The sequence below is a fragment of the Rosa rugosa genome, chromosome 1, assembly GCF_958449725.1.
Source record: "Rosa rugosa chromosome 1, drRosRugo1.1, whole genome shotgun sequence".
Taxonomy (NCBI): domain Eukaryota; kingdom Viridiplantae; phylum Streptophyta; class Magnoliopsida; order Rosales; family Rosaceae; genus Rosa; species Rosa rugosa.
Window position 1 is genome coordinate 47911009 of NC_084820.1, and position 72089 is coordinate 47983097.

The following is a 72089-nucleotide window of genomic DNA, read 5'->3' on the forward strand; positions in this document are numbered from 1 at the left end:
CAAAGCTTGTGTTCTTGAGGATGTTCACTCTGAACATTAACCAAGTATCTTCCAACATATGATCCTGAGACAATGAAGAGGGTTGGAGGAGCTAGGTCTTCGGAATTGTGCCTTCCTATCAGATTGTGGAATTCATGCCAATCTGATTCATTGAGTGCCATGATAGGAACCCTAGCACTTTCTGGATTTTCAAGGAAGTTAATTTTTTCTTTCTTGACAGCACTCTGCTGTATTTCTTCGAACTGTGGTCTAGCATTCTCGTATAGTTCTTCAGCTAATGCAAATAAGGCTGGAAACATTAGACCACTGCTTCTTTCCTGAAAGGCAAATAAAAGATTATCCAGAATTGCCTTCTGGTGGTAAGCAAGTCTGCTGCCAGTTCTGAACACAGGAGTATCGAAAGTTCGAAGTTCATAATTGAAGACAGTAATTACTCCAGTTGGAGTAGGTTTGCTTTTTGGCAAAGCAACAGCCGTCAACGGTCTTGATGAGCCTTTACCGTCTGCCGTTTGAGACGGGCTAGTCAATCCTTTACCCTGGGATTGATCAGTTGTGGCTAAGTCTTTTGTGCTTAGCAAGAATCTTTGGAGGATCTTTTCTTTGGGATCTTCAGAGGTTTCATGTTCTTTCCCAGCTCTTCTGCTTCTGGGATTGCGACCTTCGTCGTCTTCTCTTTTATTGAACATAGCTAACTCTCTTGTCAAGGCGTCTGGAAGATAGTTCTTGTTTCCTGCAATTAATTCAACAATATAATCATATTGGTTAAGGAATAATTGCCAGTTAGCTAGTCTTCCTCTGTCAGCAGCTTTATCAAGTTTGAAATTTTTGAAATTCTTTACTCTGGCACAATCGGTGCGGACAGTAAAGGGTTTTCCAAGGAAAGCTGGAGAATTTAAAATTGTTTTCTTGACAGCCAAAATTTCTTTTTCCCCTGTGGGATAATTTAGTTCTGCAGGGCTGAACTTGCCACTACAAAATTTGCAGATCTTTTCAATGTTAGTTCCAGGCGCTTTCGCCAAAACTACACCGGACCAGTAATTATCACTCGCATCTGTTTGGAGGATAATCTCATCATTCTCTTCTGGTTGTTGAAGAGGAGGGAGGTTTTTGCAGAGATTTTTTATCTGCTTCACGGTCTTTTCATCATCTTCTGTGAAGTTCCATTTTCTTTTGGAACTTGTCTTAGGAGATAACATTGCTGTTAACCCTGAGATTTGGGGGATTAAGTCTTTCCCATAATTTAGGATACCAAGGAATCTCTCTAGACTCTTAGCATCAGGAGTTCTATCTGGGAACTTCTAGATCTTTTCAAAGATATGAGGATGAATTAATCTCTTTTTCAGGAGATCTTTCATATCTGTTCTGAATCCTTTTTGAGCTTCCTCTTTGTATTGAGGAATGGCTTTGATAGCATTTATGTCGTGTATTTTCAACTTACAGACCACTGGGTCTTTTTCCCAAAACTTCTGAGGGTTTACATCATCGATGTTCTGCTCGAGTAGTTTCTTGCTTTTTTCAAGAGTGGGAATTTTCTGAGACTCAAGCTTATTCTGAAAGTGCTTGAGGTAATGCTCATGGAGGAAACTAGCTTCTTCTTCTTTACTAGTTTCTGCTTCTGCTTCTTTTTCTTCTTTTTCAGAAGATTCTTCTTCTTCTTCTTCTTCAGAAGATTCTTCAACTTCTTCTTCAGAAGATTCTTCAACAAGTAATTCTTCTTGTTGTTTGATTTGGAGTATGGGTACAAATTTTTTCGGTTTGTAGGGGTTAAGATCACCACTATTCTGTTGCGATCTCTGATATTGGGTAGTAAAGTGAGGACTTACTACACTTTTGGCCTGAGTAAGCCTATCAGCCCAGAACACCCGTTCTCCATTTCTGAAGCCTATTGCTTCTTCATCCTGAATAAATCTCTGTTGGAGAATGAAATCATTACCCAACAAGAAATCTGCGCCTTGGCCTTCAGATTGCCAGACGTTATGGATGGTAAATGTTCCTCCACCAATGGTGATGTGAACATTTTTTGCTACTTTTTTCATGGTGAGATGGCTTCCATCAAAAGTAACACCAGTAGCTGTTTTCTTTTCTTCTTTCCAGAGTTTTTCTGGAATTGCAAATCTCTTTGCAACTGTAAATCCTGATCCATTATCTACAAAAGCATGTAGATGATATTTTTTATGATCAGGGAATTTTAGTCCAATCTCTATGTAGTTGCTGTATCTACTCGTAGAGACGACTTTCGATTGCTGAAGCTCATTTTCTTGAGCTTGTTCCTTTGGAATGAATGGTTGACATTCTTCTGGAACATTTTCCTGAGTGGGAGATTTATCAGAACTCCTGGGTTCTGTATCATCCCAGTCTGTAGGAATTATCTCTTTGCTGTCTGGATTTCTGAACCATGAGGGAGGGTCATATCTGACTCTATAGTCAAACTTGCCAGAAGGTTGGCCAAGTAGATCCCATGTTTCAGTGGTTGCTTCTTGTTTTTCTAAAAGATGAACATTTTCTGGTGGTTTCACCATTTCTTCAACATTTTCTGGTATTTCAACCAGTTCAATATCGTCATCAATTTTTTCTTCGATGATGTCTTCCTTTTTCGAGGAAGATGGTTCCATGGTTTCCCGGAACGAAGTTTCTACTTCTTTCTCTTTTTTCTCAGAGAAATATTCTTCATATTCTTGTTCCACCAGTTGGCAGACAAGACCATTCTTGGTTTTTCTTCTTGCTTCAGCTATGAAGCATTCTTTGTGATAAGTCTTTTTTGACTCTTCACAAAACATAGGGAGACCATTCTTTTCGTGACATAAGCAGTAGTCACAAACGAATGTACCAGGGTTCACCTGATAAGAAGACATTAACGATTCTGTCTTATTTTCTTCACAGTTTTTTATTTTTAAAACATTCATTTGTCTGGATTCGAAGTACTCTACTTCAGAATCAGTCTCAGACTCAGATGATTCGTCTTCATCAGACCAGGCAGAGTATACTGACCTGTCATCTTCTTCATCATCAGAATAGGCTATTTCGTAGCCTTTCATGTTTGCTACTTCTACTATATGCTCATATTCTTCAAAGAGAGCCTTAGTAGACCTTTTACCCTTTTCCGGGCATTCATTGGCATAGTGCCCTTCAGCTTTACATAACCAACATCTGCAAGCTTTCTTGCTGGGTTGTTGTTTATGCTGATGAGTATTCTTCTTTTTCTTGAAGAATTTCTTTTCAGGATTTTTCTCCTGTTGTTTCTTGTGATTGGAGCTTTTCTTAAACTGCCAATCTCTCTTCTTTTTACCCTTGCTGAATCTTTTGGGGTAATATTTTTCTTTTCTTTTTCTGAGGAATTTGGATTCATGACATCCCCAGTTAGTGGGTACATCCAATATTCCATAGCAGAAATTTTCAACTCCTTTGAGTTGTTTCTTAGCCATCTTTGCTCTAAGATTGGCTTTGCATTGTTCTTTCAGTAATTGCCGGATTCTGTCGGCAATTCCTCCAACTGAAAATCTTTCAATTGGTTTTTCTGCTATGCTTTCTCGCACAGCTGTTCTCCATGGTTCAGGGAGTTTCCTGTGCAACAGGTTGACTAGATCAGTGCTTTCTAGTTCACCAATTGTACAGTAATATTCTTGAAATTCATTCAAGTATTCTTCAAAATATCTCATGTCACAAATTTTGAGAGCGTAGATATTTGATTTGGCCGTTTCTCTAGCCTTTTCACTCATATTTGCAGAATCTCCACAGAACTGATCGTACAGGGGTACTGCAAAATCATACGGAGATTTTGAAGCTTTGATATCTTCAAGCCATTCTTTTCCTCTGGCCGTTTCTTTGAAAGAGAAATAATATTTCTTGGCTACTCCTGTGAGAGTAGTTTCAAAGTACATCTGAAGATCAGGAGCTTCAAATTTTCCAAAGGTGAGAGTAGATGCCATCATCAGGCTGTCTACCCATTGGTCAAGAGTTTTTCTCTTGTCTAGAGTTGTATCCAGATCTAACCAGATACCAAAATTGGTAATTGGTACTCTGGGTATTTTGTCCTCTGGGACAAATCTTTGAGAATTTCTTTCTCCATCTCTGCCCGTAGGGGCCTTCTGTATAGGGAGTTTCACCTTTCCTTTTTCTCTGGTGATGGAAGTTTTGGAGCTTTCTCCTTCTTCCATTTCAACATCCTGGTAGGGAAGGAGTTTTCTTTCCTTTCCTGGATTGAAATTTTTCATTTCTTCGATTAGTTTTTCTAATCTTTCTGGGTTTTCACAGAATTCTGCTTCTTCATAGAGATCATAGAGCTTTTGTGCTCCAAGCATATTGACTGGTCTGTTTAGATCAGCTTCAAGGTCTTCTTCAGTAATTGGCTCTTCAATAGTGGATTTTGTGCTACTAGTACTAGCTTCTCTAGTGCTGTAGCTTCTTCTGAGAAGATTTTTGTTTATCCTGATATTCTCAGGACAGACATCACTTTTTCTGTGATTGTCAAAATTTAGACTGATTTCTCCAGTCTTTCTGCTTTCATAAATTTTAGCTTTTGCACTTTCTGCTGGTAGCTTCGGACCAGATAATTTCCATTCAATAGGAAACGTTACTTCATTCCAAGTAACCTTGTGGATCTGTTGTGAATGGTTCTTCTGACTGGTGAGGAATCCAGTAGTAAGACCAGGGATGTTTGATATCCTTGTCTTTGGCTCTACTGTGGTACTCATCAGTTTATAGTATATTCTGTATACTATTGCCAATTCTTGCATATCATTTTTCATAGATATGCCATCTGTCTTGACTCTCATTCGGAGACAGTGAGCTGCATCTTTCAAGCTGGTAGAGAAGTTGGGGAAGCAGTTGAAATATGTTACTTGGTTGCACAGACAAGCTTCAAGGGTTCCCAAAAGACTAGCTTGAAAATTTTCCAGTCTATTGTCTTGTAAGACACATAGAACTGAACAGTTTATGCCTTCTCGAGCTAAAAGTTTTATGCCTACTTGGACTGCTCCAATATGCATAAATTGATAATTTTTGGTTTTTGCTCTGGCAACTTCTGCAGGAGTGATTAGTAGTAGATCTGTTTCTCCTGTTGTAGAGGGGGTTGTAAATTCCAGCAATTTGAAATGATGGCTGTCCATCAGGTCAAATGTTCCCCTTTTGTATATTTGCTTGAAATCTAGCTTTGGAATTGAAGCGTTTTTTACCTCATGCTCGATTTCATTGTATTCAAATTCTTCAGAATTTAGGAGTTGTACTCCTTTCTTTTTCCCGAAGATGCTCATCATATTGACATCTCGAGTTTCTTTCGGGTTTTCATACCGAATACTAGTAGAACTAGTTGAGGGATCCAGAAAAATCAAGTTTGGAACAGGATTCTCTGGTCTTTCTAATGGTTTGAATCCATTAGCTTTCTTTTTTACTGTAGGCACTTTCTTGTCCTTCAGTATATTTTTCATAGAATCCAACGTTTTTTGCTGTTCATTGATTTTTTTACTAACACTTGTTAGCTTTTCTTCTTCCGTTTTTGGAAGCCCTTTGATATAATCCAGTTTGTTTTCCAGTTTTTCTAACTGGTGGATTATAACAGGAATTTTTTCTAGATGTTCTTGATATCTAGATATTTCTTGCTGCAGGATCTGATATTTTTCATCAGAAGATTTTAATAGAGAATTCAGTCTCTCTATTATTAAATCAGACATTATCCCCATCGGGGATTCCTCTGCTGAGCTATTTTACAAGCTCTGATACCAGTGATTTGCGGATCTAACCAATGCTCAAATAATCAAGAGGTTTTTGTTCCTCTTCTAGAACATATAAAAGATTATCAATATCTTGTTCTAGTTTATAAATTCTTGTCTGAAGTCTATAGAGGATATCCCAATAATTGGGAGTTTCCCTAGAAAGACGTTCTCTATAGTCTTTCAATTTTCTCAATTTTTCTCTTTCCTGATTCAATTCTTTGCTAGTGTTTTTGCAGATAGCATTTAACTCAAGTCTGTCAACTATCGAAATTCTGGATAATAAAGTGTACTGTTTACCTTTGAAATTGAGGATGATTGCAACATCTGTATATATATTCAAACGAATAAAACTCTGATGGGCCCACCACGTTTCAAAACAAAATTAAATATGCAGACTCTAAGGCAGACAAACAACAACTGAAAAGGAAAGCAACAAGGGTTACTGATGGTAGAGAAATCGACAAGACGGGTAGGTAGGAATAGAAAGGGGAAAGACTTGTGTAGAGAGGAAGAAAAATCATACAGTGGGGTGTATGAGAAGTATTCTCAGGATTATGGGGTGTATAAGCATTAACCCTAAAATAAAACATGGTTATACGCAAGGTTTTAAATATCTGCGATATTTCCGATATCTCCTTTTTTCGACGGACCGATATATCTAGGGAGGTAAATATCTTATCTTTTACCGTTTCTGTGAAATTTCTCCGACATCGTCAAATATCCCCGATATATTAGATATTTGCGATATATCCCCGATAAAGTGAAGAAATATCTGTAAAATTTGAGGTAAAAAAAAAAAACTGCAAGACTGGTGTAAAATTTGGGGTAAAAATAGAAACTGCAACTAATGCTGGAATCAACGTAGAGAGAGTCTTATCTGAAGAAGTTGTTAAAAACCCAGAAGATAATTCAGATAGTGATGATGTGTGGGGTGGTACAGCAACTCCAAATAGTTTTGATGATGGTGGAGTGGGTGGAAGCGGAACAGGTGGTGGAGGTGAAAGATATGAATATGGACAATCTTCTGTGGATGGAGGATTCCAATTTACCTGTGAAGGTAATTTTGATCATACCACCCAAGATGAAGACCACGGAGTGAGAACAGCTGGTCATGGTGCTCAAGAGAAGACCCGATATGGGAGGAGGACTAGAGGTGCAACTGATGATCAAAGTACCTCATCTGATGTTTCTTCAATTGCCTTAAGTTTTGACTCTATCAGTTTAGGCACAGAGCGCAGTAGGATCTCAAATGAATCTCATGAAGGCAACAATCAATTTGGTTATGATGCTTATGGATATAATCAATATGGAGAAGTATATGATCAGTCATTCAGTTGGGTTCATCATTATTATCCCCTTATAGGGGAAACAGTCGACAGCTCTAAAGAGATCTATAACTATCATGTTCATCACTATAATTCGCACTATATGGGTCATATGTCTTGGTCTGATTATTGCATTTTCGTAGACCAGCGAGCGGCTTTTCAACCGCCTAGAGTCTCTTTTTGGATGTAGATGAAGTTGACATTCATATGTATTTATATGTAGTTCTAAATTTCTAATAAATTGATTTTTTTCAAAAACGACATTTTGTTACCCTGTATCCCCGATATTTCCGATATCTCCCTTTTTCAAAATACCGATACATATGAAGATATCAATATTTAAAACCTTAGTTATACGTGGGCAAGCTTATAAAGGGAAGGGTCAATTGAAGGTACACAACAAATTAGTTCCTGATGCAATCCTAATAGATACCAAACGGCCACATGGAGGGATGCGTGGCACACATGGTTATTCAATGATTATTTTTGTTTTGTTTCTATTCTATCGAAAAAGGTTTATGAATAACGTTTTCTCTGATAATTATTTTTTTAAAATGAACTTTAAAAGCTGCGGGCGGTAATTTCGCACATGTGATGGTATTTTTTTTAATTTTTTTTTTCTTAAATTGTGAGCAAGTGGTGCTTGACACAATCAACCGGCACTGAAAACGTTAATATTGCTTATCTTTTTATTATAAAAAATTATCAAAAAAAGGCTTTGGTTACAACTCATTAAGCTAGTCGGTCCATGTGGGTCACAATAACAGGTAAAATAATATCTTGAATTCCTCATTTCCTCATTTGATCAAAAATAAAAATAATGAACAAATAATTGAAGTTGATGATGATCTCAGTGCTGTGTGTATATATAGAGGCTTAAAGCTCATTCACTCTCGAACCCGATCGAGCTTTATTAGTTTATTATAACTCTATTTAATTCCAAGAAGATGGGTAAGGAAGTGTTTGATACATTCTTTTTGATTCACGGAGCACCGCTGGTGCTGATCGACGACACATTACCCGCCAGAAACTTCTTGAAGTCGTGGAGGGAGAAGATCTTGCCGGAGAAGCCCAAATATGTCCTCGTGATTTCGGGTCACTGGGAGACCAACGAACCCTCCATCAATGTCGTAGTCCGCCATGAAACAATCCACGATTTCGAAGACTTCCCGCCCGAGATGTACGAGGTACGTACATAGATCATGCTTTGATATCCATAATTCATATATAAATGGATCACGTTACATAGCTAGTTAGTATTGATTTGAACGAATCCAAGTCATATAGGTCAAGGCTTTGCATTTACGTACCCTAGTGTTGAAGCTTCTTATGCTTTGATTCGAATGAGTTTCAAGAATATAAGGCTAATAATATATTTTCTGTTTTCACCTGCAGCTCCAGTACCCAGCTCCGGGATCTCAAGAACTGGCCACCAAGGTGAACGACGTCCTAGTGGCCGCCGGGTACAAGCCTCTCCACGTGGACACAAAGCGAGGCCTCGACCACGGAGCCTGGGTCCCACTCATGGAAATGTACCCCGAAGCCGACGTGCCGGTGTGCCAGCTCTCCATCCAGTCCCACGAGAACGGAACCTATCACTTCAACTTGGGCAAGGCCCTGGCTCCTCTCAGGGAGCAAGGAGTCCTCATCATCGGCACCGGAAGCGTCACCCACAACATGGAGTCCCTCATCGTCAACAACGTCGGCGGCACCGTGGCCGACTGGGCTCTCGAGTTCGACGACTATGTCAAGGACGCGCTGCTCAACGGAAGGTACGATGAGGTGAACCAGGCTTTGGAGAAACATCCGCACGCCAAGATGGCTCACCCGGATGGACCAGTGCATTTCTATCCCCTACTGGCGGCCATCGGGGCCGCCGGAGGGCAAAAAGCCAAGGCGGAGCTCATTCATCATAGCTTTAGCCGGCATACTATTTCCTATGCCAACTACCGGTTTAAGTCAGCTGAGTGAATCATGTTGTCTGATTTCTTCAAAGCCTGATCTACGCGCGTGTGTTGCTATCTGTGGACGTACGTATGCGTGTGCATTACTTCGTTTTTATCTTTTCCAATATAATTATCATTATTATTTTTAATGTTTGTGTGATCGACCTCGCTGCAGTGTTGATTTTGTTCTTTTGGGTACGCATCTGCAACAAATCTGTGTGTGTTTTGCAGACATGAGGTGGGGTTGTATGTGTATGTATTCACTTATCTATCAATAAAAGAATTCAGCAATAAAATTATTCTCTCTGGAAAAATTTTATTTTTGGGACAACTGCATTTTTTTGTTTTTTCGTCTAATTAATATTGAGTGATTCTAGTTAGACATCCTAATTTACTATTTAGACATCTCATAATTTTTGTAAAAATTTAATCCCATTGTTGCCCTTCTAAAAAAACAAAAAGGAAAAAAACACCAAAATTGTCTTCCCCTCTCTCTCTCTCTCTCTCTCTCTCTCTCTCTCTCTCCCCGTCTCTCTCTGGGGCTTTAACTTGGAAATTTAAAAGACATATTTTACAGGTCTTCTTCTCCACTTATAATCCAAATTCTCTTAGTATTGTCGTTGCTATTCTCTCTTGCAGTTCTTGACAAGTCTCGTCGCCCAGTTCTTGACAAGTCTCGTCGCCCAATCACTAACATTGAGACAAGGCAGTAGAGGACCCAATGTTATGCAAATATTGAGAGTGGCTTCTGGTATTGAATATTGGCTTTATTATATTGGTGGACAAAATCCAATTTGAATGGCCTATGGTGATCACGTGGACAAGGCACCCTTGGTCAATTAGGATAGGATATATATATATATATATATGTCTAGATTAATTAATTAGGCAATACACATATATGCCGCCAGTATTGCAGAGAGAGAGAGAGAGAGTTAACTAGGTATTGGTGTATTGAGATTTTGGGTAGAGAGTTTATCATCAAACTCTAATTGTATTCTCTCTAATTGATTATAGTGGAATTTCTTGCCGGCTCCGAAAGTGGACGTAGCTCAATCACATTGATTGAGTGAACCACTATAAATTCTTGTGTTCTTGTGTTTGCTTTCTTTTTCGTTGTTTTGGTCGCTCATCTAGTTCCATATCCATATTGTGTTTGTTACGCTTCTACACAACAAACTGGCATCAGAGCTCTGGTTATGAATTGGGAATTGATTCATTGATTGGAAACCATGGTTGACGAGAAAAAGACAGGGACTGAGTCTTCAGGTTCTTCGCGTTGGTCGACTTCCAGGCCATCAATTGGTAATGCCAAATTTGAAGTTGAAAAGTTTAATGGCACCAACAATTTTGGCATGTGGCAGTGTGAGATGATGGATGTCTTGTGTCAACAAGAATTGGATATAGCTCTGGAAGATAAACCTGCATATATAGATGATGTGGAGTGGGCGAGAATTAACAAGTGGGCTTGTGGTTCTATCAGAATGTGCCTGGCTAAAGATCAGAAATTCTTTGTCATGAAAGAAACTTCTGCAAAAGAGTTGTGGAAGAAATTAGAAGACCAATATATGATCAAGAGTGCTGAAAATAGATTTCACCTGAAGAGGCGGCTTTTTCGATTTAATTATCGACAGGGTGTTTCTATCTCTGAACACATCAGTGATTTCAATAAGATACTTGCAGATTTGGCTAATTTGGGTGTGCAAATTAGTGATGAGGATAAAGCTTTGTGTTTGCTAAATTCTCTTCCTGACGAGTATGAGCATTTGATTACAACTTTGTTGCATGGAAAGAATGATGTGAAATTTGATGATGTGTGTAATTCACTGATAAATAATGAGTGCCGAAAGAAAGAGAAGCAACTTCAGAATGTGTCAGGTGAAGCACTTGTAGTAAGGGGCAGATCTGATGAGAGAAAACCTACTGGAAAAAGAGGTATATCTCGTTCCAAGTCAAGAAGTAAATTTCTTGCAAAAGATGAGTGTGTTTTTTGTCGCAACAAAGGTCATTGGAAGAAAGATTGTCCTAAGTTGAAGAACAAAGACAAGAAGGGTTCTGAAGTGAATGTTGTAAGAGATGATGAAGATGACGACTTTGATTTTGCTTTGAGTTGTTCATCAGCTTTTGAAGATTTTGAAGAAGATGGGATTGAGTTTGCTTTGGCTAATTCATCTGCAGTTGGTTATTCTGACAAGTGGATTATGGATTCAGGTTGTTCACATCATATGTGTCCTAATAGGGAATGGTTCTCTACTTTCAAGGAGTTGAATGGTGGAGTAGTTTTGATGGGAGACAACAGTCCTTGCAGAACAAGAGGGATTGGTACAATTCGTCTCAAGATGCATGATGGAGTAGTCAGAGAGTTAACTAATGTCAGGTATGTTCCAAATTTGATGAAAAATCTTATCTCTTTGGGAACTTTAGAATCAAAAGGGCACACAATTACATTGAAAAGTGGAGTTGCTAAAGTTGTCTCTAGTTCACTTGTGATGATGAAAGGTGAAAAGTTCATAAATTTATATTTTCTACAAGGGAGCACAGTGACAGGTGAAACAGCAATATCTGAGACTATAGATGATGATGATGCAGACAATACAAAATTATGGCATATGCGTCTTGGACATGCTGGTGAGAAAGCAATGCAGGGATTAGTGAAGCAAGGTCTATTCAAAGGCGCAAAGATAGGAAAATTAAAATTTTGTGAACATTGTGTCTTGGGAAAACAGACTAGAGTTAAATTTGGCACCGTAGTTCATCAGACTAAAGGTACTCTAGATTATGTTCACACTGATGTATGGGGACCTACCAAAACTGTATCTTTGGGAGGTAAGCATTATTATATCTCTTTTGTTGATGACTTCTCTAGAAGAGTATGGGTGTACACCATGAAGCATAAAGATGAAGTCTTAGATATATTTGTGAAGTGGAAGAAGATGATTGAGACTCAGACCGGTCAAAAAATTAAGAGGCTCAGGTCAGATAATGGTGGTGAATACAAATCTGATCCGTTCTTGAAACTATGTCAAGATGAGGGCATTGTGAGACACTTCACAGTTAGGGAGACACCACAACAGAATGGGGTGGCAGAGCGCATGAAACAGACTTTATTGGAGAAAATTCGGTCTATGTTGTCTAATGCTGGATTAGGCAAAGAATTTTGGGCTGAGGTAGTTGTGTATGCAAGCCATCTCATTAATAGGTTACCTACTGCTGCACTTGAGGGAAAAACTCCCATGGAGGTATGGTCTGGTAAACTTGCTACTGATTATCACTATTTACATATTTTTGGTTGTCCTGCTTATTTTCATGTCAGGGAAAGCAAGTTTGATCCAAGGGCCAAGAAAGCTATATTCTTGGGATTTAATGAGGGTGTTAAGGGATTTAAGCTTTGGTGTTCAGATGTGAAGAAAGTTGTTGTAAGCAGAGATGTGACTTTTGATGAGGCTATTATGGTTGATCAGAATAAGCAGAAAAATTCTGAAGAGCAGAGAATGACCGTAGAGAGTTTGCAGCAGGTGGAGTTAAAGAAAAAAATTGTTGAAACTCCAATTGATCCAGTGAGTCGTAATGTTGATTCAGATGATTTAAATATTGAGGACATGAGTATTGAAGTAGAGGCTCCAACCCAAGAGTCTACACAGCAAGATGGACCAATTGCAACTACAAAGGGAAAAAGGAATGCTCAAAAGCCAACTTGGCTTAATGATATGGTGACTTATGCACTCCCAGTTACTGAAGAAGAAATTCCTACTACTTATGAAGAAGCTGTCATACATGCAGATTGTGTAGAATGGGAAAAAGCTATGGGTGAGGAGATGAAGTCTCTTCACAAGAATAAAACATGGGAGTTGGTTCAGTTACCGCATGGGAAGAGAGCAATTGGTTGCAAGTGGGTGTTTGTTAAAAAGGAAGGATCACGGTATAAGGCTAGATTGGTAGCTAAAGGCTACGCACAAAAAGAAGGAATTGACTACAATGAGGTATTTTCTCCTGTTGTTAAGCATTCTTCTATTCGTATTTTTTTGGCCTTGGTTGCACAGTTTGATCTAGAGTTAGCACAGCTAGATGTAAAAACTGCTTTCTTACATGGTGAATTAAAAGAAGAGATATATATGACTCAGCCAGAAGGATTTAAAATTGCTGGTAAAGAAAATTGGGTCTGCAAACTGCATAAATCATTGTATGGTTTGAAACAATCTCCAAGGCAGTGGTACAAGCGGTTTGATAAATTTATGTTCGGTCAGAAGTACACTCGAAGTCTTTATGATCCATGTGTTTATTTTCGCAAGCTACAGGATGGGACTTTCATTTATTTGCTCTTATATGTTGATGATATGTTAATTGCATCTAAGAGCAAGGTGGAGATAAAAAAATTGAAATCACAATTGAGTGGTGAATTTGAGATGAAGGACTTGGGAGAAGCTAAAAAAATTTTGGGCATGGAAATTGAAAGAGATAAATCAAGAGGCAAAGTTTGTTTGTCACAGAAGCAATATTTGAAGAAGGTACTGCATCGGTTTGGCTTGATGATAAATCTAAACATGTAAGTACACCTCTTGCCTCTCACTTTAAGCTTAAATCTACTATGTCTCCCAGCACAGATGATGATATGAAATATATGGCCAAAGTTCCTTATGCTAGTGCTTTTGGTAGCTTGATGTATTGTATGGTGCGTACTAGACCAGATATTTCACAGGCCTTAAGTGTGGTGAGCAGATATATGCATAACCCAGGTAAGGTCATTGGCAAGCAGTAAAGTGGATTCTACGGTATATTCTTGGTACTGTGGATGTTGGATTGGTTTTTCAGCACAGTTTGTTGTGCGGAAGCGTAACAAACAAAATATTGATATGGAACTAGATGAGCGACCAAAACAACGAAAAAGAAAGCAAACACAAGAACACAAGAATTTATAGTGGTTCACTCAATCAATGTGATTGAGCTACGTCCACTTTCGGAGCCGGCGAGAAATTCCACTATAATCAATTGGAGAGAATACAATTAGAGTTTGATGATAAACTCTCTACCCAAAATCCCAATACACCAATACCTAGTTAACTCTCTCTCTCTCTGCAATACTGGCGGCATATATGTGTATTACTCTTGCTAGTGGACCGGTGAGTTGGAAGTCGAATTTGCAATCTACAATTGCTTTGTCGACTACAGAAGCTGAATATATGGCGGTAACAGAGGGTGCAAAAGAAGCAGTTTGGCTTCGTGGTTTGCTTGAGGATTTGGGAATTATTCAAGAATATGTGGATATTTTTTGTGACAGTCAAAGTGCTATTCATTTAGCAGAGAACCAAGTTACTCATGCTCGTACTAAACATATTAATGTCAAATTTCACAAGATTCGTCAGATGGTGATGTTCAACTCCTCAAAATTGGAACTGCAGATAATCCTGCTGATATGTTGACAAAGTCGGTTCCATTGAGCAAGTTCAAGCATTGCTTGAACTTGATTGGTGTTTGTAGAATTTGAAATTCCCTACGGGGATGTCGGAGCGGTGATTGGTTTTGAAGTTCTACTTTGAAGAATTTTGCATCAAGTAAAGCCAAGGTGGAGATTATTTATATTGGCTTTATTATATTGGTGGACAAAATCCAATTTGAATGGCCCATGGTGATCACGTGGGCAAGGCACCCCTCACTACAAAAAAAAATTGCAATGGCTTCACCAGTTAGCGTCAGCGTTCTTTTGCCGTCGCAAAAAATTGCCTTTTCTCTACGGCAAAGTTACGCCGTCGCAGAACTTGCGACTGAGTTACTGCGCCGTGGCAATTGGGGTAGCCAAACTCTAACATTCTACTTCGGTGAACATTAGCCGTCGCAAAGTTTCACTACTTTGCTACTGCATCTAGAGTACCGTCGCACGATAGAATAAACTATGCATCCTCAATCTTTGTTCTTTACCGCAACCCTCTCTCTCTCTCTCTCTCTCTCTCCATTTTCGATCTAACCCATCTCCGGTCCATTTCACAGAACGCAGCAACCTGCAAGGCTGTGTAACCAGCAACCCATCTCCGGTCTCCGAGCTCCGCCTCCAGCCTTTCAAGCCCCACCGGCCACCGCCGAACTCGGGGTTGGAGACTTGGAGCACTCCCGAGTCCCGAACACGGAACACAGCGAGCAAGGTTGTAACCAGCAACCAGCAACCAGCAACCCGTCTCCGCCTGTCCGGTCTCCGAGCTCCGCCTCCAGGTATCTCACTATCTCTCTCTCCCTCTCCGTCTTCTTCTTCTTTGCACTTCTCCTCTCTCACTCTGCCTGCGGGGCCAGAATTCTTTCATTCGATCTCTTTTCTCTACTACTGATCCGCCAAATTAATCGAGGAACTAGTCGCAACTGTGAAGAAGGAGTTGCAGAGGTATTAAGTTTGAGCTTTTTGATTTCGTTTTGACATCTAAATATTTAGGGCAAAGTAAATTGCAGAGGGTACTTACTTTCCCCATTTTTGTTTTATAGCTTTTAGTTTCGAACCTGGAAGGCTCAGATCTACAAAAGGCCCCAACTTCCCGGCCTTGATATCACCGGACGTGCAACACGCGTCATTGTCCCCTTTACTTTTAAGGCCTTAAGGTGAATGATTAAGGACCATCTATACATCAGTAGCTCTCTAGTACCCGATCTATCAATTTATTACTTTTCTGGGTTTTGTGTGGTAGGATTTTATTTATTTTCAGTCTGGGGTGCATTACATTGTTGTGTTGGAGAAGATTGAGGTTGGAAGTGATGTTACAAAACTTCCTACCAAGTGGTGGTGGTGGTGTTATTGATACAATATCCGGCAGCAGTTCATACAAAAATATGGCATTTTTTGGCAGTGGTATAACATTGGCTTATTTACCACCAGGGTTGCAGGAACCAATAGTGAAGAAGGTATCTGCTAATTTCATTTAGATTTATTTTGACTTGGTAGTGGATATGTTCGATTAACTCTTACATCAGATATTGGGTTAGGAGCCTGGATTGAAATTGTATACTGACGAGTTAACATTGTTTTGAGTATATATTCCAAAAAATAAAGCACTTTTCTAACAGGCAGCACTATTTATTTGAATGTCTTATTACTTTGGAAATAAAATAGTAGTAATACAAAATTGATATATTATTGTGCTTTTGTGTGAGGACCTTATTAATCTTGTTAAATTAATTAATTATACTTTGCAGGGGTTGATGTTAACTATGAAGAAATAATTGAAGCCACTTCAATTGGCTTTAGTTCAATGATTTCCAAATTTGTTCGAATGGTTAGTGAACTTACTTTTACTCATGACACAGACAATTGTTTTGAGAAACCTTGCTTTTGTGCAAATACACTAATTCATTAAGGATATTTATATATATGTGCTCATTTCTCTATCCTGAATAAGGTGAGTGTTTGGTGCTAATTGTTTCATGTATAAGCTTCTGTATTAGGTAATATATTTGTTTTTTTCACTTTCTGCAGTTGGATTTGGAGAAGGGAATGATGGACTACCTATATGCAAAGTGTGAGTCTTAGAGTTATTCACTCGTATTAATGTTTAGTGTTTCTTAGGAATTGTTTTTGATTGTTGGGTTTTATAACAAGAATGATTAAGAGAACTTGGTGAACTTTTGATAGTCACCAAAATTTTTGTTACATAATGCAGGGGAATGTTCCATTTTGCTTTTGTTTATTTTTCTCTAATAGTTTATCTATCTTTTAAATAAACAGACACTCCTTGTATCACAGATTGTAATGGCAGAGCTTGAGAAGTTGGGTCAGAAATATCGTGTGGCTCTGGGGTATTTTCCTATGTTTTCTACAAATTGTTTTCATGACCAAAAGGGTTCAAAATTGAAAGTGTGTATGCAGTGTGTTGTATCCCTTTTCATTACTTTACTAAACCTTGAACATTTATAATTTATCTTATTTAAGTGACATCTATTTTGTCAGGAACACCAAAGATCCCCATTTAGAGACTACTGTGCACTCATAAAGGGACCTATGCTGATGACGGTCTTGTGGATAGAGCTACCCAGGTATTATACCCTGTAACTGCTATCAATTGCTTTGAGATTGAATATAGTCACCATAAGAGGTGCCGTCTTCCTTAAAACTGTCTTAGTTTGCATGTTATAATACTTTCTCTTGGCATGATCGATTGAACTACTCCCTTCACTGTTTTTTTTTTTTTTTTGATCCATTTCCCTTTTTTCTGTGCATGTCATATCCTTTTGTTTTTGGTTTTGAATTGAAATGGTGTTTCAAGTTTAGGTTAGGAAATTTCTGTCCTCTAGTTCCCTTTGGTTGCTTGTAAAGAATGGAATATATGAGTTGAATTGCGTGATTGGATTGGATTAGATTTGTGAGTATGCATATACCCTTTATCGAAGAAAATGGTTCCTCACTATGCTTGTATTTGGGTTTATTTTTGACACTGAAAATGTAAGCAAATAATGGCCTAATAGATCCAATACTAAAGCCCATACTGTGTATTTCTACTGTTGATTCATTTCTCAGCCTTAAATTCTTCTTGCTACAGGGGTCCCAAGATTGTTTGAAGCCGTTGAAGCCTTCTACTTGGTATGAGTCTTGCTTATATTACCTGGAAATAAAATGCTAGTAATACAAGATTTCTAAATTATTGGGGAGGACCTTGTTGATATAGTTAAATTAGTTAGTTATCGTTTGCAGGGGTTGATGTTAAATATGAAGAGATAATTGAAGCAACTTCAATTGACTCCAGCAAAGTCTTACGGTCCTGCACTGCTCAGGTCTCTTAGTTCGCTTTCTACATGTGTTTTAATTTCTATACATGTTTCACTTTAAGGACTTTATGATTTGAATGGCATTTTACTGATTCTTTGTATTGTTTATATATTGAAATTTTACTATGATTTGCTCAAGTCTTCCTGTTTTTTGAGTTGTTTTCAGTAGGATCATGAGTGAAAGTTTTCATTGCTATTCTCATTGTTTTTATTTTGGTTGACACCAAAAACCAATAGAGTAATGGACTAGATTATGTCAGGCACTTTTGGTAAGACTTGGTATTAGAGTTGACATTTTCTGTTCAATCTTACCAGAAAGAAATTGGTTTATTTGTGATTCGGGGAAAGTATACTAAATCATCAAGATTAAAGAGTTGGGAAAAATATATATTTCCCTTGTATGCATAGACCATGTATAATTAGATTTTGGTCTTGAAATCGTGTATGTAGATGTGCACTGCTCTCCCTTTTCCTGGTTCAAGTCTCTCTATGCAGATTTTGTTGAATCACAAGTTTCACATTTTCAAATACTTGTCTTAAATCTACTGATTTTGTTTACAAGAACTGAATGTTTACAGTGTAGGACCTATTTGCTATAGAGAGAAGAAGATTTGTGGAGAAGGAGATTGACACAAAGAAGAACATAGCTATCAATGAATGAATGAAGCAAAGAAGAATACCAATGCGGTTGAACTTATGAAGCAAAAACTGACATAGTAAGATAGTTCCAAAGGCAGCAATAAATTTTTGTACAAGCTTCATTCATTTTGGTAACATTCATGAGAAAAAATAAAATGTAACTTAGGCTTTTGTATAAGCTTCATTTCCTTTTGTACAGTTTTTGTCCCTCCAAAAAAATTAAAAAATCTGGCATGCAAATATGCATGCCAGATTTTTTTTTATTCATAAATAAATACTCCTGCCACGGCATTTTGCCGTCGCAAAAGGTTTTGGCGACGGCAAAAAAATTTTAGTCGCAATTGGTGGCGTCGCCATTGGTATTTGCGACGGTAAGTCTCCGTTGCAAGAAACTTGCGACGGCAAACCATTTGCCGTCGCTAATGCTCTTGCGACGGCGCAAATGCCGTCGCCGTAAGTATTGGAGACGCCACCAATTGCGTCAGAAACATTCCCGTAGCAGAGCCGTCGCCAATGGTCTTTTGCAACGGCAAGAGGCTTTTGCGACGGCGACGCGCCTTGGCAATTGCAATTTTTTTTTGTAGTGCCTAGGTTAATTAGGATAGGATATATATATATATATATATATATATATATATATATATATATCACCTTGCTCAGGTGTGGATATCCGCACCTAAGCAAAAACGTACGGATTTTGTGTTTTTCCCCACTTTTCGATCACACATTCACATCTTAACCGTTCAGTCTTTAGGTCCTAATGTATAGATCACCTCTGCAAAATTTTAGCCAACTTGGTGATCGTTAAGGTATCCAAAACTGCAATTTACACGAACGAACCGAATCTGTCGAACCGGAACCGTTCGTATATATTGTTGTAATTTGCAGTTTTGAATGCCTTAATGATCACCAAATTGGCTGAAATTTTGCAGAGGTAATCTATACATTAGAACCTAAAAACTGAACGGTTAAGATGTGGAAATGTGATCGGAAAGTGGGTACAAACTAGAAATCCGCACCTAAACAAAAAGTGCGGACGTCCGCAACCAAGAAGGGCTGTATATATATATATATATATACAGTCCGGCTACACTAAGGATGTCCTTAGTTTTTCTTAGGTACGAATTTCCAGTTTTCACCCACTTTCCGATCAAATTTTCACATCTTAACCGTTCAGTTTTTAGGTCCTAATGTATAGATCACCTTTGCAAAATTTCAGCCAAATTGGTGATCATTAAGGCATCCAAAACTGCAAATTACAACAATGTAAACGAACGGTTCCGGTTCGACAGATTCGGTTCGTTCGTGTAAATTGCAGTTTTGGACGCCTTAACGATCACCAAATTGGCTGAAATTTTGCAGAGGTGATCCATACATTAGGACCTAAAAACTGAACGGTTAAGATGTGAAAATGTGATCGGAAAGTGGGTGAAAACAGTAAATCCGTTCCATAAGAAAAACTAAGGACATTCTTACCTGAGAAAAATCCTATATATATATATATATATATATATATGTCTAGATTAATTAGGCAATACACATATATGCCGCCTGTATAGCAGAGAGAGAGAGAGTTAACTAGGTATTGGTGTATTGGGATTTTGGGTAGAGAGTTTATCATCAAACTCTAATTGTATTCTCTCCAATTGATTATAGTGGAATTTCTCGCCGGCTCCGAAAGTGGACGTAGCTCAATCACATTGATTGAGTGAACCACTATAAATTCTTGTGTTCTTGTGTTTGCTTTCTTTTTCGTTGTTTTGGTCGCTCATCTAGTTCCATATCAATATTGTGTTTGTTACGCTTCCGCACAACATCTGGGGCTGGCAATGCAAGTTAACTTTGCTATATATGATAGCAAAGGAGAATTGTATTTTGTGATGCCTCTCTTCAATTTGTTGTTAGCTCTGCTCGTCTATGAGTGATTTGCTTGAAGAAGGAGAGAAAGATCTTATTAGTGGACAAGAATTCAAGTACTGTATGCAAAGTTATATTTGGGGGAGAGGCTTGAGGGTATTAAGGGTTCCTTTAATTATTATAAGTGTGAGTTCACAGTATCACTTATAAGTTATATGAAGCTTTGATTCTCCTTCTTTAAAGAAGGTATGTCAATGTGGATTATCGGACTCCAGTTTCTAGTCATCAAGCAGTTATCTTCTCATTGGTGTTTGTATGTGGAATGATATTAGACAAGAAGTTGATCAAATCCAGATTGTCCAGAGTTAGAAATTATGATTGGAAGCAGTTACCCAAACAATATGGTGTGAAGAAGATGGTGATGGACGTATAGGTGGGAGGTGCAAGTGTAAAGGGTAAGGGTAACACAGGAAGTTTGATAAAAAAAATTAAGAGTGGAGGTCCAAATAACAAATTTGGAGGTATGAATAGAACCACCCATTAATATTTCGTACTTTTTTCTTTCTATTTGCCTTTGGGGAACTTTCAAAGTAAGTTTGGCCTTTATGCATTGCTGATTATTTTTGTTGTTTTAACACAGTTAACACTCATGTGTCCATTGAAGTTTTAGTATCAATGGAGGGTTATTTTTGCTCAAAAAACTATTCTTAGCCTGTATTAGATTTATTTTTATGTCCAACTAATCAATTGTATCTTATGGGATGGAGCCAGAATTTCGAATTAGATTGGACTAAACACTAATTTGATAAAGTTTTCAAAATATATCAAATATAAATAAATTAAATTTTATACAATCTAAAATCAACTTATTAGAACAAGTAGATTTCATTACTACATATAAAAAAATGATAAAGTTATATTTATCAAGTTAAGATGCAATCGGACTACATTTTTTTCAACAAAAAAAAAAGAATGCGAAGTCTTAAATCTTTTTGGCTTGTTACTATCCGACATTATAAAAACCAACCTAAAAGTGATTCAATGTTCAAGTATACATAAAATAAGTTAGTATTGTATTCAAGATTTCCAGCCCAATTTGGTATACAAATTATATCTAAAAATTGCTGGAAATCTTCAATCTTCAATCTTAAATCTTAAATCTAAAATCTAAAAATTGTATTCAAGTTACTAACTTATAAAAAGATTTTCTTATACCAATTTCACTTGCATCTCTAAAAATTGACCCAATGTTTGTAAATGAAATTGGTATTTGCAAGCCCAATTTGGTAGATTCAGCCCCAAATTCAGAATACATTCAAATTAACACTCTACAATTAAAATTTTATACTAATTAGATGTAAGAACTAAAGAAAAAAAATGAAATACCTCTTGAAGAATGTTGATTAAGATTTAATAGTACGATAGGGTTAGGGTTTTCTTTTGGGCTTTAGGGTTTTTTAAGGTTTTGTTAATTTCCAATAAATCCCTAGTTTGTTCGGGGAAAGTAGTGGGTTTTGGCCCAGTTTAGGCCTGCTTTTTTAGTGGGCTTTAGTCTATATTGCTATGGTTTCTTCTTACACCAAGTTAATGAATCTGCTGAAGTACCACAATTGAGTGCATTGACGAAGGGAGATTCGAAATAGTTTTCTTAGTGTACGCTGAGATTTTTAGTTATGTAGGCTTGTAAAATTCAAATGAGCATCATTGTACTAGTGGATGGTACCCGTATTCCCTTACCTGCTTGACCACTGATTTAGGGTACAAGCATATAGGGCTTATTTGTATGTGCCGTTCTGGTTTTGGGATTAAATGAAATCTCTATTACTCTATCAAAAAAAAAAAAAAAAAAAGATTTAATAGTACGATAGCTGGCTTAATCGTTTAGGATTGGCCTGGATAGACTTTATGATTTGAGTTAAATCGGTCGGCTAATATGGCTAATATGAAGAGGAAAAAGAAAACGACACTAGGAGAATAGACTAGGATAACAGGAACGTGAGGTTTAGGCTAACTAATTCTAGCTATATATTCCGTGGTTGATTTACTTGAACCTAGAGTGACAGATGAAATGAATATTGAGCTTTGTACACCGTATGGTGAGCAAGAAATCAAAGTGGCCATGTTCCAAATGTACCCTACCAAGGCTCCGGGGCCAGATGGAATGCGTCTTCTATTTTTTCAAAAATACTTGGATACGGTTGGTCCTCAGGTCATAAGCGTTGTTCAAAACTTTCTACACTCAGGTCAATTGGTAGGAGCTATTAATTATACTCATGTATGCTTGATTCCCAAAGTGAAAAACCCTACACAGGTCTCTAATTTATGTCCAATTGCACTCTGCAATGTGTTGTACAAAATCTGCTCTAAAGTGATTGCGAACAGATTAAAAAAGTTTATTTCAAAGATCATCTCACCCTTTCAAAGCGCCTTCATTCCTGGACGCTTGATTACTGATAATTCTCTCATTGCTAATGAGGTATCTCACTTCATTCATACAAGTTCTGCCCAATCGGAGGGAGTTATGTCTTTGAAATTAGATATGAGTAAAGCCTATGATCGGATGGAATGGGTGTTTTTGGAGGCAGTGCTAATGCAATTAGGGTTTGATGACTCATGGGTATGTATCATTTTACAGTGTGTCAGCATAGTTCGTTATTCTTTTCTGATCAATGGGAAACCTTGTGGTTATCTAGCTCCTACTAGAGGTTTACGTCAAGGTGACCCTCTCTCCCCATATTTATTCTTGCTTTGTGCAGAAGTATTTTCAGCCTTGCTAGAAAAGAAAGCCTCCCAAGGTCTCCTCCAAGGGATTCAGGTTTGTCATGGGGCTTCTACGATTCATCATCTACTTTTCGCTGACGATAGTCTGCTATTTGGGAAAGCTTCGTTTGAGGAGTGTTCACATATCCAATCCGTGCTACAGGATTATGAGGCTACTTCGGGGCAGCAAGTTAGTTTTTCTAAGACCAAAATTGTGTTCAGTAAAGGGGTTCCTTCTAATGTTCTGCAGGAGTTGGCTGCTCATTTGGGGGTTGATATTGTTCCTAAGCATGAGAAGTATTTGGGTCTGCCTACGTATGTTCGTAAGAACAAGACTGAGACCTTTGCTTATATTAAGTTCTGCTCCCTAAATCTTTCTGTAATTCTTTACATCAAATGTGTGCTAAGTTTTGGTGGGGTAGTAAAGCTGATAACCGTAAGATACATTGGATGTCTTGGGAGAGACTTTGCCATTCCAAAGAGGAGGGTGGAATGGGTTTTCGGGATCTATATGCTCATAATTTCGTTCTTTTAGCAATACAAGGTTGGAGATTAATTCGTAATCCCTCATCCTTGTTAGGCAGGTTGTTCAAGGCGAGATACTTCCCTCAAGGTGATTTTTGGGGTGCTTCCTTAACTTCTTCACCCTCTATTTGTTAGAGGGGTATTTTGGAGGCTCGGTCTCTGCTTATGAGAGGGTTGAGGTGGCAAATTGGTGGGGGTACTGCTGTCCGTATTTGGGAGGATCCTTGGATTCCTAGACCAATGAATTTTCGACCTATTATTCAAGGTAATTCCTCTCTTACTTGGGTACGGGAACTGATTAATGATGATTTTAACTTGGAACTCTCCAATTGTTGAAGCTACTTTTGTTGCTGAGGATGCAGAATTGATCTTATCTATTCCTCTGGCATTATGATTCTAAAGGAAGATTTTCTATAAAAAGTGCTTACCGGCTAGCTCTAACACTGCTCCTCCCTACGGCACCGAGTTCTTCCAATTCTAGTTTGGGTTGTCAGGTGTGGAAGCAGATTTGGTTTGCTAAAGTGCCAGGTAAAATAAAAATTCATACCTGGCGTGTTTGTTCTTCTATATTACCTACCATCTCTACTCTGCAGTCTAGGCATGTGTTCATTGATAAAGGGTGCTATTTTTGCAGTACTAATGACGAAGCAGTAGAACATATTAGTAGAGATTGTTGATTTGTGCGAGATTTATTCAAATTGTTTCCGGAGTTTGATCGAATTTTTTGTGAGGTTTTGCCCCTATTGTCCATTACTTCGTGGCTCCAATATTCTTTGGAGATTCTTTTTAAGGATGACTTTGCTCTTCTGTTGGTTATTCTATGGTCTATATGGAAGGAAAGGAATCAAAGGCTATGGTCTAGGAAGTTCAAAACTTTGCATCAGGTTTACTTTCAGGTGTGCAACTTTGTTCAGTTACTGAGGTCATATATTTCCAGACGTAGTAGAGGTGCTGTTAGACCAAGGAGGTCATGGCTTCCTCCTCCTGGTGGTTGGCTAAAGGCCAATATTGATGGTGCCTTTAATCAGGATACTCATTGTGGAGGTATTGGAGTTCTAATCAGAGATTCTACGGGCTCAATTGTTGGTGGATTTTGTGGCAAAATATCTAATGTGCTATCCCCAGATATTGTGGAGGCTATGGCTAGTAGGGAGGCTTGTGAGTTGGCTGCAAAGTTTCAGTTGGCTCCCATTGTTTTTGAATCAGATTGCTTGAAATTGGTTGAAGCATCTAAGTGTGATGAGGAGAATGGGTCTGGTTTTGGTAGAATAGTCGAAGATATCAGGTTCCTTTTGTCTTCTACTCCTTCTGCTTTCTTTTCCCATGTATTTAGAGAGTCCAACTCGGCAGCACATAAGCTTGCTAAGAGCAAGTTCACCCGTTGGGTCAATTACTATTCACTGCTTCAGTGTGTTTATTTCCACTCTCTGGGTCACGAAATACACTGTGCAGGTCACCATGGTGACCCAGGGCACGAAATACACCGTGCTCGTGACCCAGAGAGTGAAATACACACAAAAAACAGTTAATAGTAGGTGATCTGGTGACCCACGGGTGAACTTGCTCTAAGTTGGCTCTATTTTCTGATGTATCTGCTAGGTGGAATGGTCCTATTCCCCTAGGCCTAAGTAGCTTCTTAGCTGTTCATTGTACGAATTAAATATTGTTCAATTAAAAGCTTAAAAGCTTGACATAGCAATTAGAGACTAAGCAAAAAAAACTTTAGAACGTGCCCTACTCGCGGAGAGAAAAAGAAAATTTAGAGTGAACCTCTCCCGGCCGAGCGCCGCCGGCGCTCCTGCCGCTACGTACCAGTCTGGGAGAGGATGGTGGTTCAGGCTAGCAACATGGTCCATTGGCAGAGTTACGGTCCAGGAATAGGGAAAGGGTGTTCGATCTCGGGGAGGGCAGGTCGATCTAGATTTGTTCCTGTTTCGGGGACGAAAACAGGCAAGGAGAAGCGCTGGGGTGCCGGCCGGCGGTGGGCTCAGGCGTCGCCTCTGCTGTCGGGTTCTGGGCAAGGGTTGGAGCTGGGTTCTCATGGCGGAGACGAGCCCAGAGGGGTTATGCTTCGCTCGGGATCTGATCTCGGACTTCGGCCGGACTTTGAAGCAGGCTTCGACATGGCGTGACGATGTAGCGGCTTAGGGATGCGGCGCCGCGGTTCTGGGCGGAGGAGTGGTGATGCCGGAGCGCGCTGGCGGCTGGCTGACGGAGGTGGATCCTTGGATGCAGTGGTGGTTGGGCCGGGCTTTAGCTTTTGGGCCCTGTTGGTGGTTGTTGGTAGCTGTTTATTGCTTTTTTGTTTGTCTTTTTTCTATTGTTGCTTTGTCGGTAATAACCTCCAATCGTGTTCCGGTAGGAGGCAGTGGCCTGTGTGCCAGTCTATGCACCTTGTGTGCCTGTTTTGCTCTAGGTAGGCGGCGAGTTCCTTGCACTTGCAAATGATCGCAACCTTCTAGTAGCAGTAAATGGTCTGCTCTAGGTAGGTGGCGAGTTCCGTGCTTGATCAAATGGTCGTTGCCTCCTAGTAGCAGAGTAAAACTAAGTGTCACTGGATGTTGTTTCCAGTGGCATCATGATGGGAAAGCTGTGCGTATGATAGTTATGCTTTGCTGTAATCGAGTTGCAGACCAAGTTATATTTCCGTTGTGTCACTGCTGCGTTAATGCAGTTAAAGCAAATAGAGTCGCCAATAGAGCGCTCTTTGCTAGTTGGTGCTTTGTTGAGTACAAGCTTTTAGTAGAGACTCAGGATAATATTTCAGGATGTTCTCTAGTTACTTATTGTAATCCTGGGTTTAGGCTCAATGTCCCCCCCTTATATTCGACAGTTTCTTTAATCAAGGCTATCAAGGCTTGAGGGCTGCCGCACCGCCCTTTTTCTCAAAAAAGAAAAAAAAAAAGCTTGACGTCTTTTTTTTTTTTCAAGCCTAGCTATATAATGAGACAAAAAAAAAAAAAAAAAAAGTTGCATGGGCTACAGCCCACTTAGCCTCACACTATTCTACGTCCTTGTATATTATTGTTAATCGAGGCCTCAGTGGTTAGACCACCCACTACCTAATATCGAGGTCATGAGTTTGAGTCACCATGAAGGTAGGAGTGAAATCTTTTGATCTTCTTTAAAAAAAAAAAAAATTATTATTGTTAATCGATCAAATGAACCTCTACAATTAATACGTATTTATATAATAATAATAATAATGAAAGAAATATATAGAAAGGTTGTCACTTGGTTATTGTCTTTTTGACAGAAAAACTATTCTTCGTCTAGCTTCTTTCTTTTAACAAAAAAGAATAATAAACTATTATTCTTTCTTTTAATAAAAAAGAATAATAAACTATTCGGTAAGGGTAGCCGCACAAAGCCCTCATTTCAAAAAAAAAAAAAAAAAAAAGACTCTAGACTACTTTTCAACAAATAAGATAAGATGCTCGACTTGTCTTGTTATATACTTACTAGTATCTTATGTTGTTATCCCTGGATAAGATATTTGTATGCAGATATGATTATTAATGTCTTGATGGATGACTTGGATAAGATATTTGTATTTGGGTTGCAATAATGGATCTTCTTAATCAGCTACTCTGTTCTTATAAATGAGACATCGACATTGTGCCTGCGTAACGTTTTGTTTTATAAGCAAACAACGACAACTCGAGATGTACCAACTATAAGTGACCCAATGGTTTTTGTTTAATTGGGTGTGCTCCCCAACCTAGGTTCGAACTCCGAAGCTGTCAAAGTGACCAGATACTGTGCTGCAATGCATAGTTAGAGCATTTCACATGCGCTGAAGGAGTTTATCTTGGACCTAGGAAGCTTTTGAGTTCCCTTGACAAAATATAGAAAAAAAAACTACAAACTAATCAAAGCTCAAGAAACGTCATTTCCGAATGAAACGAAATTGATCGATAAATGTGCCAATATGTAGTCTGGTAGCTAGAGACTAGGGTGGTAGGCACCGAAGAATGGCAGGCAAACGTCATTTCCGAATGAAACGAAATTGATCGATAAATGTGCCAATATGTAGTCTGGTAGCTAGAGAGTAGCGCGGTAGGCACCGAAGAATGGCAGGCAAAAAATATGGTGCAGGAATAAATATAATAGATACGTTCTTGGACTAATCAAATATAGTTAATTAATGATTGAAGCATGCATATCTTGCAAGGGGACACGTTGTCAATAACGCTGATCTTCTTTGACTTAACCATTTGATTATTAACAAATCCATGTGATGCACGATGGATTTACTTGATTTTCTTCCTGTTCCTCTATCAAATCATTAATATATATATATATATATATATATATATATAAATAAAAGTTAATTCACTTTTTTTTGTTTTTTTTTGTTTATAATAAATGAGTCAAATGATTAGAATAAGAACTATAAATATAAACCTCTAAGACAATCTGACTTAAAAAGTTGAAATTAAAAACATTAACACACTAAGCACCTAAGTGAAAGACAGTTATTCTAAAACTGCTGTTGGTGATGAAAAATTTATATTGGACTTTGACTCACCAATAAATTCGGACTGGAGCATGAGTCTATCTAGAACAATCGAGAAGCTTCTTTTGATCCTAAACCAAAGTACCACCTACGTACCTGTACATGTTTCATCATGGACCTTAAACTTGCTTTTCCATCAAGGCCCAAGTCATACGATCTAATTGCAAAGTTCTGTTGAAAAACACGACCATCCTGAATTGATTTTTCACCTAAGTGTCACAAACCCGATCAAACTTCCTCTTAGCAGCAGCTTCTGTGTCTTCTTTACCATGAATATATGTTAGTAACAAATGCAGAGTTATTATTTCCTTTACCTCCAGAACATGGTTTCTATGAACAAGGAAAGGTTGATTGCAACCTCGGCATGAAAAACTCTGGTGCAGCAAGAGCATATATGTACCATTTTGACCAATAAGAAAACTGGGATGAACTAAATAGCTGATCGAAGTTGCATCCGACTACAACCTACCAAAAAAAGATGAAAAGCTCAAGGACTCATGCATAATTTTTTGTGAAAAACTACGTAAACCGACCAAAATGACCCAATTAATCAAACAAAAGTCATAAAGGTTGGCATAATAAAGATAGACTCCATACCTGGTTTGAGAATTCGAAGTTGTGTGAAGAAGAGTACAATAGCAACGAATCTACTTTCTATGAAGATATATATATATATATATATATATACAGATCCTATCCAGAGCGGAGCTCCGCTTTGAAAATTTACGTGTGAAGTTCGAGTTTTTGGTCACTTTTCGGTCGCATATCCACATCTCGACCGTTCAGTTTTTAGGTACTAGTGTATAGATCGTCTCTGCAAATTTTCAGCCAAAATAATGATCGTTAAGGCATTGATAATTGCCTTAAAGCTAGTACGGTTCAGGTTGACAGATTCAGTCCGTCCATTGGTTTAAGCGAGTTAGATAACTTAACGATCATCAATTTGGCTGAAAATTTGCAGAGAGGATCTATACACTAGTACCTAAAAACTGAACGGTCGAGATGTAGATATGCGACTGAAAAGTGATCCAAAACTCAAACTTCACACGTTAATTTCAAAGCGGAGCTTCGCTCTGGATAGGATATGTATATATATATATATATATATATATATATATATATATATATATATATATATATATATATATATAGGATCATAAGAGGACGTCCGCAGTGCAGACGTCCATACTCTCGCCGCGATTAGGCGCCGACGGTGGCGCTGTTTTTGTCGGACGGAGACCATGGACATCCCGGATGGTGTCACCAAGAAGATGAAGGCCAAAGTGATCGAGGTCGAAGGTCTGGGCGGCGAGCTCACCCGAAACTTCAACCCTTCGTTTGAAGTTTAGAGTTTCCTGAAGGATGGATCCCTAAAGAAGAGTTGTCATGTGTACTCTTTTTTCTTTTTTTTGAGGAGAAACGACAACAATTTCATTGATCGATGAAGCCAGCATTACAAGAAGCCAGCCACGGACTGGAAACAAGCCCTTAAGTAGTAACCTTACACTTCAAATCTTTGAGCTCAAATATACAGACAACTACGTTAGGATGACCATAATAAAAAAATCCCCCTTCCCTAACACACTTTGGCTATGCAAAAAGAAACAAACCTAACGGTGAATAAAGAATCTCCCCTCTAGCCTGTCACCACCAGAGAAAAGAAACCATCATCGCTGCCAGGTAAACAAAAAGCAAAAGGAACTTGGAAAACCAAGCCCAACCACTTAACCCTACCAAGAGAAGCAGGGACTTATTAACAAAGAAAACCTAAAAAAGTTGGAAAAAGCAAAGAAATGAAAACAATAAAATATAGTCTTACACCTTTTCCGAGCAAAGCACTGTTATGAAGCACCGACTGCAACATCTCAGTAATCTTCTGCTAGTGAAGATGTAGAGCTACTACCCTAACCCTCTTGGAGAGGATTAGCCAACTCCTCCGCATCGGGACCCACACCTGCTGAAACGGGTTTGGGTTTGTTCCAGCATCCACGGGGACAACCCTTCTTCTTGGGCACCTTCCCTTTAGTGACAGGGATGTTAACCAAGTTGTCAGAGGAGACCTTTACGAGTTTCCCGCACTCAGCCCAGTCTTCTTCACGTAGCCGACGAATACCCAACATCCTAGTTGGGTTTCCTAGCAGCCCAGCAGCCACAGACCCATAACCAGCAGCCTTTTGGCCCAACTGTCTACCTGGGCCAGTACCTCGTAGCCCAGCTAGAAACCCTAAATTCAAATTAGGGTTTCCCGCTGATAAACTCGGAGACGATACTAGCCTGCTTTCCCCCGCCGACTCCAACCTAGGGTCAACTCCAACCCCCGAAACCTGCACAGAGAGCTCCGGCGACTCAGTTCCGGCCAACACTAGCATAGCAAGCTCTGGTGATTCTGATCCGGCCACGATCTGCAATTCGTTTCCTTCCAAACACGATGGAGCCGTAACAGCCATTGCCGCCTCTTCCAACCCCTTATCACAGCCACTCTGACCATGGACAAAGAACCCACACTCTTTACAGATCCCATGGCACTTCTCGTACCTAAGTTCCAAAGCCACTGCCACCACCAGCGAAAAACTATACGTACGCCGAGCCCAGATATGACGCCATACATCATGGATCACCTGGATCCTCTGAACAGGATCCATCCACACAATCGCAGCTTGATCGAACCGCACAAACTGCCCTAGAGCATTGCCGAGAAGGGTTAGGGCACGCTTATTTCCCATTGCAACGCTCAACCCCGTTACCGCCACCCAAACCTCAAGAAAGTGCAGCGGTACCTCTTCCAAAGCACGAACACCATCATAATCCGCCAACAATAACATCGAATTGTTATAGAACCAAAGGCCACCATCTAGAACATGGGTCTTCGCCTGCTTCTCCTTGAACTGGAACACAAAGATACCCCCTCCTCCTGGCGGACCAGAACACGCTCTTTCAGTCTCCAAACTCCGGAGATCGCCGCCGTGAATGACGGTATCCCCACACGCCTTGGAGATAGCAGACGTCGACAGAGATAAAAGAAAATGTCGTGGATCGCTTCACCTCCCCCTATCAGATTGACCATAGCCTCCTCGGCTGTCGGACTACCCACCGCCGCCTCCATCACGGCCCAAACTCGATCAGTTTCTCAACTAGAGGAAACCCTAGTAGAGAGAAAGTCGTCGAAACTGAGAAGTTTTATATACACACCCTTAATTACTTAATGAAGACCCCTATATTTTTTTGTCATCAAACATCCATCTATACCCCTCCTCATTAGTAAATACATAAATAAAAGAATTAAATGCTTTCTATATCAAAATATTAGTTAAATATTTTCTTATAGGTTAAATTTTGGGTCCTTGACCCAAAGCACCAAAATGAGCCAAAATTATTCCACTTACCTCAGCAACATATTTTTATTCCCACTAATCCAATGTAAAATAAAATGAGAATTTTACCCTCAACCTAATTAATGAATTACATCCATGCCACACTCTCTCTCTCTCTATGCCACGACGGAGTCCGGCTGTTAATGTCTAAAAGTTCGGCGGTAGCTGAACCTTTATTAACGCTGATCCGGTGGGCGGATCGATACTTGTGATGTTCTCAAAGCTTCCGCTACCTGTCAAGTAAAATACAAAGGGCGTCAGAGGGAGACCGCGCCGGGCGGTCTTCAACTCTCCGATGCCTAAGTTAGTCAATGTATTTATGTTGACAAAGTAACAGTAGGTAAGTATTGAATGCGTAATTAATGAGGAGAGAGGAGAGAACCTTTTATAGGTGAGGAGGAGGCTGACCTCCTCCTTGTTTTCGATGTGGGACTGATGTGCTTCAGTTCCCAGCTCTGGGAGCTACTGATGCCATTTTGGCACGGCGCGTGGCGGCGCGTCGGCGGTGACCCGGGGGTGATCCGACGCTGAGGTTGTAGCCCGCCTGGCGGTGTATCTGTATGTCACTCCTTTGGTTGGAATTAGTTTAGGGTGTGTATATAAACCTAATTATGGCCCATTGGCAGTACAATGAGCGTACAATGAGCGTGGCCCATTATAGCTAATTATGCTTGCAAATGTACATGTATGTACACCGGCAATCGGAAACCCTAGCCATTTCTCCAAGTCCAGCTCTGTCTCTCTCTCTCTCTCTCTCTATGCCACTGCGGAGTCCGGCAATCGGAAACCCTAGCCATTTCTCCAAGTCCGGCCCCACTGTGTCCCTCCCACCACCACTACCACTCGAAGCCACCACCGGGAATGGCTTCTTTGAAAGCCGATTCCTGTCTCCGACAGGTCATTTCTCCAGCCCTAGAGAAGATCATCAAGCGCCTCTCCAGGCTTGCAAGCGAATGCAATCGATCGCCACTCTAACGGCAACAAGGCCCTAACCCACCGAGCCCGATTTTGAATCAGACACCTTTGAGCCCGGCTCACTCTAGGACATTGAGGCTCCGAGCCTTGCACTGCTTGGCGGATTTGCGAACGAGAAGCAAGGAAGTTCAAGCCTACTGGTTCGTGTCGCACTTCATAACCGCGGCCTTGAGGATTTCGTCCTCCGTGTTCTTCCACACACCGCCCTTTATCATGATCCTTATCTCTACGTCACCGACAAATTAAACCCTGATTGATTTGGGATGGTTTTGATTAAGGGAAAATTTCGCAAACAGTACACCAAGTAAAGACCACTAATAATTCTTATACACAAAGTTTCAAACCAAACATTTCGGTACATGAAATTTGAAACTCGACCCACTATCAGTACACGACGTCAATTTTTGACACCAAAATGTCCATTATGCCCTCAATTCTTTTTTTTTTAATAATTTTTTTTTGTATTATTTTTTTTTCCTTCGTTTTTATCTCTTTCTTCTTCCTTCTTCCGGGCTCACTCCCTCGCTTCCAACGCCGCCCTTGCGAGTTGAGCTTTTCCCGCCGCTGCCGCTCCTCCTCCACGTGGTTGAGCGGCGTGTCTCGGCCCAGCCCGGGTTTCCGGCCCTGTTTCTTCGACGCTCTTTTCATCTGGCAGTCGGAATCTGCGAAATCCGGGTTTGGGTTCGGAGCTCTGTTCTTCTTCTTGCTAGAACCAAAAACATGTTTCTTATTGTCATTGTATGAGCTGTGATCCTCTTCCTGCACGCCGGCAATGATGCCGATGTCAAAAATGGAGAAGTTTCAGTTGATGAACTCGAGTGGTCTTGTTTCCGGGTCGGGCTGATCCGACCCGAACAACGACTTGACTTGCTGGATCAACCCCCAGTTCTCTCTGATCAAACTGGAGGAACCCATTTCAAGAACATCGTTGGAAGTTGGGATGCAGATCAAGGTCTCGATCCCGTGGATTTGGGCCTCTTTGGCTCTCTCGCAGTTGTTGAACTGAAGGTCGTGGGCCCCGCTCAGCCAGATTGAGGTCCCAGAGCCGAAGGCCTTGCCGGGAACAGAGTCGTCCCTGACGGCGAAAGATCGAGTGAGGGAGTGAGCCCGGAAGAAGGAAGAAGAAAGAGATAAAAACGAAGGAAAAAAAAAAAACAGAAAAAAAAAATTATTAAAAAAAAAAAGAACTGAGGGCATAATGGACATTTTGGTGTCAAAAATTGACATCGTGTACTGATAGTGGGTCGAGTTTCAGATTTCGTGTACCGAAATGTTTGGTTTGAAACTTTGTGTATAAGAATTATTAGTGGCCTTTACTTGGTGTACTGTTTGTGAAATTTTCCCTTTGATTAAACCCTGATTAATCATTCTTTTATTTATTTTTATTTTTTTGGTAAAATGGGGGCAAAAGGCCCAAAAGGGAACAAAAAAAAATGTTTTATTGCCCCTAATAGACATTTATTGGGGGCCAATAAACGTTTATTGCCCCCCAATAAATATTTTGAATTAATGTAATCTCCTTGTTTTTTTTTTTAATCAAAGTTTTATTTGTCTAATTTTAAGGAGATTAGTTCCCATTCCGGCGACTTAGAGGTTTATTAGGGGCAATAAAGGTAATAAACCTCTCAGGCGACCTATGATATATCCGACAACCGCTTTAGAGAACTCCGGCGAGGTTTCATAAACTTTTATTTTATTGGGGGGCAATAAATGTTTTTTGGGAGAGCAAAAAACCTTTCCGGTGACCTATGAGATGTTTGACGACTTCTTTGAGGACCTCCGCTAGGTTTTTAGAGAAGTTTGATGGTCGGTGACGGGATTCCCGCGACCGGTGACCTGAGTCCAGCGCAATCGGTAACGGGACTCCGGCGAAGTCTCCTATGGCTTCTCTCTCTTCTATCCCTCTCTCTCTCTCTCTCTCTCTCTCTCTCTCTCTCTCTCTCTCTCTCTCTCTCTCTCTCTCTCTCTCTCTCTCTCTCTCTCTCTCTCTCTCTCTCTCTCTCTCTCTCTCTCTCTCTCTCTCTCATTGATGTGAGAAAGAATATAGATAATTAGTTATTACCATATTGATAGGGGAAGGAAATCACATGTCCCCAATTATTCTATCCCAATTATGTCATTTCCATACTTTGTTGACACATGTCCTCACTACTAACATACTCTTAACTCTGTCAACTTTACTAAAAAACTAAAAATTAAACAAATATACATTAAAGAAAAATTATATATTTGGGCTAAATACTGTTTAGTACCCTGTGGTATGGGCCCAACATCGATTCAATACCTCGACTTTCAATTTATCAAAAACACCCCCACAATATCATCTTCTCGTCCAATAGGTCCCTCCGACTCAATTTCGTCAATTTCAGTCGTTAAATGCTGACATGACATTTCCAACTCATCAAAAGTGGGGCACACACGGAAGTGAAATTCCCAAACTGACCCTGACCAACTGAATATGGAAAAATCCAAAATAAATTCCAGACTTTGAGGTTGGGGAGACTCGAACCCCCCTCCAACGCATATGCAAATGAAAGCCCCAACTACCAAACCACTTGCATGGTACTAGTATATTGCAAACAAAAACAATATATATCTGTACAATAGGTTTAAAAACACTTTGTCATTGTCTTTCTCCACCCACATCTCTCCTCCTCTCCTCTTTTTCTTCCTCTTCCGCCATGAAAGACCCAGAAACCAACGATCCCATCTCCCTCTCCACCCACCTCCTCACTTCCCTCTCCACCCAGAAACTCTCTATCCAAATTTTGGGTGACTATGACTCGGTGGTCCGGGCTCTAGGACTTTGGGCCGCTGTAGACGGTGTTCTAAGGGATGTTGTTCATGGAGCAGATGATTCCGGCCCGGGAAAAGAGCGCAGCGCATGAAACGGTGGCCATGAATGCCATGAGAGAGAGAGAGATTCAAGTTTGTTTGTGGGTTTGTTTATAATGATAATAAAGAAGGAAGCGACAGGAGCGACATTTTTCAGCCAAAATGTGCGACATTTTTCACAAATAGAGCAGAAATCAAGCAATCTCCGAGCTAATTCCGGCGGCAAAGAACAGCACCGGGCCGGGTTTGTGATCAGTGGCGGCGCCCTTAGCAGCTCTATAAGCCTTAGGCAACATAACTCCATACATAATAGACACATTAACCCCAGCCTTCTCCCAAATGGCAATGGCCCCACACACTCTGTCATGTGCCTCCCGTATCATCTTCTCGAACCGCGCTCGGACTAAGGTCGGCGACGACGACTCGTGGAGGAAAGTCTCAGGCTTTTCTGTCTCCGGCGTCTCTTTCTCGATGACGGTGCATCGCGGAGTGAAGGAGGGAGGGGAACGAAGGCGTGTGAAGCGCATGGCGGAGTTGAAGGAGTGGGTTTTGGAGTGGAAAGATGCGAGCTTTGGAGATGGGGAGAGGAGGGTGAAGGAGGAAGAAGATGGAAGTGTAGCTAGTGGCAGCATTGCGGTGGATTTAGAAGTGGGGATTTCAAAGTCTGTGGCTTTGTGTCATATTAGCAATGACTGAGAGAGAGGGAGCAGATTGAAAATGGGAGAGATGGTAATCGTGATATGATAAGGCGTCACAGACGACAATGACAAAGTGTTTTTAAATCCATTATACAGATATATATTATTTTTGTTTGCAATATACCAATACCATGCAAGTGGTTTGGTGGTTGGGAGCTTTCATTTGCATATGCGTTGGGGAGAGGGGGGGTTTGAGTCTCCCCAACCTCAAAGTCTAAAATTTATTTTGAATTTTTCCATATTCAGTTGGCTAGAGTCAGTTTTGGAATTTCACTTCCGTGTGGGCCCCACTTTTGATGAGTTGGAAATGTCATGTCAGCACTAAACGTCTAAAATTGACGGAATTGAGTCGGAGGGACCTATTGGATGAGAATATGATATTGTAGGGGTGTTTTTGATGAAATTGAAAGTCGAGAGACTGAATCGATTTTTGGCCCATACCACAGGGTACTAAACAATATATAGCCCTATATATTTTAACACAAACCTAGATCTCTTCTTCCCCAAACCACATACTGGTAGCTTGTATGCCATACATGTTTCATCAAAACTTCAAGCAAATTGAAGAAAAGGAAAGGGATTGAATTGCAGCTTTCCATGATTCGGATCTCATACTTTCAAAGCAAGTATTTTGTATCCAAATTTCTAGTCACAGAAACCAAATGTTAATTTAACATATTCTCTCCAATCAGACTTAATAGATAGAATACACACTTTAAAATCAAAATTTTGGATTTAGTCAAAGGAGTTTTGGAGATCTGACATGGCTTTGCTGAGAAAAAAAGAAGAAGAAGCGATCTCTATTTGGATAGCAACTTCTAGGTTTCATTGAGAGAGAGAGAAAGAGATTTCGCAGCTTCTGGGCTGCTTCCACTTGTTTTTGTTCGTAACCATTAATGACACTTACCAAAATATGATTGTCTATCAGTTTCTGGGCATATTTCTTTAATCAAACCCACATGCTTGATTTGCTGCAGACCACAAATACATGAGAGAAAGGAGAGAAATAAAGTGTACAAGAAAAACAAAATAAAGCTTTATTTTTAGGGGATGTAAACGGCGTTATGTCTCAGTTAGTAAAGAAATATGTTGTGAAACATGATTGGTGGGACAGAATTGGGATAAAATAAATGGGACAGGTGATTTCCTTCCCTTGATAGGTGCCAGAATTAATTAGAAATAAATTTCACAATAAATTAAAAAAATTATAGTAAAAGAATGTATTAAATAAAAATTTATGATACATAGCCGACCTACTATTGTTTTTAAATATTTCTCATTTATTTATTTAATGAGGAGGGGCATAGATGAAAGTTTGACAAAAAAATGAGACAAAAAAAAATATAAAGGGTGTGCATTAAGTAATTGAGGAGGGTGTATTAAAAATTTCTCTTCCTATTAATATAAGTTAAATAATTAAGTAAAAATAATTAATTTCTATACATAGCCCCCTCACTTAATACAAAACTAAATTCAAAACAATCTGATTTGGAAATTTCCTTACACTAAATTCATTGAATATTTTGGTGTAGTTATTATTAATTATGATCCAAGGTTGCCCAGTATCATTTGATCTAGTGGCATAAGTCTCATTTTTGTAAGTGGGAGGTCGTGAGTTCGACTCAGAATAGACTAGTTGTTGTATATGTGACTTGATGCACATTTACGCAAGCGTACGTATCATTGTCAAGATAGGGAAGTATTGTGCCCAACATTATCGTACCACGGGGATTAGTGGCTAACCCACAATCCTTGGATAGTCGGAACTAAAGTCACTAAGCAAATAAAGGAAAAATAAAAATAAAATAAAAATGTTAATCTAAGGCACCAAGCCTTAGCGATGCTCGGCTTTAATTTGCATCAAAAGCCTAATAAAAACTAATAGCCTAGTGATGGCTATTAACAATGAGGTAGAAATTGTCATTAAACATTGTGATTGTAATTTTCTAAAAAGACTAAGTAAAAAAAAACTAAATTAACAACAACAATTGAAAGCAAAGAAAAAATAAAATAAAAGAGAGATAGATTTGGGTACTAGGGATCACTCTCTAGCAATTTCAATGCAACAAACACATTTCAAGCAAACAAACATATTTTCATGAGAACCAAATCCCGTACTTAATGCCGGTCAATGCCACGAAGCCGAATTTCCTTAAGTGTATTCACATTTTCGGTTAGGACAAATATGAACTCTCTAACTCATGAATTAATACCTTACCAGGGCTACCAAAACATGAGCTAAAGGCGTAGAGCTCTAGAAATTAGGGATTTAAGCATGCAATAGTTACAACCTAAAATGTAATGATTACGTAGTTCTCTACCTAATGCCGGTTAAGGCCACTAAGTCAGTTTCTCTTTTCTTTTTTTTTGGTACAATGGGGGCACAAGGCCCAGAAAGAAGGAAGAAACAGAAAAAAAAAAACTAGTCTATCACAGACGACATAAAGGTTCTAGGCCTAGAAATGCCATCAATATCATCCATCACAGCCTGATAAACAAAGGGAGGAATGGAAGGACATCTGCAAAGCCCTAACTCCTGATCAGTACTTCTTTTGGCTAAACCATCTGCAACCATATTTCTCTCTCGATGAATGTGCTGAATAGAATAGGATTCAAAAGATGTAAGCATAATCTTACAATTAGAAAGCAGAGTACCCAAAGGATGGAGATCAATGTCAGCACTCATCATTAGATTCAAAAGGGTAGCAGAGTCAGTTTCCACAGCAATATGCTTGATCTTAAGCTCAATGACAATCTGCAAAGCTGTAAACAAGCCCCAAGCTTCAGCTTGAAGAACATCACCACTACCAATGTTCTGCATAAAGCCATGATGCCAAATTCTTGAGCTGTCTCTTATGACCCCACCAGCACCAATTAAACCATTATTGGTTCGGGATCCATCCACATTTAATTTGAATTGGCCAACAGAAGGCTTTTGCCAACACAACATCTCAGTTCTACGGATAGAAATAATCTTAGAGTTTATGTGACAAGAGCTCCATTCTCTAATGTACTGGATTATAATGGAAGCAGTATTATGAGGTCGTTGGAAACCATCATCAAAAATATACTTGTTGCGCCATTTCCAAATAAACCAACAGGTGTAAATGAACAAATGAGACCATTCAAATCCCAAAAACTTACAGTTTTTTTGCAAAAGGTTAGCTGCTATCCAAGTATTCCAGTCAAGCTTGAAAGTCCTAGCAATGCTAGCGGGCATTCCAATTTCATTCCAAACAGTAGAAGTCATGAGACAATCCCTGAAAAGATGGATCATAGATTCAGGTTCCTCAGGGCAATGTTTACAGTTTGGGTTCATAGTAAGGTGTCTCTGTGCTCGGTGCATATTAGTCAACAGCCTCCCTCTAACAAAGAGCCAAGTGAAGATTTTTAATTTAGGATGGATATTTAAGCTCCAGATACCTTTCCAAAGACCACCACTAGGTTGACCATCATCAACAATGCTATTATAGGCACTTTTCACAGAAAATTTGCCATCAAGTGTGGGCTTCCAGATCATCTTATCAGGAGTGCAACCAAAATTATCAATAGGGACGCAAATAATTTTAGCTGCAACTTCAGGAGGTAAACATGCATAGACCATTGTAATATCCCAATCATAACCATTCCAAAAATCCTGAACTAGTAGGTTGGGATCCACCATGTTGGGATCAATAGCCAGAGGAGCCAAGATTCCATGAAAGGACCAATGGTCAGTCCAAAAGCGAGCAGTGCCACCATCACTAATTCTCCATATAATTCCTTGTCTTAATAGAGTAGCACCAGAGCAAATACTACGCCAAGTAGCAGAGCACTTATCAGGGAGTTTATAGTGATTGCTAATCAAACAAACATGCTTCAGATACTTAGCTTTGTACAAATTACACCAGAGACCATCATCATTTTGTAGAATTCTCCAACTAACCTTAGCCAACATGGCTTTATTCATATCAGCTGTCCTCTTAATGCCCAAGCCACCCCTAATTTTAGGTCTGCAAACATTGTCCCAATTTACCAAGTGTATTTTCCTTTTGTCGTCACTATCACCCCAAAGAAAATTCCTGTTAAGTTTATCTAAAGCATCACAAGTAGAAACGGGAATCTTGGCAGTCTGCATAGTGTAAATAGGTATAGAGGCAGTTATGGAATTAATTAGAGTGAGTCTACCTGCCATGCTCAGAGTTTTACTTTTGGATTAAATACTTGTTACTCCTCATACTTTTCCCTGAAAAACAGTTTGGTCCCTCGCCTTTTAAATTAAACTGAATAGTCCTTATTCTCTCAAATTCTCATATAACAAGTCCAAAATGATCCGAAATGACTATTATGCCCCTAATTTTCTATTTTTATTATTATTTTTATTATTTTTATTTTTTTCTCTATTTTTTTAATTTTTCTCCCCCTTTTTTTATATTTTCTCTCTCCCTCCCTCTCTCCTGCCGCACAGTCTCTCTCTCTCCCTCGACCTCTCTTCTTCTTCTTCTTCTCTTCCTCTGCAACCACCGGAGAACCTCCCTTTGAAGAGGGCGGATGACAAGGACTAGGAGGAATTGCCGGATCTGAAATCAGCAGGGAGAAGAGGACGGAGCTGCCAGGAATCGGAGTCGGGGCTGTAGATCTCGACGACCAAGCGGTCCTCGATGTCGACCAAGTTGCCGATGAATCTGACACCGCCGACGACGATGAAGTTGGGGAGGTGAGAGCCGGAGTCGAAAACGCCGAGAAGAGGGTTGATGCGGGAGAAGTAGAGAGGCGAGGTGGAGCGCCAAGAGCGCTTGAGGATTCTGGAGTAGGTGAAGTTGGGGGCGGTGATGAGGAAGAAGCCGTCGACGCCGAGGAAGCAGGAGTGGGAGTAGTGGTGGGGAGGCGGAGCCAGCGGTTGGAGAGAGGGTCGAAGGCGAAGGACTGGTTGTTCTTGGAGGAGGTGTTGTGGATGCCGTAGAGGAAGAACCAAGGGTGGGATTGGGTTTGGGTTTGGGTTTGCGTGGCGGAGAAGGTGGTGGAGGAGATGATGGATTGCCAGAGCTTGCAGACGGTGGAGGCTCGGACGAGGGTCGGGATGGGGAGGTAGGAGAGGATCAGCTCCGTCACGTCGGAGCTCAGGTTGGTGATTTCCGTCATGGGTTTGAGAGATAGAGAGAGGAGGAGGAGTAATTCTGTAAGTCTTGCTTGTTCACTTTTTTGTTTCATAATAAACAATGAAGATTTGGAAATGGTGATGAAATGGTGGCCGGAGATGGTGTTCTCCGGTGGTTGCAGAGGAAGAGAAGAAGAAGAAGAAGAAGAGAGGTCGAGGGAGAGAGAGAGACTGTGCGGCAGGAGAGAGGGAGGGAGAGAGAAAATATAAAAAAAAGGGGAGAAAAATTAAAAAAATAGAGAAAAAATAAAAATAATAATAAAAATAGAAAATTAGGGGCATAATAGTCATTTCGGATCATTTTGGACTTATTATATGAGAATTTGAGAGAATAAGGACTATTCAGTTTAATTTAAAAGGCGAGGGACCAAACTGTTTTTCAGGGAAAAGTATGAGGAGTAACAAGTATTTAATCCTTTACTTTTCCATCCACAGAGTCTACTATGAACCTTGTCAACCATTTCAACATAAGTGTGTTTAGTAACTCTAGAATGTAAAAGAGGCACACCAAGATACTTACCAAGATCCTTTGTGAGAGGTGAGCCACAAATACGACTTATAGCTCTGGCAAGGTTAGTCCTAACATTAGGGGAGCAGTAGATTTTAGATTTCTCAAAATTCATAGACTGACCAGAGATACTACAAAACAAATCCATGCATTTTTTGAGGACTCTAGCTTGAGTGGTAGAAGCTTCAGCAAAAAGGATCAAGTCATCAGCAAAAAACAAATGTGACACCAACGGACCAGATTGAGAGGATTTGATTGGTTTCCATTGGCCAACTTCAATAGCCGATTGAATGAGATGGGAGAGCTTTTCCATGCAAAGCACAAAAATGTAAGGGGATAAAGGGTACGTCCCCTTGTCTAATTCCTCTCCCAGCAGTAAATTTGTCAGACAAATCACCATTAAGGATTACTTGAAAACTAGTTGAAGTCACACAATGCATTATAAGTTTAATTAGAAGAGGAGGAAGCTGAAGTTCATGAAGAACCTGATGAATAAAGCTCCAACTCAACTTGTCATAAGCTTTGGATAAGTCGATTTTCCAAACTAAGAACCTCCTTTCCCCTTTGTATGTTTACACTTATGAAGAATCTCCTGTGTAATCATGATGTTGTCAGATATGTGTCTTCCTGGGACAAAACTCACTTGATTTGGACTTATCCACTGCTTTAAGAACGGACGAATACGAGCAACAATAATCTTGGTAATTATCTTGTACATCGTGCAACATAGGCTAATTGGTCTGAAGAGATGCATATATTTAGGTCCTTGAACTTTAGGAACTAAAGTGATCAAAGTGTGATTTAGACCCTCCAGAATCTGACCTTGAAGAAAGGCATTAGTAACTAAGTTCATGATTTCCACATTGCAAAGATCCCAATGAGTTTGAAAGAAAATTGCAGGAAAGCCATCAAAACCAGGGGCTTTCAGACCTCCGATAGAGAATAAAGCTGATCTTATTTCTTGGAAACTGACAGGAGCCACAAGATTCTCTCTGCAATTGGTATCAACTGAAGGAAAAAGATTAGGAATAATGAATCTCAGATCAGGACTTTCTTCATAAGCAAATAGCTTCTGGAAAAAACTTTTTGCAATACTTTTCATGTCTTCAGGATTTTCATACCAACCACCATTGTCATCAAAAAGCCCATCGATCTTATTTTTCCTTCTCCTGACCATAGTGGTAATGTGAAAATATTTAGTGTTTCTGTCACCATCATGAATCCACTTGTCTCTTGACTTTTGCTTCCATAGCAGAGCTTCTTGGTCTCTGACCAATTCATACTGTTTAATGAGCTCTTTTTCAAGATTGAGCAGGAAAGGGTTGTCATGAACACACAGCTTCTTCTGAATGCCTGCAATTCTAGCAAGGAGCCTTCGCTTCTTTTTGAAAACATTCCCAAAGATAACCTTATTCCATGTATTTAAGTCAGAAGCAAGAAGATTAGTTTTGTCTAGCAGATTACCAGTAGCATTATTCCAAGTAGTAGTCACAAATCCCTTGTATTTCTCATGTTGCATCCACATGGACTGAAATCGGAAAGGAGGGTTAGTTCTACAATTATGAAGTTGTGGATGGAGTCTCAGCAATAACGGACAGTGGTCAGACTTCGTTTTGGCAAGATGAATAACTCTAGCTTCAACAAATAGTAGCCTCCAATCACTGTTACAGAAACCCCGATCCAATCTTTCTTTAATTCTTCCACTTGACCAGGTAAAGTTAGCACCTTGATATCCAAGATCAATCATAGCCTCACTTTGCACCCAATCTCTCAGACCTCCAAATTTACCTGCATAAGATCCACCATTTTTATCAGCATCAGCAACAAGTTCATTAAAATCTCCTACAATCCTCCAGGGGAGCTGAGTAGAATTTGACATTGCAGTAAGATAGTTCCACAATCTTTGTCTAGTGCTTGGACATGGATTAGCATAAAGACCAGTGAGTAACCAATAACATATGCCATTCCCAGAAACTTTCATAGTGATAGATTGAGAATTAGAGTCAATCCTTTGAAGCTGAACTTTATTTTTATTCCACAAGATCCAGATACCGCCTGAAAATCCAGAAGCTTCTTCAACTTCAAAATCAGTAAAACCAATGCTCAAAAGATGTTTCTTAGCTTTAGAAAATTGAATTCTAGGTTCGCAGATAATTAAAAGATCAACATCATGCAGTTTGACTAGGTCCCCAATTGCAGACCTAAAATCACCACCTCCAGCACCTCGAGTATTCCAAAAGAGAATTTTATCCATTAATCTGAGGGGAGGAAGGAGGTTATAACAACCCAAAGGTTAAGCAACAATCATATCCTCTCCATTAGGAGAGGACATGTTGGACTCCAAAGGAGCCAAGTTGGTCATAGTGTGTTGTAAACCAGCATTGCCATCAACAGAATTCTGTATATCATTTGAACCCACATGATTCTGGTGATCAATTTCACCACTTGTACCTGCACAGCCAACCCCATTTGATACTTTTGGCACCGGCACTTCCCCTGGAGGTGCATTACTAAGAGTAGCAAAAGAATTCGTGGCTGGGAGCTTTAGATCACTATCGGATAATAAATTACCTCCAGGGGTACCACCCTTAAAAACACCATTCATAAAGGAGAAAGAAGCCAGATTCTTAGAAGCATTAGAGTCAAAAGGCTTGTTTCCCCTCCCAACACTCTTTTTCAATTTTGAAGTGGATGCATCACTTGCAGTAATATTTTCGTTATTTGAGATTTCTTTGAGAGGTAACCTATTTTTCGACAAACCTTTCCTAACATTCATAGGGGAGCTGGGCACAACACTCTTGCCTTTCAGTTTTGAATCCTTAGCTGCCAGCTTTGCAGCCTTATCCTGCACCTGTTTCCACACTTTAACAATTTTAGGTTCATTTGCACTATTAACAGATCCAAAAATAGGCTTGGACACAGGGGTGGCCATTTCAGCAGTGTCACTTTTTTCTTCAATATCCTCAGTTTGCAAGGGAGCAAATCTCGAACCATAAGACCATTTTCCTTTTGCAGAACCTTGATTAGCATTGTTCCCTTTCCTGTTCTTGTAATTCATGATCATCCAAGGTCCCATCTTAGCATTTACAAATTTCTTATCATTATCTCCAGGCATAGTATCTCCAGACATTGTATTTGGTGAAACTTCAGTAACAAGCTTATCAGAAGCACTGGCCTTCATCTCAACATCATTTTGTTTCTGATAGCAAGTATTAGTAGCATCCATAGTATTGCTAGGCATAGTTTGTTGTGTAGGACTAGAATTCTCTGTAGCAGATTTAGTAGAAGCATAAGGGCATTGATCCTTAACATGTACGTAAACCCCACAATTGAAACATATTGTTGAGATCCCTTCATAAACAACACCATAAGGTTTACCACCCATCTCAACAAACGGTTTTAGCGGTTCATTCAAGTTAATCTCAACACAGATCCTGCAAAATTTACCACGAGCTTGTGCGAGAGTGTGTTGATCAACTTTAACAACACGGCCAAGCATACTACCAATGATCTCCATTGTGCACTGTTTGAAGTATTTCACAGGCAAGCCATTGATTCGGACCCAAACAGCCATGCGTTTGATTTGTTCTTCTTCAGGGTCAAAATTAGGTCTCCATTTTTGAACCACAAGTGTTTGGCCAGCTATAATCCATGGTCCGTTGCACAAAGCATAATCCATATCTTCACACAGTTGAAATTTCACAATAAAAAAAGAATTGGGCAAATCCACAAGCTGCCATCTACCTTTCAAGGTCCATTTTCGAGTCAGAGCTTTCCTCATGAATTCATAAGCGTCATCCGATTTAGGTCGACCCATAAGTTTGACAATCACTACACAATTCCAATCCAAATCAAGTTTCGCTTCAACTCTGTCAGAGAAAGTGAGATTAGGCCCAAATTGACCATCAGAGATTGTGTAATCTTTCTCACACAGAGTGAAGTCTTCCATCATCGCAGTGGAAAGACGACCCATGGGTTGAAGGACCGAGCTCGCATAGCTCATCGGCGTCTTAGCAATGATCAGAATCAGCGAAGGATCTTCCGTTTCGGTCTGAACATTTTGGATCTGGGTAGATGATGAATCCTCGTATCGCGTGCGCTTATATTGGATAATCACCGGCAGGGCCTCCCCGCCGCTCCCTGAAGGGACGGCGGTGAAGCGGAAAACTGAGCTTGCCGTCGTCACGAAGACGGCGACGTAACAGTGGTAGTGGGTGGTTGCGGTGGATTGGTTAGGTAACGAGAAACCAAGAGAAGCTCAGTATCGGGCGCGTGGTGCGCGTACCAGAAAAACTAAGTCAGTTTCTCTTATTTGGTATCCATTCTTCCGGTTAAGGTAAGAATGAACTCTCTAACCCTAATCATTATGCCTTGTTAGGGCCACAACGTCTAGGATTAAAGGCGAAGGGCACAAGAAAATAGAAACTTAGGCAATCATTAATTCTCGATTAAGCAACTACTTGACACACCACACTAATTACATGACGCTAGTGAACAAAAGAACCACCAATTGTATCACACAACATAAATCTCAAAACATAACAAAGAGAGTGGTCAATTCCCTAAAATTTATGCATCAAGAATCAATTGACATAGTAATTAGAGTGCACCCATATGAAAATACATTATTTATCACTTGAAAAATATGTCAATTACATCAAAATTGAGCTAGAGTTAGAAACCCTAGCTCCCAAAAGTAACTACTCACAACCCATATTCATGAACATCAAAATTACAAAATTCAAATAGCAAAGAGTAAAGAAATGTAGGAGAAAACAAGGATAGTCACAAATAGCTATGAAGCTAGCATGACTAGCCTTGAATTACAACCCCACAAAATACCCAAATCTTGAATCTTGTAGAGATTGAGTCCCTTGATGGATCCTTGAAACTTTGTGTGAGTAGTCCTTCAAATCTCAAAAAAAAAATAGAAAGAAAAGAGGAAAAAATGGTGGATAGGAGAGGAGAGTGAGAGCAGCCCAAGGCCGCCCCCTGTTTTGTTATGTGCGGCTCTCTGTGTGTGTAGGGTTCTCCTCCAATGCTGTGGGTTGATTGCTATATATATCTCGGCTGCTGGCAGTGTGGGTTACTTAAATGAGAACAAAAACTAGGTTGGTTTGGGCTGTAGCGAGAAGAAGAGAATGAGTTTGGGAGTTCGGTGGGCCTGGGCTCAATTAGTGAGAATTGGTGGCTGATGGGTGGAAAGGCAACGTGATTGGCTGGCTAGCATTCAATTAATGGTTTAATTAAGAAAGTAGCTGCCACTTGTCAAGGCTGGATTGGCATCCAATCAATTAAGCAAAGTTGCCTGCACGTTTTCTTTAATTAACCAAAGGCTAGGTTAATTAAGCCATGCAATCCCAACACCAAATTCATTATCATCTTTTCTTTTCTTTCTTTGTGTTGACTATAATTGACCACGTCGAGAATTTGTCATTTTGATGAAAACTCCAATTTGCTCGGCTTTTGCACCAATTTCTCACGGTTTCCGCAATTCTGCTTATTTCCTACACAATAAATAAAATTGGATTAATTACATTATAATTAGCTCAAGGATTAGCTTATTTCTAGTGTTTTAGGTACAATTACATGCATAGAAATGCGTGTAATCAATATGATAATTGTCCATTTTTCGACCCCTCCAATAATCAATTTTTGGTTCTGCCACTAGATGAGAGTACACAAAATATTGGTAGCTCCCTTACAAAATTCTTTGTGGTTGAATTGATAAAGATTAAAAAAAAAAAAAAAAACAACAACAACAACAACAACAAACTGTAGAAGATACAAATTTAATTGTTTAAAGGGTGTTTTGATAAAATTAAGGAGGTACACTTAGCTTTTTAAGTATTCAAAAAAGTGATTTTTTATTTTTTATTTTTTAGAAAAATTCAAGAAGTGGATTGGAGATTTAATTAGTGGAAGAGTTCTAAATATCAAAATTGGAGGTCCAACTAGAACCACCCAATTGCATATTATTGTACTTATAGCTATTGAGGTTCATCCTCTAACCAAGTTTAAAATGCAAGAACAATATCGCAATCGTAACTAAATTATGAGTTGATCGAAGATTTCTTGTGTTTCTGAAATTTTCAAAATTTGTGTTGGAATTGAATAAAAGGACTAAATACTTGTTACTCATCATACTTTTGCATGAAAAACAGTTTAGTCCGGATAGTCCCTAATCTCTCATTTCTCACACTTAAGGTCTATTCTGTCTGATGGATCCGTTTGTTGGCTGACGTGGCAAACGTTCTGACAAGACTCAGCTCCACGTAAACCAATTGGACCGTAAAATGTCGAAAATGCCCCAACTCGAATTCAACCCCATTTTGCCCGACCCCGTTAACCATTTCCTCCCAAAAAAACCCTAAAAATTCAAAATCAATCCTAAACCACTGCTGTATCTTAATCCCGATAATCAACTACCATAATCTCATACCTCTTATCTTGAATCAATCATCATCGAGAACGATAGTGAAAATCTGAGTCGAATCGAAGGTTTTTGGCGGCCAATAGATAGAGGTGGTGGTGGCTGGGATGTTGGACGATCGATGATTTGTGGGTTCCTCGAGTTGCAGAAGGCGGCAAGGATGAAATCCCACAATATTGTGAGTTCTAATTATGTTTTGAACCATATAATTTCGATTCGAACTAGTTTACTTCCTATTTTCGAGTTTTTGATTGTTTCTAGTTCTACGGTTTGGTAAAATTTTTGGGCTTTTAAACTTTTCGGGGTTTCTGGGTTTTTCTTTGAGCTCTTGATAAAGGATTTGGTATTAGTTTTAGGGTTTTGAGTTATAGGGTTTGCCGATTTTAAAATTGGGGTTTATTTTTTTATTGGTTTCTGGGTTTCGGGTTTAGGTTTTTGGGTTTGAAAATTGTTTTTGTAACCATGACTTTAGCTTCAGAAAGTGTAACCATGGTTATTGAAATGGGTTGGTTGGATTTAAGAAATGGGGTTTATATCTTTATTGGTTGCGGAGTATGTGGTTTAGAGATTTAAAGTATGAAAATTGAGTTTGTACGGAGGAGTTTAGATGCAGAATGAATAACTATGGTTTCAATATGGTTGGTTGGATTTTAATATTGTGAGTGTTGTTAATGTTGAAAGTTGATTGTTGTTTGGCTTTTAATAATGCATTCACAGTGGAATTGTTTGTTGTGGTCCTAAGTTGTTTGCTAGTGATCATTATATGGCTGTAAAGGGGTCTGTTTGGCAATTTCTTCTTTATGGGCAAGTATAATAAGTAGTTGGAATCCTAAGTTGGTTGGTTGCATGCTTTAGAAGTTTACTGTTTACTGGTTCTAACCATGGTCGACTAATAATTATCATTTACTTTTTGTGCAGCACACCCAGATTATTTCACCTTGAAAGTGGTTCATGGAGGGTGCATAAGGAACAAAGACTATGTGGGAGGGAAGGTTGATTTCTACGATAACGTAGATAAGGACAGGATGTCCTTGGTAGAAGTGGATAACATGGTTACGCAGCTTAATCTAGGCTATGTAGAGCAGAGAATTGACTACTGGTATAGGGTGGGTGATGACCAGAATGCGTTGACCAAACTGGAAACAGACCTTGATGTGATGACAATGTGTAAAGCTGTGCCCCAATTCAGGATTATTGCACTATACTTGGACCACATGGAGGTTAAAGCAGTTTTTGAGGAAGACGATGACGACATCTACATGTATGAAGATTTCCAAGATTTTTTGTTCAGTCAAGGTGGTAGCAGTAGCGTGGTGATAGGGGAACTCCCTGATGAGCCTAGGAAGCAGCCAACTTGTGTCATCAAGGAGTTGACTGATGAGGCTATACTAAGTAGAAGTAAGGGAATAATTATTAGAGAGATTGAGGATGTGTGTGCTACTCAAGGAAGTTGTGCTGGTGGAGGAGATGGAAAAGAGAAGGGCAAACGTAAACTGTTGGAAGAAGATTCAGGTTTTAAACAGTTGCTGTTGGAGTATCCTGGTTTTGGTGTAGGTTGTAGTTCAAGTGGGGTAGTTGGGAGTGGTGTAGGCACTAGTGGTTCAAGGCCTAGCAGTGGTGTGCTAGATGAAGACTATGAGAAACATGAGGAGGTGTGCAGGCTAGTGGTGTGCAAGGATTAGACTATGAGAAAGAGATAGACTTGATGGACTATCTTCAAACATTCGGGGTTGACGGATCTGAGTTGAGTGAGGATGGGGAGACAAGTGATGATGGTGATTATGATCCGAGTTTGATGATGAAGAATATTAGCATTATGGTACTGAGAGGATGACTGGTTGGAGGAAGCCGATTTGGATGAGGCTACAAAGGCAAAAGGTTCAGGGGTAGGAACTAGCAATTTAGGGTCAGCTGCACCTGATTGGGGGGTGATGATGATGATGAGGATATGTTTAAGGATCATGAATCAGATAAAGAGAGGATGCAATATGCAATTAATTCAGATGGGGAATTAGAAGATGTTGGTATAGAATTCAACCCCAACACATATATGAAGCAACCAAATTTCTATTTAAAGATGCAATTTGCAAATGTCCAAATTTTGAGAGATGCATTGAGGGAGAAGGCAATCCAAGGAGGGTGAGAGTATTTTTTCATCAAGAATGATAAGACGAGGTTGAGGGTTGTTTGCAAGGAAGATAACTGTCCATTTGAGTTGTTTGCTTCCAAGATGCAACATGAAGACACATTGATGATAAAGAAGTATAATCCCATGCATAATTTTCACAAGGAAGTTTAACAATGCCATGGTGAGGCAGAGATACTTAACAGCCAAGTTCAAGGATCAAATTGCCCTAAATGAAGACATAAAACCAGGTATATATTCTGAAGTTATTTTTCCTCTCAAGTGTTGTTTATGTTTTACATTTTTAACGGATTCTTCTTGTTTGATTGTGTAGAGAATTTAGCTAAGACGATGTCAGCAAGCATTAGGGCAGGAGTTTCAAAGAGTATGGCCTATAGAGCAAAGAGAGCTGCTTTGTTAGAGGTTGAAGGATCAATTAAGGAGCAATATGCAAGGCTGGCTGATTATGGAAGAGAACTTCAAAGGGCTGATCTAGCAACCAAAGTTGACCTGAAATGTGACTTCAACAACTCAGACAAGGCACCTGTTTTCAAGAGGCTATACATTTGCTTGGGAGCTCTGAAGAATGGTTTCAAGGCTGGCTGTAGATCATTGATTAGATTGGATGGAGATCATTTGAAGACTTGTTTTGGTGGCCAACTCCTAACTGCTGTAGGTATTGATGCTAATAACACTTCATGGGTAGTGGCTTATGCAATGGTTGAGCTGGAGGCAAAGGACTCTTGGATGTGGTTTTTAGAGTTGTTGTGAAAGGATTTGAGCTGTGAGAATAATGGTAGAGGTTGGATATTCATAAGTGATAAGCAAAAAGGTTTGAAACCTGCATTAGAAGAGGTTGTTTCATCTGCACAGATCAGGTTTTGTGCAAGACATTTGTGGACTAACTTCACCAAGAAGTTTCCTGGAAAAGTCATGAAGGATCAGATGTGGAAGTGTGCAAAGGCAACAACATTGCCTTATTTTGAGAAGGAGATGGAGAAGCTGAAGTCCCTTGATGAGGATGCTTATAAATGGTTGAAAGGTAAATCATTTTCAGTACTTTTTCACTACATGGTTCTCACTTTTAATGTATGAATTTTTTTGTTTTGTTTTGCAGAGCCCGAAAGGCCCCCGAAACATTGGTCCAGGGCATGTTTCCCTGCTGGTTATGATTGTGACATGCTCATAAACAATTGTTGTGAGAGTTTCAATGGATTAATCCGAGAAGCAAGGTGTAAGCCACATGTGACTATGTTGGAAGAGATAAGGCTGAAGCTAATGAGGAGGATTCATAAGAGAAGGGATAAAATGGAGGCATACCATGGAAATTTATGCCCCAAAATAAGGAACATCATTGAGAAGAATAAAGTGAAGGCAGCAGAGGACTGCAACCCAACATTCAATGGTGCCAGCCAAGCTGAGATTGAGAATATTGAAGGCACCAAGAATGTTGTCGATATTGGTTTGAGGACATGCAGTTGCCGAAGATGGGACCTAACTGGTTTGAGGACAAGCATGCCATTTGTGCAATTAATGGCATGAGGCAGGAACCAGATGACTTTGTTGCACCTTGCTATCTCAAGAAGACATATATGAGTATTTACAGCAACCCTATACAGCCTATTAATAGCATAGACATGTGGTCTAAGGGTGAAGGTCCAAGTATCCTACCTCCACAATATACAAGGCAACCCGGTAGGCCGAAGACAAAAAGGATTAGAATGCTTCTGTTAATGCTCAGAATAACGGCATATGATGCCGATTTCCAATAACGTGGACACAGGTCCAATCTTCCGATATGTATGGAGTTCACGAAATCCCGCTAATCTGTCAAGAGAAATACAACGACGTCAAGAGGGGAGACCGCGGTTGGCGGTCTTCGCTCCTCTGATGCTAAAGTTAAACGATGTACTTGTATTGACAAATGTAGCGGTAAACAGCTATTGAATGCGTAGTTAATGAAAAGAGAGAAATGGACCTTTTATAGGTGACATAGTGAGTTACCTCAGTCTTGTTTTCGATGTGGGACTGATGCACTTCAGTTTGCTGAGTTTTGGTCCTTTCTGCAGAGACAACTTTAGGTGGCGCGTGTCGGCGCGTCAAGGCATGTTTCGGTCTGGAGTTGGCTTGTCAGTGGAGGTTGTCTTGCTGTGTATCCAGGGGTTACACTTTTGAAGTCATTCCGACAAGGTGACATGGTCAAGTCTAAGTGCTGATTATGGTCGGCAAGTGATATGTATGTACAAGTCCCCCAAGTCCCCAGTCAAGGAGGGATTTCTTGGTTGGGGAGTTATCATAACTAAGGCGGAACCTTTAGTTACATGTCGGGCATAATCAGTGCGAGTGCGTCGTCAACCATGGATTTTGTCTGAGCGAGTGCTTTTGCCCTTTCGGGTGGTCCCCTGCTAGGCCCTCTAGGGAGTCCCCCACTCCCCGGCTAAGAAAGACCTCCGTTTGATCGGGATGATTGTTTGTTGAAGGGAGCTGATTTACAGCATGAGGCGGTGGGTGGCGATCCCACTCTTTAGGTGCCTTAGTATCGGGAAGTTAACAGCCGGATCAATGGCTGTCGTAAGCAGTGTTAACGGTTCCCTTACTCTTTCCCGGAGGAGATGAACTTGACTGCACCACCTCGTTAAGGTCGGTGTACCGATGATAAATGGGATACCCCTGGTTGGGAATGTTCCGCTAGATGTAAATTGTGTCGGGTGAGCGACTGTTGATTGTTATCGGAAGCAACGATATCGGAGACATGTTGGTTGATGAGTTGGTATACTCATCTTGCAAGCTTGTTTTGGATGAGATAAGTGTTAGCGGTGAAATAGCTTTGTTGGCGGTAACACTTATGTTGTGGTGGATCGTTGATTCGTTGTTAGGTGACTTGTAGTGGAGGATGAGGATGCTTGGCAGAAAATAATGTCAATTAGCGGAGGATAAGGCTAATTAGCGGGGGATGAGGCTACTTAGCGGAAGGGAAACGACTATGGCGGTGATTTTTTGAAATTTGGTGTTATTTGGCCAGATTCTGCATGATCCTTTGACAATGTAGGTGACACGTTGGGTTTTGTTGATAGGGATGGCGTGTGCGAAAACGTCGCTGCGCAGCCGTTGTCGCTTTATCATAATGCTGCATTTATGAACACGTCGATTTTACCGAGGCGTTGTCTCGATTAATGGGGGCACGTGGCGTGATCATGGCGGGCGGTTACTTTTTCGGCGACGGCTGAGATTTGTCGCCAGAGTTTGTTTTTAAGGGGGGAAACGAAGTTGAGTTCATTCACTTTGCCCTATTCCGTGCTTTTGCATTCTTCACCGAGTGAGAGAGAACCAGAGAGAGGATCTGGAAGCACCACTGATCGAGTGGAGGAAAAGAGGAAAAGAATTTGAAGGGGAGTGAAGGTGATCGCGCTCAGTTCGTGGTTGGTCTGTTTCGTCGCTCTTTGGCGTTTGTTTCTGCGAATTTGAGGTATGCTATATGTTTATGGGTTTTCTTGTGTTCTTGTTTTGGTCTGGTTTGTGTGAATGCATTTGCTCCGTTTGTGTCGAAAAGATATGTTTGTGGTTTCTGTGTTTGAGGGTCTGAGAGTTTCTGGCCTTTTCTGGGACTTTTCGGGGACTTTTTGGGATTTTGGAGTGACAGTTCTTGAATGAATTCTTGTGGTTGATGGCATAGGGCAAGTTTAGATCTAACTTGACTGCTAATTTCTAGGTTTAGAGTGTTTGTGTGGCATGCCGGCCGTTATCGATATCTCAAGTAGTGAAGAATCGAACGTGTCGTCGCTTAATTCATCGGAGAGGGGTTTTATTGATTTGTTGCGTCGTCCTACTTCTGCAGGAGGTAGCTTGGAGGACCCGCTAGATATTACCCCTTTGCGAACCATTTCTCCGCCACCTATGGCATCCCGGCGAAATGAGCACCAATTTGGTCGTCGTACTAGGGAAGAAGAGGTTTTCGACAATAGTGTAGACAGTGTCGGCGCCTCGGGACAAAGTGATGACGGGATTGAAATTGGGGAGGATGGTCAAAGTTCCGGGCCTACCAATTTTTCGTGGGTCCTTAGTGATGGCGTTGGAGTAGATGAACCTTCCTCTATCATGTCGTGGGGAAAGATACAGAAGATGAAAGACAGGTTCCATTTGCCAAATATTGTGTAATTGGGGCCGCTTGAAAAGGGTGAAAAAGCCACTGACTAGTCGGAAGGCTATGCCGCTATCCATGAAGCCATACTACACCATTGTGTGAAATTGCCGCTACTTCTAAGTTTACAATACCTGTTGCACGAGCTTAATGTTGCGGTAGGTCAAGTGTCCATAAACATGTGGAAGGTGTTGTTGGCTTTGACCGTCCTGTGGGATTTGTCGGGGTGTGAATTTCAAAAGGTGGCGGAAGTATTATTCTTTTATGAGTTGACGTATAATGAAAGGAAAAAATGTGGCTGGATTGTTAAACTAGCCCGTCGACCTGGAGCCCCAAAACTTTTGGAGCATACGCCCGATTCCTCGACAACGTGGCAGGCAGCCGTGTGTGTTGCTACAGAAGGTTGGGAATACGATACGAGGCCAGAGGGTGCAAAAGCTTCGCGGTTCCGGGTTCCCTCAAAGTTTCAAGCGATAAAAGGTTGTCTACGTGCTTGCGGCTTGGCCTTCGTATTTATCGTCAAAATTGCTTCTTTGTTATTCATGCCGCCATGTTTTGTTATAATGCTTGTTCCTTTATGTGATACTTTGTCTCTGTTTGCAGAGGGTTGGAGACCGAAGTTGACGGACATCGAGCGGCAGAGGGTGTGCCGGGTGCACTACTGCTGGACTCACAAAAGTTGTTGGATTTGCTCATCCTATCTCACTGGTCGTTGCTTATTCACCTACGCCTAACTCGCGAGCCCGGTAAGCTAGACTTGTCGTCGGAAATGTGTTACATTGTTGTTGTTGATGGTATACCGATAGATTGTCCCCCTCTTTTTTATAGCGGTAATTCGTACGAACAAGAGAACCAACGAAGTTCTGAAGAAAGCGATGGCGAATATCGGTGGTATCAAAGACTATGTCAACTTTATGATCGACGAGGCGGCCAAGGTGCGGAAGCAAACTGTTGATCCACAAACAAGGGAGATAACGACGGCGGGGGAGGACAAAATTATGGCGGCTCCGTTACACTCCAATCGTGCCAATCTGAAGAAGAAGAAAACGGGGGGCAAAGAGAAAGATGTGGCGGATGAGGGTGAACAAGAGAATGAAGAAGATACAGGGTTTGCTCTGGAGGTGCCCGCTAATAAGCCTCAGGAGAAAGCGACACTTGTTGTCGGTGAGCCGGAAGTGGTGGAAGACGATGCTGATAGAGAAAAAAGAACAAAAGTGATGGCAGATAGATTAGGGCCTAAACATGTCGGTCAGAAAGTCATTGGCGGTACTGGTGGGGATGTCAGTGGTCAGCCATCAGGGAGGTCAAGTGTGCCGCAGAAGAGGAAAGTTGTCACCTCCGTCGTTCCTTCAGATCCTTCGAAGAAGACAAAGGTTGGAGAGAAGCATGTGGCGGAATAACATGTTGTGGCTGGCCAAAAAGATGTCAGAGGAAGGTTTGTCTCCGACAACCCTGTCGTAGGGTTGGTGCAAGGTGCACCCGCCAGTCAACAGGCCTTTCTTCACAAGGTTTGTGAGCGCCTTGGTTTTGGCTGCGAGACAAGAGTTTCCCGGCCAGTTGCGTCGTCAAAGCTGGAGAAATCCCTTGATCTGATTTTAAAGGGTGCTCATAAGCTTTACCTTCATCAGGGCTCGGCGGAGGAGCGCAAACTGAAAGAAGAACTTCTGCAGGCACAATGTGACTTGTCGGCAGAGAGGGAGAAGAATAAGTCCACCGCTGGGGACATTGCCAAGCTTGACGGTGCCCTACTTGACGTCAAAGAGAAGTTCAAGTGTGCTGTGGCTAAAAGTATCGCCGATACCACCACCATTACCAACCTAAAGGCTGAGCTGGCGGCCCTGAAGAAGGAGAAGGCTGAGAGAGACGATACCATCGCTCAGTTGCAGGAGGCGCTTACCGCCAAAGAAAAGGAGTTGGCAGATTTTCAGTCTGCTAGGCAGGAAGAGATGACCAAGCTGGCGGAGGACGAGAAGGAGATGGTGCGCCTAGAGGTGGTTGACACTTTTAAGAAGTCAACAGAGTTGAAGGTACTTCTGACTGATGCTGGCAAACAAGGTGCTGCCGCCAACTTTAAAGAGCTCAAAGATAGCGGCTACTTGAATTTTGACAAGATAATAGCTGACCGAGCCCCTCCTCAGTCCACGCCTGGCGAGGATGTCGCCGTGGAGGATGTTGAGGAATCCGAAGATGGCGGTTCCTCAGAAAGCGGCGGTTCTGATGGTAGCGAAGAGAGTGGTTCTTTTGGAGAGGATGGCGCGAGGTCTGATGGTAATCCTGAGACTCCGACGCCGAAAAGTAAAGCTGAGAAAATAAAGATGGATTCTCGTCAGCTTGTGGAGAAACGCCGCCGTGGTGATTGTGTTTCAGGGTCTTCTTCTCAGGCCGGGCAAGATTAGGATATGTTGATATGGAATCATTATTGTAGTTGCTTTCCTTTGTGTTGTGGCAGTTTTTTGTCACATTTTTTTTTTGTAAACAGCATGAACAATTTTTGGTTGGGGAGTCTCAACTTTTTAAATGTAACGCTTGTTTTCTTTTCCTGTGTTGTGATGGATTGCTTGTCCGCTAGTTCCCTTGGGATTGTGGCAGAACTATTTTTGCACGTCAATGAAACATGAAAGGGATTAAGATTGGCCCATTAAATGCACATATATCGCCTACGTCCTGAGGAGCAAAGGTGTTGGCTTGGCCAGACTTGATATATTTGACTTGTTGATAGGAGCATTTTAATGCGACGTTTTAACTGCATTTCCCTACATTTTCTGCGCCATTTCCTTGGAAAAATCCCTGTTTGGGAAAGTTTCCATTCTTTGATTGGGAAAGTTCCTTATTGTAGAAAGTTTCCATTTTTGTAGTTTCCATTTCTCATTTCTGGCAAGTTTTCATTTTCAGTTTAGGAAAGTTTCTATTTTTCATTTTTAGTAAGTTTCTATTTTTCATTTTTAGAAAGTTTCTATTTTCAGGACCTCCGAGCTAAAAAGGGGAAATGAACTCACGAATGGAAAGAGGAGCTTGCGAACGTCAGGACGAGCGAATATGAGACACAATGGACCACAGAAATGAGCAGAAATGAAGAAAAGAAGTTTTCCTGCTCCAACCAGGAAACCCTGCGAAAGGGAGGAGAGCTTCCCAAGCAAGTTTCCAACGCAACCATGAAAAAGAAATGGAAAAATAATGTGTTTTGACGTTGGAGGGAGACAAGGCTTGAAGTTGAAGCAACGAGGCCCAAGAACCCTACAAATTGAATTGGATTTTCGGCAAAATGGATCAAGGCCCATGAAAGCCCATGGAATTAGGGTTTGTGACGCAAGGATGAAACCCTAGAGATGCTTTGCCGTGAAAACCAAAGGGAGGAGAGAAAAGTGGCGTGAAAAATCAAGAAGAAATAAAAGATTACGCAAGAGATTTTCTAGGGTGAAGTTTATGGAAAGAAAAAGTGTGGACATCAAGAAAAGCACCAAATGGCATCTAGATTCATTCCTAGAAACCCTAAGTATATTTTGGCCGAAATAAGAGAAGAAAATCAGAAAATATTCAAGGAATTTCGGCAAGAATATATTAGGGAATCTTCTTGGAGTTTTATGATTGGTTGGATGACACACTAGGGCTTACTTGGCAATTTCTCATTGGTGGAAGCTATGTGGAATTATTTATTTAATTCCTTGGAAAATAAAGCAGAAAATACACGGCTTGGGGACCAAGTTTGGTCGTCCCCTATATATACTCCCTCTTTCTCAACGTCAAGGGATCCTCTCCCTTACGTTTACACTTTAGAAAAAAATCAGAAAATCCCTCTAGCATAGCCGTGAGTTTCTCCATCCTCTAGAGCAAGCCACGAGTTCAAGCAAGGCCAAGGAAGAGAAGAAGAAGCCGTGACCTATTCCTCCACCATCCACCTTTGAAGCTTGCTTTCGAGTTTCAAAGGATTCATCGTTATTCACCCATCATCATCTTCCATCCACGGTGTAATTCAATCTCTACTTTGTAACCTTTGCTTTGAATTTCATTGGTTTTGTTCTAGTTGACATATATGTTTGAACGAATATTAATTTCTGGAATTTTTATGATTAATTGAGAATTTTCAGATTCTATTATTGTGATTCGAGAGTTGCTTATGTGGGTTTGTTTAATTAAATTTGCGTTATAGATAACTTTTGTATTTTAATCTTATGTGGTTGCAAACACTTAGGGTTTCGATATGAATGGTGCTAGGTTCAAGAACATGAAATCAACTTTTTGTTTTGTGTAAACTTGAATCAAAGTAGTAAATGTTTTGTACAAAGATCGAATTTAATTAAAGAGGATTGCAATTAGGTGGACTTTTCCATAACTAAGTTGTACACTTGAGTTGATAGCCTTTCTATGTGTTTTATGCGTTGAACATGTCATGATTGACTAGCTTTCTAGGGTTTGATTACATGTTTGATAGGATTAATCTAGGTGCTTTCGCTTAGGTTAATTAGCATTGAAAAGTAAAATATGGGAAATTGTTTGCTTTCGAACGTTTCACATGATCAACTCCTTTCTCATGACTTAGATGAACAATATTAGGGTTTGAATCGATTTTAATCATAAGTTTCGGTTTTAATCTTTGTTCTCTCATTCCATCATTATCTTTATGTTTTTGCATTTTATTTGTTTTAATTACTTAGTTTTATTTTCGAAAAAACCAAAAACAAAATCCCCCCTATTTTCGTGTAAAATGTTTATAGTTGTGAATATCTTTGTGAATATTATACTTTGTTTTAATTTTAATTGTTTAATTGTTTGAAAATGACAGGTGTACCCTCAATCCCCGGAATAGAACGATCCCTATTTGCTTATGCTACTAACGATATGGGCTAAATACTAGTTAGTACCCTGTGGTTTAGGTCCAAAATCAATTCAGTCCCTGGACTTCTAATTTCATCAAAAATGGCTATATATATATATATATATATATATATATATATATATATATATATATATATATATATGTTGTGATTCAATTTGATTAACAGAGCATAGCATGCCTACATGTCAATTAGCTATAAAGGTCAACTGTGCACTTTTGGCTAAGTCTAAATATCGAACCGCTGTGCATCGTATAACATACTCATCTTTAATTAATGTGTTAGCGGCACATAATTAAATATGTCATTTTGCCGTCAACTACTACTTCGCATATATACTTTTGCTTAAAATTTTATCAAAGTACATATGCAAAAACACATGCAAATTATTGGTGCCGATTTTACAAATCCGCATACTAATCATCTATTTTTGCAAGGAAATTCAACTATTTCTATCAAGCATTCAAGCGCAACTATGAGTTGACGGACATTATCGGAATACTTTATCCGCCAGGCAATGGACCGTCATGCTCGGCATAAGATAAGTCACTATATCTTATCTTTTGCGCTCTTGCAATTAGAGCTATTACCATGCCAATGCCGTGCTTTTCCTACTTTAAGCATGCCTACAAAATGTTATTAGCATCCACATTACAAGTACATGCTAGACACATATGCCGTGCTACTACTTAATTGCAACTCAATTAAATAAATATGTGACACTCATCTAGAAGCTTGTGACACTTACGACTTACTAAAACATGCTCGGATAAACGACTTGCTCGGGTTACGACTCGCTTGGGTATCGAGTACGGCCACGACTTGCGCTTGGGCCACGCCTCGCATGCTCGCACAGCGCCTACACACTCAACTACACCCAACTTGCTCGAACAACCCAACTTGCTCGATCATGTCCAACATGTTTTACTTAAGCCCTAAGTTTACAAACGCTTCATACGATGTCACCGAGACTACTCCCACAATTTGATATGGACACCCATTACACTTGCCACTATCTATTGTGCGTGTTATATGGCCATAAGATCCACATATACAAATACCAATATTTTACATGTTCATACACATTAATGGAATATTGAATTCTTCTACCATTTGTTGCTCGATACAAATCGAATTCTTTTCACATTCCATTAATACGAGCGATAACCAATACAACAAAGCATTCTACATATGCGCGTTTTTTGTCTCATTGTGCAGGATCAAACGAGTCCCTTCTTGCTTACGGAGTTCGGGGACTTGTAGGGGCTCCGTACCGCCCGGTTACTTATGTTTGATGACTTCATGCTTATAACTCCCCAACCAAGAAGCTCCTCTTACTTGGGGACTTCGGGGACTTGTAGATACCTACTAGCATGACTAGTTTGCTATCTCACCAAGCATAATTAACACCCTCTTTGGGACACCCACAAGCCATGGTGAGGCCTAACCGCTACTTGCATCTTGTAGCCCTATGTTCAAGCTACGCTACGGTATCCGGAAGTCGCAAATCCGTCGCCGGGAAGCCACCTTTCCGGCCTTGCAAAGTTGCCCTCACAAACTAGGCTTTCTACACTAGAATAGTTATCTTTGCTTGTCCCACATCGAAAACCATGTAAAGGAAGAGCACTCCTTCACCTATAAAAGGAACTCTCCTCCCGTAGGTCACTCCTTTGGCGGGAGTTGGTACCGCTGGCGGTAACATGAGCGTGGCTCATTATAGCTAATTATGCTTGCAAATGCCTATGTAAGTACACAAGCGCAATGGAACGCTGCCAACCGACAAGGTCGAAGCAAGGCAACTTAAGCGGAGAGCAACCCGCTATAATATACAAAATGGCAAGCTTTACCGCCAGGGATTCACCCATCCTAACCTCCGGTGTCTCACTCCAGAAGAGGGAAAAGTCGTTCTGGCAATGATACACGCCGGGGAATGTGGAAACCACTCCGGCGCCAGATCTCTGGCCAATCGCACAATGCGACAAGGCTACTTCTGGCCCACGCCCCGGCGGAGCCCCTTTCTATAATCATCGACCCATGGATTCACTCCATGTGGGGCCTAGACCTACTTGGCAAGTTCCCAACCGCTAGGGGTCAGTTCAAGTACATCATTGTTGCCATCGATTACAACAGCAAGTGGATAGAGGCGGAACCGCTGACAGCAATAACTACCGCCAAGGTAACTCACTTCCTCTGGAAGAACATCTATTGCCGTTACGGCATCCCCCATACCATCATCACATACAACGGAACAAAGTTCAATAACAAGGAGCTCATATCTTTCACCGCTAACCTGGGCACCAAGATGAGCTTTGCATCTGTTGCTCATCCCCAAACCAATGGCCAAGTCGAAGCGGCAAACAAGATAATCAAGAAGCTGCTAAAAAAGAAACTCGATGACGCCAAGGGTTTGTGGGTGGAGAAGCTTCCGGAAGTTCTGTGGGCCATCGGGACAACCTCAACATCCGCTAACGGAGAAACACCGTTTTGCATGATGTTTGGAACTGAGGCCGTACTGCCCATCGAGGTCACCCAACCTACCGCTAGGGTCGAGGGCTACTGCTCTGAGACCACAGCGAAGGCATCAACCTTGACAAGGACCTCCTTGAGGAGAAACGCCACAAGGCCCATGTGCACAACTTGCAAAACAAACAACGGGCATCGCGTTTCTACAACGCCAGAGTAAAAGCCCGGAACCTCCAACTTGGATACTGGGTCATGAAGGAAGTCATTCCGCCGCCAACGGCACTCCGTCCCACTTGGGAAGGACCATACAAAATAGTGGAAGTCGTCAGCCCTTGTACCTTCTACTTATTGGATAAGGATGGCGTCACAACGACCCACCCTTGGAATACCGAACACCTTCGGTATTATTACAAATAGTCAGGCCGCTACCCAAGAGCATCTTGACTTAGCTAAATTTTTGTTCGACATTTAGCTAAAGGAAGCTACCCAACGAGCACAACCCCTCTTTTGTAAATGCTGATCTTTCAGCTATCAATGAAACGAGGAATTATTCAAACTATTGTTCTCCATGGCACAAGTTAACTGGCAACGCCAACAACAGGCAGCGGACAACGTCCGCTACAGCGTGCACTTGGAACAATTTTAATTCCTTTAATGTTTCATTGACTAACAAAAGCGCAAGTCAAAACTCTAGCGATATATCAACATTCAAACAACAGTCATGTTATCAGCAACAATCCCACACTTAACAAAATTTCAGACAAGAAAACAATACTTCATGTATTTAGGGTCGGGACTCCCCGCCCAAAAATATTGTCAAACTTACATCTGGCAAAACGCCTCCACGGCGACAAAGAAAAAAAAAACAAACAAAAGCTACACAGCTACGGCAGTCTTCAGGGGTTGTTGGGAGAAGCAACATTCTCACCATCAACTAGCGGCTGTTGGATGGCCAGGCGGCTCGTCTGATCGGACCTTGGAGCGGTTGGGCTAGGCGTCACGATGGTACCATCCGCCCGGGTGTGTGCCTCCATAAAGTTGGCACGAGACACATCGGAGGCGGTAGCAACAGGAGTCCTTGGGGGACCTTCTGCAGGACGCTCACTGCTCTCACCACTGCCAGAGCGTGCACCCTCAGGCTGGTTATCGACTGGTCTTCCCGTAGGTGCTTCCTGCCGCCCCGCCGATCTAGCTGGCCGACCCGCTTTGCTCTAGTCAATGACACCCTTCTTATCCAGCATGTCGAAATTGGCAGCGGTGCCAGCCTTCGCCGCCTCCGTCAGGGTGTGCTTGAATTCTGAAGACCGCTTGTAAGCCTCCACAGCGGCGACATCTGCCTGACTCCTCGCAGCCCCCAGTCAGGCAATCTCAGCCTCCATCTTCGTCAGCTTTGCGGTTTTAGCGACAGACTCCCGCTGGAGGATCTCACAACGCCTACCCTTCGCCGCCACCTGCTCCTGCAGCAGGGCCACGTCTTGTTCCCGCTTGGCCACCTTATTGTTCTGCTCCAAGTCCCGGTTGATGGCGACATTCAGCTTACCCCGCACATCCACCAGTTCACATTCGACCTTGGATAGAAGCCGCTCGGTGTCCGCCAGCTGTTTAGACGTCGCCTCCCACTCTTGTCGGAGGCCTTCCACTTCCTCTCGCAGCTGCCGCTTAGCGGGAGACGACTTCGACGCCGCCAAAAACAGCTCGTGCAGCCTTACGGACAAGTGCCCAAATGTTGAGCTGAACAGCGACTGCTGAACAACCGTAGGGCGAACAGTCCCATCCAGTCGGCCGAACCCGAGCCTCTCGTAAAAGTGGAAGAGGAATTCCCGCTTAGGATCCGTCAGGAACTCGGCGTAGGTTGTAAACGAGTCCAACTCGCTCGTCGGCATCTCCGCACCATCGGTCATCGCCGCCGTCTGAGGACCTTGCTTATCCTCTGTTGTTGGTGGACCACAATCGGCACTGAGTCCTCCTCCTCCTCGCCTTCGGCGGGGTCATTTTGTCGTCGTCTCTTCTGTAGAGGACCCTGAGTGGCACCCACGATAGTGGTCCTCGGCGGCTCCCAGGGCTCCAAGCCCGCAACTGTAACGGGCTCCTTCGTCGGCACTGTTTTCTCCCTTTGGGGTCCTCGCTGCTGGGCATGCACTCTCTCCTTGGTCTTCGCGGGACCAGTGTTGACATTGCTCCATCCAGCAGCCCCCCACTCGGCGTGAGACTCAGGCTGCACGACAGTCTGACCAGCAACGGTGAGGTGGGAGTGATTAGGCATGGGCATCACTACCTCAGTCTCCGACTGGCTCACCCCCAAAGTTTGAGGGTCGACGACTGTTTACTTGGCGGCCAACCCGGCAGTGTACATGCCCTCCAGGAAATTCTACAATTTCGCGCGATCCATGGCTTCATCAAAAGCGTCGCGGCTGGCTTTGTTACCAGGAACGGAATCTGAACAATAGCAAACTAGACAAGTTAACATAAGCGCAAGATGGGTTCGCAAGGGCACAGGTTGGCGGACATCGCTTACCAAGGGCACAAGTCAATTTCAAATTGACCAACAGCTCCCAGCCTGTCAACAGACGGAGATCTAGCAAGTTACGGTTCTGCCAACACCCTTTAATCCTTGCTATGCGGCACTGCTCCTCACACGTTAGCGTAAAACGCAAGCCCGATGTACAGGAACAGAAGCTATGTTAGAAACATAATAAAGGTATATTACACAAGGAAAATCGTGAACATTGGTCGGTGGAAACTAGCGACAATCTCGGATAGGTTGGAACTCCGACTTAATCCTAAATGTCGGCGCCTCCTCGTTCGCCCCCGCGTCGTACTCTCATCCCGCGGTAGCAATACAGAAGGTCGACCGCCAGGGGGACATCGAATCCTTCAAATTCTCGATTAACTTGGGCGCCCCGTGGCGGCGAGTGAGGTTCACCTGTCCGCTACATCCCTGGCACCTCACGTAAACCAGTTCGTAGAAGTGCAGCACCTCCGCCACGGTCAGACCTTCGCAGCCAGAAAGCCGCCAGAGTGAGTTGAGCGCCATCAGTAATCTCCACATATTAGGGCAAATCTGCCCAAAGGCAAGGTCGAACTCGCAAATCAAAATCTAGAGATTTGGCAGTAGCGGAAGCGTTACTCCCTGGCGGAAGATGGCCTCGTAAACGGCGACGTACCCCGCCGGTAGTATTGACGCCTTCTCGTCCCTTGTCGGCGGTCGTAACTTCACCACGCTAGGGAGACGAAACACCCTCTTCAGACGGTTAACAGTTGACTCAATCATCAGACCGCCAGCCTCATCAACCGGCGTACCGTCACGAAGAACCTAGGCCGACTCTATCTCTTCACAACTGGCGTCTGCCCTACCAACGGAGCCGCTAGCTGCACTATTGCTAGCTAGCCTCTCCTCACGCCGCTTACGGGAGGCAGGTTCTTCCCTTGCCGTCGAACTTTCCGGACGCCCACCGCGAGCCATAGCCACTTCCCAAGGTACGGTTTGTAGGGGTTCAATATCTAGCGGTTCTGGCAATGAGATTCTTGCAGGTGCAGACGGACGCAACGAGTCAATAAACATCCTATTTGAACCGCTGAGCGACACGTTAGACCCGGAATCCTCATTGCTCGAAATCTCTATGACGCTAGCCATCGGAAACACCCTAAACCCAGGTCAGTCAGTTCCAAAACGATCTAAACTATCCCTATGCCAGATTTTAGTCAAGAACACCAAGAACACCAAGAACAGTCATACCCAGAAAACCCAGAAAATACCAAAACAAGAACACAATGTATATACACACAGAACCCAGATTCGACCATCTAGCAAAATTACAACCCTCAAAGCCCTGCCAAAAACGCCCAAACCAATTCCTAAACCATCCTAGACCCTCAGACACATCACAGAGACAACAAGTATCAACTGACAGAAGCAAGGAACAACCAATTAAGCAGGGGGCTCAGGTCACCAACCTGAAATATGGAAACGCTGGGACGCTTGGAGATGATTGTCTTCACTTCGGCGAATCTCGTGCCTCAAAAGGACAACACTCTCACTAGATTTGTAGAACACACCTCAACTCTCAAAAAGCAAGGCTTGAAGACGACGAGTTAGGTTTGAAGTGCAGAAGATGTCAAAACCCTGTGAGTTTCCCTCTCTTTTATGTCAACATCAATCAAATCAAGGCCGTCCGATAATAAATGACATAACCGTACACGTGCCCCACGATCGTTTTTGCGACGCCTCGGTTACAAAAACGATATTTACTCGCATTAATGGCGAAGAGACGGGCTTGCTAAGAAGGCGTACACCCGCACGCTAACCCAATGCATGACCGCCACGTGTCGGGAGCTGTCAGACGAAGCGTCTATCCAAAGTATCCGTAAATAAGCAGGCGTACCAATCACCAAAGGAGACAGTCGCCGCTAAGCGCAACACCGTTAGCGGCACTTCTCCTGTTCATCTTGCAAGTGAGACAGTCGCCGCTAAGTGCAACACCGCTAGTAGGACTTCTCCTTTTAATCTCTCAAGTGAGACAGTCGCCGCTAAGCGCAACACCGCTAGCAGGACTTCTCATTTTCATCTTGCAAGTGAGACAATCGCCGCTAAGCGCAACACCGCTAGCGGGACTTCTCCTTTTCATCTTACAAGTGAGACAGTCTCCGCTAAGCGTAACACCGCTAGCGGGACTTCTCCTTTTCATCTTGCAAGTGAGACAGTCTCCGCTAAGCGCAACACCGCTAGCGGGACTTTTCCTTTTCATCTTTCAAGTGAGACAGTCGCCGCTAAGCGCAACACCGCTAGTAGGACTTCTCCCTTTCAACTTGCAAGTGATACAGTCTCCGCTAAGCGCAACACCGCTAGCGGAACCTCCCTATCATCTTGCAAGTGACAGTCTCCGCTAAGCGCAACACCGCTAGCGGGACTTCTCCATCTCGCAAGCAAGAAGGTCCCCACGGCAATTCTTACCGCTTACTATCAGCGGAGGGACTTCAGCCATTGGCGATTCCCGAGGCAACGCCTCATACTGACAACGACCGCCATGCAGCGTTGCAGTCAAGCTATGCTCCTCCGGCACAAGTAAGGGGACACGACAACAGTCTTCGACTGCCCTGATCAGGCACGTTGACCCCCACCACTCGGGTATCAAAGATTGGGTTCGCTACCCAACACTCTCTGCTCAATGCAGCTCCCCTCAACAAACAATATACCGGCCACAAGGAGGTATATCTTAGCCGGGAGTGGGGGACTCCCTGGGGGACCTAGCAGGGGCCCACCTGAAAGGGTATAAAGCGTTTGCTCAAAACAAATCCATGGTTGACAACGCACTGACGCTAATTATGCCTATGCAAGACTAGCAGAAGTAACGCTTCAAAACCGCTAGGCAACTCCCCAAAGAAGATTGCCCTCCTTGACTGGGGACTTGGGGGACTTGTACTTACATAAGCATTTCTCAAGCATAATTAGCTATAATGAGCCATGCTCATGCTATCGCCAGCGGTACCAACTACCACCAACGGTGTGACCTACAGAAGCACAGCCAAGTAGGCTACCACCTGAGCCCCGGCTCACCCCCATATCACCGCTGACGCGCCGCCACGCGCCGCGCCAAGATAGCATCAGAAGCTGGGAACTGTAGCATATCAGTCCCACACGAAAACAAGGAAGAGGTCAGCCTCTTCCCCACCTATAAAAGGATCACTCCTCTCTCCTCATTAATTACGCATTTACTACTTACCTACTGTTATTCTGTCAACATAAATACATTGACTAACTTAGGCATCGGAGAAGAGAAGACCGCCCAGCGCGGTCTCCCTTTGAAGCCCTTTGTATTTTACTTGACAGGTAGCGGAAGTATTAATTACATCACAAGTAGCGGTCCGCCCATCGGACCAGCACTAACCAAGGTTTAGTCACCACTAAATCTTAGACATTAACATTGGCGCCGTCTGTGGGAATCCTTGAACAAAAGGTCATCCCACCACAACAATCACCAGGACTAACAATAGCGGGGGAAACACTGAAGAGCAGGCCGACCAATCCGCCAACCCCCATCCCACCAACCCAGCGGTTAATGTTAACCGTGCACTATTCAACACGCCTGTCAACCCTAGCGTGGAACCCCAGGTCACTCCCCATGTCCCGCTGACCCAAATTGCAGCGGAGACTCAACCAGGCAGCAGTCACCCACAGGCCCGGACCTCGCCGCTATGTATGAGTTGGCATTGGCGGACCTCCATAAGGCAAACAGGGAGCACGAGCAGGAGCGCAAAGAGAAGGTCGAGGCCCAAAAGCAAGTGGTCACGCTTATGTCAAAATTCGATGAACTGAAGAAGGCGCTGGAGGCAAACGCCAACCCAGCGCAGAGCGAGCAATCACAGAGTACCAGACGTAGTCGACCTAATGCCGGCAGATTGGTACCCACACCAGTCATACAGATGCAGGTACCGCTGAACCCACCAGAACTATTGGGAATAGGCCCACCTCATCTGCCCCGACTGATGTTGGAACAGAAAGCAGAGTCACAACCGCACACCAACCGCTCTGCAGCTAGGGCTAGAACTGAAGGTAATCCACCTACCCCCAGGCGGGAACTGGCACAGCAGAACCTCCAGGCGGGGCCCGCTGGCGACGCAACAGCCCTAATCCTGGAAATGATGCAGTAGTTAGAGCAAAGGTTAATCCGGGCGGAGGCAGGCGCCCCAGCGCCAAATCCTAATCCACTCTTTGCGTCCCGGCCAGGACCGTTCATCGCCAGGATCCTGCATGCCGTCCAGCCAGCACACGTAAAAACGCCAAAAATTCCACAATACAGCGGCATGACTGATCCCTTCGTCCATATGGACACCTTCAAGAAAGTCACTAACAACAAGGGATTTGATGACGCCACCCTCTGCCACTTGTTCAGCCAAACGTTGGATAGTGAAGCAATAAGTTGGTTCTTTGAGTGCCTGCCAGGGACCATTGACTCATTCCACGCACTATCAAATGCTTTCCTTTCTCGGTTCATCATGTTGGCCGCCGGAAACCACAATACAAGTCAGATGTTCAACGTCAAACAGGGTGCAGAGGAAACATTGAAGGCATTCGTCACCAGGTGGCGAGCGGCGACATCTCAGTGCCGAGATCTTGATAAAACAATGGCGCTGGCAGCCTTCAAGCAAGGACTCCTAAAGGGACCATTTCTCTATCATCTCAATTATAATCATCCAAATGTCGCATATGACCATGTCATGAATGAAGCCGTCATCCATGCACAGGCAGAATTCATCACATATGGAGAAACATCACCATCACCGCCAACGCCAGCAAAGTCCACTCAGTCTTCCTCCAGCCATCAGGAGACCGCTAACAAAACCTCTGCTGCGCCACCAACTGATAAGAAGAGAGAGTGGCAATAGGGCAACTACCAGAGTAAGCGGTAAAAGGACCAACATTACAATATAGGCAACCGCTCATCCCACCGAGACAATCGTAGCAAACAGACGGAGTCCTCCCAGCGGTACGCAGTGTTTACTGTCCTCACAGCCTCGTATGAAGAGATATACGACCAGTGCAAAGACCAGATCCCACCGCCACCCTCTAGAAAGTACCCAAGGGTGGGAAAAGCAAGAAACACTGGCAAGTGGTGTAAATACCACGAGGACAGCGGTCACAACACCAACAACTGCAACGCTCTCAAAACAGTAGTTGAGACAATGTATCGTGACTTTAAATTGGAACAGTTCAAGGTACATCAACCACCACCGGTGGTCGCCAACATCGAACCCATGTGTCGCATCAACACCATCGACGGCGGTGCTCCGATCACCAACATGTATCACAGGGCAATAAAGCGCTATGCAAGCGCCAACCACCCCAAAGAAATTTGCAACATCCGCTATGAGAGATCCGCTAAACTCCCAAAGTCTGGTTGGGAACCCATAACCTTCTCGGAGGAGGAGGAGCGCGGAGTGCATCTACCCCACGACGATCCATTCTTGATCGACGCCATGCTCGATAAATGGTCCGTGGGAAGGGTCCTTGTGGACAGAGGATCCGCTGTCAATGTTATCTTCAATGGCTGCTACAAACAGCTCCAGCGGAATAGAAAATTACTCCAAGATCACGAGCCACTGCTCAGCTTCTCCGATGACTTCACGCAACCACTCGGTTCTGACTACATGCGACTAGTTATCGGCGCTAGTCCATGCACAACGGAGATACATATGGAGTTCATCGTCGTCGACTGCTTCAATTCATATAATGCCATCACGGTCGACCAGCGCTCAACAAATTAAAATGCATCATAGACGGATACATGCTCCTAATGAAGTTCCCTACACCCAATGGGACGGGCCGCGTGAAAGGAAGTCAACAACTGGCACGAGAGTGCTATTCAACAACTGTGGCCCGGTTGACACGCCGCCATGAGATCCTAACGGTAGGAAACCATGCACCGTATACAAATATTTTTGAAGATCCTAGGGATGACGAGGAAAAATATGTGAAAAAGGAGCCTGTCAACCCAGAAACATCCTTAAGGGTTATCGGCATCTCCGACGAGCATCCTGAGCGGATGGTCCGCATAGGCGCTCAGCTAGTCCCAGAGATAGCAGCAGAACTCACTCAGTTTCTACGAGACAACGCCGCCGTCTTCGCATGGTCCTACGCTGATATGCCGGGCATCTCCCCTGAAATCATCACACACAAGTTGAGCATTAAACCATCATTCTATCCGGTTAAGCAACGACGAAGGGCTTTTGATGAGGAGAGGTATCGTGCAATAGGAGAGGAGGTCGCCAAGCTCCAGAGCATTGGGTTCATCTGCCAGGTCAATTATCCTCAGTGGATTTCCAACCTAGTCATGGTTAAGAAACCTAGCGGAAAGTGGCGGATGTGTGTAGACTTCAAAGCTCTCAATAAGACATGCTCCAAAGATAGCTTTCCGCTACCCCGCATCGATCAACTGGTGGACGCTACAGCGGCACATGAGTTGCTTAGCATGATGGACGCCTTCTCAAGATACAATCAAATCAAGATGCACTCCGGCGACCAAGAATACACCACCTTCACAACCGACAAGGGCCTATACTGTTACAATGTCATGCCTTTCGGTTTGAAGAATGTTGGGGCAACATACCAGCGGCTGATGAACGCCATGTTCGCGGAACACCTTGGCAAAATAATAGAGGTGTACGTGGACGACATGTTGGTCAAGAGCATCAAGGACATCGGCTACATGGCGAACCTCCGCATCATATTCGCCATTCTCTTAGCCTATGGTATGCGCCTCAACCCCGAGAAATGCTTCTTCAGCGTCACCGCTAGCAAATTCTTGAGCTATATCATCAGTGAGCGGGGCATAAAGGCTAACCCTGACAAGGTGCAAGCCATCCTCAACATGAAGTCCCCGGAGTGGAAGGTGCACGTCCAGAGCCTCCAAGGCAAACTAACCGCTCTCTCTCGATTCATCTCTAGACTCACCGACATGTGTCTCCCATTCTTCAAAGTCATGAAGAAAACCCACAAGAAAGAAATTGACTGGACCCCAGATTGCGAGGAGTCATTCCAGAGCTTGAAAGAATACCTAGCAGCGGTCCCCCTTCCCTTCATCCCTGTGCAGGGGGAGATACTCTACATCTACTTGGCAGTATCCACATCCGCGGTAAGCTGCGCCATTGTTCGGCGGGAAGGACAGGACGAGCTCCCAGTGTTCTATGCCGGCAGAGGCATGAACGGAGCGAAAATAAGATATACCCCCCTGGAACAGCTCGCCCTTACACTGATCGTCGCCCTAGATGCCTCCGCCAGTACTTTCAAGCTCACACAATTCATGTCCTAACAAATCAACCGCTGAGGCAGGTAATGCAGAACCCTGAACACTCCGGCCGCCTCAGCAAGTGGGCCATCGAGCTCAGCGAGTTCGACATTGACTACAAGCCAAGAACAGCCATGAAAGGCCAAGCGGTGGCAGATTTCATCGCTGAGCTCACCGAGCGACAGGATGAACCCAACCTAGGGGCAGAAGAGGCCAACACAGAAATGATAACCGCTGAGGAGCCAGCCCCCTAGCAACAATCAAACTGGAACCTACATGTGGACGGCTCCGCCGGCTCCAAGGCTTGTTGCGCTGAAGTTATTTTGACGGGACCAGGGGGACTAAACGTGGAATACGCGTTAAAGTTCAATTTCACTGCCTCCAACAACATGGCGGAGTATGAAGCGCTCATTGCAGGCTTACTCCTTGCCATCGACTCAGGGGCTGACAGTGTCAACATTTTCAGCGACTCCCAGCTAGTCGTTAACCAGGTCAACGACAGCTTCCAGGCCAAAGACCAGCAGTTAGCGGCATACTTAGGGTAGGTCAAGATGCTTCTCAAAAAATTCAAATTTCACACCATCACACAGATCCCCAGGGAAAAGAACGCCAAAGCTAATTCACTGGCAAGACTAGCAACCGCCCAACCTCACCAAAGTCCAGCAGACACAAGGGTGGAATGTCTTGACAAGCCAAGCATCACAAAAACCCTAGCGGAGATTTTCAACATTGAGGTCAATCCCAGCTAAATCATCGAGTACAAGCGCAATGGAACAC

General features: G+C 42.0%; 1 protein-coding gene and 2 long non-coding RNA genes across 3 annotated transcripts; all 3 read left to right on the forward strand.

Annotated features, from left to right (window-relative positions):
* The first annotated feature begins 7840 nt into the window (after positions 1-7840).
* Positions 7841-9310, forward strand: LOC133739573 (extradiol ring-cleavage dioxygenase-like). Its single transcript, XM_062167358.1, has 2 exons — positions 7841-8220; positions 8429-9310. The coding sequence occupies exons 1-2, from the start codon at positions 7981-7983 to the stop codon at positions 9002-9004; spliced, it is 816 nt and encodes a 271-aa protein (XP_062023342.1). The 5' UTR covers positions 7841-7980; the 3' UTR covers positions 9005-9310.
* Positions 9311-15442: 6132 nt separating this feature from the next.
* On the forward strand, positions 15443-16989 carry LOC133739581 (uncharacterized). The gene is made up of 6 exons (XR_009860687.1): positions 15443-15558; positions 15645-15858; positions 16150-16229; positions 16430-16472; positions 16679-16749; positions 16901-16989. It is a non-coding gene; the product is annotated as an uncharacterized LOC133739581 (long non-coding RNA).
* A 460-nt stretch (positions 16990-17449) lies between these two features.
* Positions 17450-18560, forward strand: LOC133740160 (uncharacterized). Its single transcript, XR_009861051.1, has 3 exons — positions 17450-17530; positions 17642-17721; positions 18294-18560. It is a non-coding gene; the product is annotated as an uncharacterized LOC133740160 (long non-coding RNA).
* The last annotated feature ends 53529 nt before the right edge of the window (positions 18561-72089 follow it).

Excerpts from the sequence above, each read along its gene's own strand:
- LOC133739573 (XM_062167358.1), top strand. The coding sequence starts at position 7,981 with ATGGGTAAGGAAGTGTTTGATACATTCTTTTTGATTCACGGAGCACCG. Across the intron at positions 8,221-8,428 it reads TCCCGCCCGAGATGTACGAG|CTCCAGTACCCAGCTCCGGG; the intron begins GTACGTACATAG and ends TTTCACCTGCAG.